Source organism: Diabrotica virgifera, chromosome 9 (genome assembly GCF_917563875.1).
Source record: "Diabrotica virgifera virgifera chromosome 9, PGI_DIABVI_V3a".
NCBI lineage: Eukaryota > Metazoa > Arthropoda > Insecta > Coleoptera > Chrysomelidae > Diabrotica > Diabrotica virgifera.
This window is the reverse complement of record NC_065451.1, coordinates 187,880,819-187,952,907: the sequence shown is the minus strand read 5'-3', so window position 1 is coordinate 187,952,907 and position 72,089 is coordinate 187,880,819. Positions and strand designations below refer to the sequence as shown.

At 33.4% G+C, this 72,089-nt stretch overlaps 1 protein-coding gene across 1 annotated transcript; it reads right to left on the bottom strand.

Moving 5' to 3' along the window:
• Positions 1 to 29,966: 29,966 nt before the first annotated feature.
• LOC126892597 (perlucin-like) lies at positions 29,967 to 55,126 on the bottom strand. The gene is made up of 4 exons (XM_050662164.1): positions 54,977 to 55,126; positions 44,023 to 44,111; positions 36,881 to 36,989; positions 29,967 to 30,403 (listed from the first exon to the last, which is right to left on the bottom strand). The coding sequence occupies exons 1-4, from the start codon at positions 55,068 to 55,070 to the stop codon at positions 30,060 to 30,062; spliced, it is 636 nt and encodes a 211-aa protein (XP_050518121.1). The 5' UTR covers positions 55,071 to 55,126; the 3' UTR covers positions 29,967 to 30,059.
• Between the last annotated feature and the right edge of the window lie 16,963 nt (positions 55,127 to 72,089).

The following is a 72,089-nucleotide window of genomic DNA, read 5'->3' as shown; positions in this document are numbered from 1 at the left end:
TTGGACTTTAAATCTGAATTTTTTTTTTCAAAAACTAAGCTACACTATTTGTCTTGGCGCCGAATAGAGGTGACAGTGGCCTTTTCAATTTTGATGGGAAAACTCAGGGGTCTATTATGGATTTTTGGCTGCTGTTTACTAATTTCGAAGGTGGATTTCGATCAGAGTGTCAAAAAATTGTTATAAAATAATTTAATTGTTTATAAAATATTTATAAAGCTCTAGCTCATAAACTAAAGAAAATAACAAAAAATTCAAATAAAATGTTTTCCTTTATAAAAAACAAGAAAATGGCGTTTACTAAACTTAAATCAACAATTAATTATAACCCAGGATATTTTAAAATTATTGCACAATGCAAATTCCAAATTGCAAAATAAGTATTTTTCGAAGCTTTTTCGACCGTAACTGAGCTTCAACGCATGTAAATGAGCTTTACAAAGTCTCAATTTAAAGTTTAATTCATAGACTTCCAAACAAAGTCAAAATACATGGTTATATCTATATAAATCTACAATTATTGAAATATTTAGGATTTACCCTATCTAGCTACAGAAAACTCAAAACAGAACTTAAAGATTAAGTAAAGAAAACAAAAAATAGAGCCGAAGGATGGTTGAATGATACAATATGGAGAAATAAAAATATCGGAAATGAAATGAAAGGAGAATTTACAAAACACTCATCAAAGCAATAATGACATACATAGCAAAAACACGACCACACACAGACAGAACAAAAATAATGATATAAACAGCAGCGATGAAAATACTTGGACAAATCGATGGTAAGAAACTGTTCTTCAAAGGGGAGAACATGAAGGACATGATACAAAAGAGAAGAGTAGAATTTAACGATCAAATAAAGTCGAATGACAGCAATGAGAGTAGTAAAGACGGTTCCCCAATAGGAAGAGGGTCACTGGGAATACCTCGAAAACGATGGAATGACACTTACTGGAGGCAAATTGAAAAAGAGATAGGGCCATTTCTAGACACAAAACACGAAGCAATAGATGACTTGCTCTTTTTTGAAAGAGAATATACAGGGTGTAACAAAAATACAGGTCATAAATTAAATCACATATTCTGGGAACAAAAATAGTTCGATTGAACCTAACTTACCTTAGTACAAATGTACCCATAAAAAAGTTACAGCCCTTTGAAGTTACAAAATGAAAATCTATGTTTTCCAATATATCAAAAACTATTAAATATTTTTTACTGATAATGGAAATGTGAAATTCTCATGGCAGAAACATCTTAAAAAAAATTATAGTGAAATTTGTGCTCCCCATAAAAATTTTATGGGGGTTTTGTTCCATTAAACCCCCCAAAACTTTGTGCACGTTCCAATTGAATTAATTCTGTGGTACCATTAGGTAAACACAATGTTTCTAAAACTTTTTTGCCTCTTACTACTTTTTCTAAAAGCCAGTTTTTATCGAGATATTTTGAATATTTGTCAAATCCACCATATATTTGTAGATAGTCCAAGTAATGAAGCTTAAAATAGGACAAAACCTCGCAATTTTTACAGAATGGATCGATTTCCTTGAAAATTTGAGAATAAGTAGTGGATAGTCCAAGGATCAAAATCTATATGATACCAACAGGCGCTTTTACCATGGGGGTGGTTGCCACCCCATCTGGAGGGTGAAAATTTTTGATTATGTTTTGACAACAAAAGTTGGTAAAAACATTCATTCTAAGGAAAAAACGATCTATATATTTTTGTGATCAAATTAATAGTTTTCGATTTATTCGCTATCGAAAGTGTTAGTTTTATATCGAAAAAATCAATGTTTTTAATAAGTTTTCTGCTAATAACTCCAAAAGTTTTCGTTTTATCAAAACAACTTTACTTAACAAAAATGTACCGTTTAAAAAAATAAACAAAACCGTTTTTTATAATTTTTTTTAGGACCAATAGTAATCGAGCTATACTTACTATATGTTACCTCTTCTTCGTCAAATGCTAAATATTGTAGTTTTAAAGTCAAAAGACGGAGAAACTATGCATTCTTCGAGGATAACTTGTTCAAAATAATTTAAAGTATTTAAAAATAGCTATCTCCAGAAATAGGAAAAAAGTCTATAGCTCAAAAATTAAGTGACTTATACTGAAAAGAATATCAGTCCCTATTTTTTTCAGCGAATAAGTGATCCTATCCAACCGCCCTAATCACCACCCTAATTAAAATTAGTCATTGATCTTATTTGGTCTTCTTTACTTATGTATTATTAATAGGTTCTAGAAGTTTGACTGGCCTAGAATGATGGGTTTTAAAAAAAATGGAGTTAAAAGCGAATACTTACTTACTTAATCAGTAGACCCATTAGTACCTTTCGGTGTAGGGCTAAAAGCGAATAACGAATTTTTATAGTTTGGAAAAAAAATGGGTTTTTCAAAGAATAGAAAGATTAGCATCAGAGATACGAAAAAATGTTTAATAATGATATTGTAGCTTATTTAATTCTGAAGAGCCTGATCTGCAAAAATTTTTTCTACGGCAAAAATTCAGTGAACTATTGACAAATAAAAACTTGTAATAACATGCAAAAACCATCTTTACCAACCCTTTCAAAGTCACCTCTTTTTGCGACTGAGGATTTTTAAAGATTTAATAATAATATGCTTATAGATCTTATAAAAACCTACAAAATTGTTTTTAACAAACGTTCTAAGATAAAAATGAAAAAAGTTACGGTTAAAAAATCAATATATTTTTTTGAAAAAAAAAAGGAGAAATCCATTTGGAAGCATAATAATGTAAGTTGGCGGTGTTTTTAGTCTATGGCCTTATTCATTCTTCTTCATTTATGTATTATTAATATATTTTAGAAGTTTGAGTGGCTTAAAATGATTAGTTTTTAAAAAAACTAGAGTTAAAAGCGAATAACGAATTTTTGTAGTTTGGTAAAAAAATGCCATTTTCTTCAGAATAGAAAGATTAGCAACAGAGATAAGAAAAATGTTCTAATATGAAATTGTAGGTTATTTTATTCCCAAGAACTTGGTTTGAAAAAATTTTTTGTATGGCAAAAATTGAGTAAATCTTAAATGAGTACAATTGGTAAAACATTGATTTTTTCGATATAAATCTAACACTTTCGATAGCGAATAAATCTAAAACTATTAATATTATCAAAAAAATGTATAGAACATTTTTTGCTTAGAATAAACGTTTTTATCAACGTTTGAGGCCAAAATATAATAAAAAATTTCCACCCCGGACATGGGGTGGCAACCACCCCCATGGTAAAAGCGCCTTTTGGCATCATATAGATTTTGATCCTTAAACTATCCACTACTTATTCTCAAATTTTCAAGCAAATCGATTCATTCTGTAAAAATTGCGAGGTGAAAAGCTTCGGTTCCTGGACTAACATGGTTAAGTATAATTAGAGAGACCTGGTAATAATATGAAAATTGATTTATAATTTACATTTTTAGGTATATTTTGAACCATATTAAACAGAACCCACATCTCGATAAAAGGTGCCTTATCAAAAAAATAGGAAGATACAAAAAATTTTAAAAACACTGTGTTTAACTAATGGTACCGCAATGATAGTTTAATTGGAACGTACATTTTTGGGGGTAAAAAGGAACAAAACCCCCATAAAATTTTGATGTAAACATATTAAAAAAGAAGCCGCAACTGGATAAAACCTGGCTTTTCGAAAAAATACTAAAAGGCAAAAAAGTTTTACAGATATTGTGTTTAACTAATGGAACCGCATTAATAATTTAATTGGAACATACATAAAAGTTTAGGGAGTTTAAGGGAACAAATCCCCATAAAATTTTTATGGGCGTACAAATTTCACTGTTCAAAAGATCTCAAATAGTTTTCGATATATTGGAAAAAATCAATATTAATTTTGTAAGTTCAAAGGGCTGTAACTTTTTTTATGTGCACATTTGTACTAAGGTAAGTTAGGTTCATTCGAACTATTTTTGGTCCCAGAATATGTGATTTAATTTATGACCTGCATTTTTGTTACACTCTGTATAATATGTATATTTATATTCTATTGAAACATTCTCCTTCTGCTTTGTCAGGTTTTATTTAATTTTTTTCATGAGTTTTTTAATATCTTTAATAATATACAGGATACTGTTACGAATTACGGCAAGTTTAGAAAAAAGTGGTACAGTAAGGCCGTACTGTAGACTAACACGAAGCATTATACTATTATTTGTTCTCTGTTTTTAAATTTTAAATAACAATTTCTAAATTAATAAAGTAGTTTTATTACTTGTTTATTATTTTAGTCTTTTATTTTTTGAAGTTATTCTTCTTTAGGCGCGATTGAGAGTAAAATTTTTCATAAATCTGCGCGCATGCGCACACAGACAGTATGTAGTTCGTTTCTAATCTTTCAAGATAGTATCTGTATCAGCGCAAATAAGTCATTAAAAGAATATATTAGTGTTTTTAGTAAGTGCATTATTTATCATAATTTTTGTGTCTTTGAATTTCTCTTCTTCTTTTGTAATAAGATAATAAAATATGTAGGTATAACATTTTTTATCACGATACCACTCAATCTATTTGTCACCGTATTGTGTAATTATATCCGAAACTTACGTGTCAATTACAGGAGACTCGCTGGTCTAGTTGTTGAGCGTTTGGTCAGAGCTCGAAAGGTCCCGGGTTCCAATCCTGGACGATTCATTTTTTTTTATTTTTGGTTGTTTTAATAAAAAATTTTTGAAAGTGGTAGATAAGAAAGGTAGTTTAATATTTAAATAGAATACAAATAACCTGTTAAGTATATTTACTTCGTTAAAATTATATAATAGAAGAATAACTTCTTACATGCGTACAAAGTACACACACTTTCTTTTTTTTTATTTAGAAAGTTTATTTCTTAATTTTAACAATTTTTTTGTAAATCCAAAAGTACATAAAACCGTCAATTGTTAATATCCTTATTGTAGGTTTTAACAAAATTTAAAAAGTTTACATGTTGCATAACGAACTCCCCTCAACGCGTAAATGGCCCCTTCCAACTATTTCATGTGGCTAGTTTTGTGACTATCGCCTCAGCATTTTGCAATAAAAAAGGAGTAATAAAATGCCAGTATATTTTTAATATTATTAAAGTTAATTTATAAAATATTTAGTGCGTTAGTCAATAAAGAATACAATGGGTGCATTATCACTCAAAAATAATATAATTATAAATTAATAAATATTTTTTTATTATCCTCATATATATTGCGTAGGTATATATAATTTTAGTTTTCCACATTAACAGAAAATTAAAAATGTAATTGTTATTTTTAATATTTTTTATACCAAAATTATTTACGGTAATAAACATTTCATTATCGCACATCAAAATATTACAATATTATGTATTAAATTATTTTTAAGTATTAATAGTAATTTACGTAATATCAAACAGCTGATTGTAATGCCAATTAAATTTTTACCTAAAAAGATCTGACCTTTCGATTTCCACTACGGAAATCGTTTTCAAAAAGATTAGTAAGGAATTGTGTGGAAAAGAGTAAATAATCACCAAGGTGTTTTAACCACCAATGAGCAAGATAGAAACGATTTTTCTTTGTCAAAATATTCTGACTTGTACTTGAAGGTTTATAACCTATAATGCTTTTTGTAGAAGTATAATTTGTTTAGCAGTTTTTTACAAAAAAATCCAAAAAATCAAGGATTAAAAAAATTGCAAATAACTCGAATCGGAAATGATTTTCGAAAGATTATAAAGAGAGAAAAAATATTTATTTCGATAACATAAGCGTAATAGTCCTGTCGCCAGGGGGGGTACAACGGCCTCGTTAATTCAGATGGACTTACCCAAGTTTTTTTTATGTATTTTGACCCGTAGAAAACGAATTTTTTGGGTAACAGTTGATCCGGATGTCGATAAGATTGTTATAGACCAAGAACTTGAGGAATCAAATAACAGCGATTTTTGGCAAAACAAAACAATATTTTGTATTTTTTGGGTCATTTTAAGCAAAAAATATTTCTACAAGTTTTTTAGTAGGATGCAGAGTTTTCGAGATAAACGCGGTTGAACTTTCAAAAAATCGAAAAACTGCAATTTTTAAACCCGAATAACTTTTGATTAAAAAATAAAATAGCAATTCTGCTAAGCGCCTTTGAAAGTTCAAGTCAAATTATGTCGGTTTTGATTATTTGCATTGCTAAAAATTTATTGTGTTATTGTTAAACAAAGCTACAAACAACTAGTGCGTGAGTGATGTTTCTATGATTTCTCATTTAAAATCGAACGAGTAGGTAGAATAGGTACTAGTGCAATCAAGACTATTTCTACGTTACATGCGTTAAAACGCATGTAAAAGCACGGGAAACCCTACGTGTTTATAGCTTTGTTAAACAATAAAAAAATAAATTTTTACCAATGCAAATAATCAAAACCGATATAATTTGACTTAAACTTTCAAATGCGGTAAGCAGACTTGCTATTTTATTTTTTAATCAAAAGTTATTCGGGTTCAAAAATTGCAGTTTTTCGATTTTTTTAAAGTTCAACCGCGTTTATCTCGAAAACTGTGCATCCTACGAAAAAACTTGTAGAAATATTTTTTACTTAAAATGGCCCAAAAAATACAAAATATTGTTTTGTTTTGCCAAAAATCGCTGTTATTAGATTCCTCAAGTTCTTGGTCTATAACAATCTTATCGACATCCGGATCAACTGTTACCCAAAAAATTCGTGTTCTACGGGTCAAAATACATAAGAAAACCTTGAGTAAGTCCATCTGAATTAACGAGGCCGTTGTACCCCCCCTGGCGACAGGACTATAAAATATTTTCATTCTAATATATTCAGGTAGTTGCTATTTTTTGTTATATATTATTTGTTTATAACAATTTTCGTCCCTCTTGGAAAAATTAAATAAAAATACATTTTTAACTTTCAAAAACAAACAAAACAAAACTAAAGCATCGTTGGCATTTAGTAATGAGTTATACTTAAATAGGCCTGGAGCCGGCATATCAAAAAAAGTTGATTAATGGCAAGTTGAAAATTTGTTAATAGCTTAAGGGTGTCTAGTCGGACAAACTTTTTATGTATGAGAACACTGGAACAGGGGAAGTTTTAATTTTGGAACAGGTTAAAAATTTGGAACGTCAGACTACGAACACGTTCCATGTATTTTGTCGGAGAGAACTTCCAATTGATTTGTTACCCTTTCATTAAACTCTCATGCAAAAATTAGACTGGTATTTATTAACAATTGGGCATTTTAATAAGTCCGACACGAATAATATGTCAAATGACAGGAATTGTGACAGATGATAAATAGCAGTCTGATTTTTGGATGAGAGTTTATTGAAATGGTAACAAATCAATTGGAAGTTTTGTCCGACAAAATACATGGAACGTTATCGTAGTCTGACGTTTCAAATTTTTAACCTGTTCCACAATTAAAAGTTTCCCTGTTCCAGTGTTCCCGTCAATCAAGGTTTGTCCGACTAGACACCCTTAAGCTATTAACAAAATTTCAGCTTGCTATTAATCAACTTTTTTTGGTACACGGGATCTAGGAAAAAATAGGTGGTTTTACTCGAGTTACTTCTTATTAAAAAAATGGAGTGTTGCCTATTGTCGTATTAACAAGCTGATTAAATGTTCTCGGACGCAGTGGCGGTTTAACCTAATTTCGGGCCCTGGGCGCCGAAGGTTTAGGGGCCCCATTCATTGCTATTCGTTGTCAGCTTTTTAACAAGAAAACACATGCATTAACTATAAAGGTTTATTGGAAAATCCATAAAATATTTTTTTTAACAAGCAAAAAGAATAGCAAACGTAAAAAATAATCCCGGGCTGGCGTAGCTCAGGCGGTAGTATGCTTGACTCGCGTGCTAGTAGGCCTGGGTTCAAATCCCAGCGTCGCCGTCGGCAAGAACAGCTAGACATTTTTGAAATGTCTATAGGACCCAAGTCGACTCAGCCTGAATAAAATGAGTACCTTGGGTAAAAACAGGGGTAATAATAGACGGTTGAAGCGTAGCACTGGCCCTGTTACCCTCGTTGTATACCGTAGGCCCTAGATATAGCAGACTACCCTGCTATACTCCTAAAGCCGCGTCAGCGGTATAAAACGGGAGACTACTATATCAACGCTAATATTATAAAAAATAGTCCAAAAAATACATTTAAAAACATAAATCAAAAACAGAAAGTTTCACAAAACAACACATGACAAACAAAAAACATATTCTAAAAAATACATAAAGCCAAAAATTAGATCACTTTTTTTCTTCACTTGGCATTCGCAAATTATCACAATTCAGTTTCTCCAGTTCTTCATTCTCTATATATGTTACAGTTCAAGTTGATTCTCAGTTAGAGTTGACTTTTCCTAGTTCGAGTCAACTCCAACTGAAACGAGCAGTAAAAGTTGATTTGAAAAATTTAAATCAACTTTTACTAGTTGAAGTTGACTCTTCCTAAATCTTGTTAGTAAAAGTAGATTCTACAATTTATACGAGTATAATCTCACGTGAATTTTTATGAGTGTGCGTCTCTTTGTTTTGACCGTTTCAACTACTTATTAGTCCAGACTGTAACGTCGCCCCCGTTAAGTAAATTATTCTGATTCGATTTTTTTGCACAAACTTACTCAAACTAATACATCCTTATAACAAATAAACAGTGTCAGGCGCCCAGGCGGTACCGCGGTCGAAAAATTGTTTAACCAATTTTTGTTAACCAAATTCACAAAAATATTTCTTATCTACTCTACCTCATATTATGTATAAGTTTTTATTATGTGAAAGTTGTAAATATAGATAGCAGTACATGAAGGGTTTAAAGTGTGCCTGAAGTAATAATCTATTTTAAATGGGATTTACTTTTTCGCACTGTTTATAGCACACTTTCATATAATCAAATATCCTTAACTTTCGCCTTGTCATGGTGATGACATGTGAGCAATAAATTACAAAAAAAGTTTTGACAGTTTTGTGGTTTGACAGAAGTTTGAATTTTTAAATGTCAAAGTTCTAAAAAATTGTAAAATAGGAATGTATTCCAGTGACGAAGAGTTGCAGTTTTTTTATTTGTTTTTTGGTAGATAAAATATTGTATGAAACTTTTATTGTATGAAACTAAACATCGCGTGCGTGCGCAAAAAGCTTACTTCACGAACTGTTTTATAAATAACTAAGTATTTCACTCTGGATAAATTTTTTTAGATTATTTTGGTCATTCGGAACAAAAAAGGTCTCTTGTGATTTTTCTCTAAAATTAATAGTTTTCGAGTTATACGCGATTTAAAATTTGAAAAATGCGAAATGACCATTTTTAAGGCTTAATAACTCGATTAAAAACTATTATTGAAAGTCAGAAAGTCACCTAATCAAAGTTTAAAGCCCCTCCTACAAGATCCTAAAGAAATTCTTGTCATTATTTTATTACTAAGCTGTTATTTTTAATTATCAACAATGAGCGCTAAAAGCGTATTGAGGCGGCCGTCAATGTCAGTGCGAGTAAGATCTTCCATTCCGACCGTCCAATGGTGCATTTCAGTCGCACTCACATTGACAGCCGCCTCAATACGCTCCTAGCGCTCATTGTTAATAATTAAAAATAACAGCTAAGTAATACAATAATGACAAATATTTCTTCAGTACCTTGTAGGGGGGTCGTTAAAATTTGATTTGGTGACTTTCTGACTTTCATAATAATAATTTTTAACTGAGTTATTAAGCCTTGAAAATGGTCATTTTCGCATTTTTCAAATTTTAAATCGCGTCCAACTCGAGAACAATAAATTTTACAGAAAAATCACAAAAGACCTCTTTTGCTCCGAATGACCCAAATTTATGATGTAAAAAAAATGTCCGAAGTGAATTTTTTTTGTGAATTTGTTAAAAAAAAATATTTAAACAATTTTTCGATTACGGTACCACCTGTCACCCTGTGCGTGGATTCGTTATAAGGACCTCTTTTTGAGTAAGTTTGTGCAAAAAAATCGAACTGGAGTAATTTGCCTAACGGGGGCGACGATACAGCCTCTGGACTATAAATATCACGATTTTAACATAATATACAGTAACATTAAATTTCTAGAATCGGTTGTTTGTGTGAATCAACTTTTACTAAATGGCATTGGGAAGAGTGTACTTTAACTAGTTGGAGTCTACTTTTAGGCCAATTTCTCATATCGTGTTCAACTCCAGTTCAACCTGAACTTCTAGTAAACGTCAGTTTAAAGTCAAAATCGTCTTTCTCGAATCACTTTCAACCGATGGCAGTTTAAACTTAAACGATGCTTGAACGGTGGAATTCGGCCGTTCAAAGATTTCAGAACTCAGTTCAGATGATTTCATGGACTACGCATGCGTTGTATTAACACGAAACGCTGTCATAATATAAATATATCCTATTTTATTATATTAAGCCTAACGATAAACGATAACATTATTTTTGTTTTTATAATATTTATTTATAATTGTTAAAATGACTATTTGACTATAAATACTTAACTTTATTCAAAAACAGCATAAAAAAGGTAGTTCAAAATGGCGACAGTTTTTTACCTTTTGCCATCTATTGGCATTTCTCGACATCTGTAGAACGAGCACTGACATGAACGTGCAATGAGAAATGCATTCCAAACAAAACCGAAGATCACTGGTGAACCTGGTTCAAATGAACCATAGATTACCGCAGGTATGAGAAATCGACCCTTACTAGTAAATGTTGAATAAAAATGTTCATTTTATATTTATAATCAACTTTTACTAAAACCAGCCGTTTGAGTCGACTCGAACTAGGAAAAGTCAACTCCCAACTGGATAATCAACTTGAACTGTAACATATACAATAGTAATAATGCGTCTAGGTTTTCTTGACCCAAATTTGAACTTAAATATGTTTTTATTCTTTTTAAAGCCGAAAAAGACCGCTCGCCTGATGCATTAGAAATTAGTATCGTCAAATAAATTTGCAGTTAAAATATTGGGAAAAGTTGCCTTTACATCCTGGATGATATCAAATTTTTCATAAAATGTGTGTTTATTCAAATTTTGGCATAACGTTACAAAATGGGTAATTTAATTATGCAAGTTCTCTTTGGTTTCATCAATATCTTTTTTATATTACTTGCATAAAGTATTAATTGACGTCTTGACTTCTTCTTTATCTAGCGTAAAAGAACATCTAAAAGCCGATGTTACATCCTTGTAAAAAGAGTACATCCAATTCACTTTAAAATATCTTGAGTAAAATTTTCGAATATAACATTAAATACTTCAATTCTGAATATCTGTTGCCCCTATAGAATGATTAAACTTTCACCTGCTTCTTCGAAAAATGGTTTTATTTTTTTTATTGAAGGTCAGTTGTATAGTAGATATTTGAGATATTCTCGCCTTCTCAATAGCAAGTTTTCGCTTCTTGTTCAATTTCGCTAAACTTATTTATTACGTCTCCAACAAAGCTCAAAAGAGATGCCATTAATTCTACCCCAATTGACACGTTCTACGTTTAAGTCCACAGTTTCTAACGTTTTGCTTGTTGCGTTCACTCGTTCCAAAATTCTTGCCCAAATCAGTGTCAATAAAGCTGTCTCAAAGGTATCCATTTTATTGTACGGTGCTTTGGCTTCACTTCTATCTGCTGATTTTTCATCTCTATTATTGCTTAACTGGAAAAAATATGTTTGCTGGATCCGTAATTTTTAAATAATGCATTTACAGCGTCAAATCGGGTGGACCATCTAGTTTCAATTAATCTTTTTACACAACATTTGACGCTTTCTTTCAGTAAATTCCACCTTTGAGGAGAAGCCGAAAAAAACGTGTAGATACTTCGAACAGTTCTGAAATAACTAGTTGCTTCCAAGCTGGATTCACATGCAAAATTCACTACATTTCGAGACATCTTTCTGACAACTTTCTCTAGTTTTTGGAAAAGGGCTCCGCCACAAACATTTACACGGGGCCGTTGTGGGGCTACGGCACTGTGTATAGGTGTGAAGAGATGTAACAATAGAACATAGGCGTTTGCAGGGTATTGGCATATCTGCCTATGAGATTATTTTCGGAAAATATGTAGATTCTTTGGCGACTTTACTTTTTTATAATTAAAAGGAACAGGCCCTTTTGGGGCCGGGCCCCTGGGCGCCCGTCCCATGCGCGCAGTGGATAAACCGGCACTGCTCGGACGGCAGATATACGAAACAATTCTTCGACTGTTCGACCTGTCCATTGTCTAATGCTATTATGGTGGTAACTGGATATTTACTATACTGGAGTGGGGTTGACTATCAGGAATACACTATGTACTCATAACTACTTTATTGGATTGAAGTAATACCATATAAATGTGTTTAGTTGATAGGTGATTACATTTTTCTGCTCTAACGGCAGCAACCTCCCAAACCTAACTAACTAACTCTACTGACCCACTAATAACTCAAATCTGACCGTGTTCCCATATTTATCAAATACTTCGTTATGTAAATATGTTTGTATATATTCTCGTTATTGTGTCAAATGAATAGTCACAATCTTGTTGAGTAAGCAGAACGTGCAATTCAGCTAAGGTGTTCTACTTTGCAATTATTATAACAAATATGCGTGATGTTTACTGTTTCATAAATAAATATCTAACGAATACTTTAGTTAATTTAAGGACCTTTAAAAGATCCTAATAATGAGATAAATCCCATTATACTATGCAGCCAGGACAGTTTGTTGTTTTTTTCCAACACAGCGTTTTCTCTCGATTGTACCCTGAATGATCAACCGGAGTAAGCGATATTTAGGTCCTTTCATTGAGTATATAACCGAAGTATTGAACCTCTCTCATTTTTATGATCTATTCTCGATGATCATTGCTCTATTCTCGATCATAGAACAAAAACGGACCAGATGCAGCATTTCAATACTCTTAAAGGTGTGGTCAATGACAGACTTCTACTGCACAAAACAGAACGCCAGCTAATAAAGCTTTTTCATGCAAGTTTCATTCTTGTCAAAATTTTCTCATCACTCATCACTAGGGAGCGGATTTTATGCATATGCATATTGCATGCATATTTCGCATATGTGAGAACTTTACTAAATTTTGCATATTTTAAAGAAACATGCATATTTTGTGCGTATTTAAAAACACTAAGTCCAAAAAAAATTTAATTTTTTAATTCGACACAAAATATTTCCCCGCACAGGCTGTTCTATTAATTAGAGAACTACCTGAAGAGAGACGGATCACTCACTGCCTTTTCATTTTTTCTTAGAAAATACCCGATCTTTACACAAAGTACTTATAGTGCTTATAGTACGCCGTTATAAAATGATTGTAGGATGTTAAAATGATGAAGGATGGTTTACCGGGAAATCCGAATTTTATTTACTTTTATTATATTTAGTAGGTACCTATAATTCTGGTGATTCTTTTAAATCCCCTATTGTTAAGCGAATTTACACCTTTAACCATAGATTTTCTAACGGAATTTATTAAAGGAGCATATTAGTAATTCCCTGATGTAAATGTACTAATAAGTAATAAGTAGTACGTAGCGTAAAAAAAGTATTCGTCAAAAGTCCTTTACGGGTCCAGTTGTACAGGAACAAATTACCTAATGTACCTTTACCTCCCAAACCAGTACTGACTAGGTGGGGACCTTGGTTGGAAGCTGCAATTTTTTATGCTGAACATTTTCTCGCAATTAAGGAATTGCTTTTAGAATTTAACGCCGAAAACAGTGCTGCTATTATAAAGGCACAGCATATTGTTAAAACAACTTCATTGGCAAATCAGCTAACTTTTATCAAGACGCATTATAGTTTTATAGTAAAAACCATAAAATTTAAAAAAACGGAAAATGTTTTTAACAGAGTCCGTCGAAATAGTTAGAAATTTTAAAGCAAATATTTCGAAAGTTCCCGGTGAAATCGGCAATTCAGTTAAAAAGAAATTAGAATTGGCTCTAGAAAAAAATAATGGCTCTAAAACTTTGGAGGACATATGCCAAATTTTTAATTTAAATTTTGAAATTGATTTTGGTGCAGAATTTTCGGCTTTAACAAGTTATTTTAAATACTCCCCAATTACTTCTGTTGATGATGAAAGGAGTTTTTCAAGTTATAAAAATATTTTATCTGATCAACGAAAATGTTTACTCGTAAAAAATTGGAAAAACACATTATATTGAATTATAATCGAAGATATATATAGTGATATTGTTGTTTTATTTTAAATAGGTAACTATTGGTATCAGTTTTTGTAAAAAATAAGAATAAATTACATATATAAAAAATAATGATTCTGCTTGAAAGATAATAAATAAGATTGCCGCCCCCCTATAAAAGAACCCCCTAGAATAGAAAAGAACAGAAAATTTGTGGCTTCTCGAAATGTGCGCATTTTTTAAATTGTTGTGCATATCTTGCGCATATTTCGTAATTTTTTACTGCATATATATGCGCATATTTCCTCAAAATTGATCGTATATAAATCTGCTCCCTACTCATCACTTTCATCCCTGCAGTCAATCCAGCTACTCAGATATCTAAAGTTTTGCTCCTTTCCAGGATTTTGTTATCTAATTTTACTACCGAGTCTTCGATAAGTATTCATTTTTCCGAACACCATCCATTTTGTTTTTTTTTGCGTTGATTGTTAAGCCCATTGCGGGACATTCGTTGTTTTCAGCATTCAACAGAATTTAAAGGTCTTCTAGACTCTCTGCCATTATGGCGGTGTTATCTGTGTATTTGGTGTTATTAATAATTTCACCACCAATTTTAACACTTTCGCGACTACTATTTAACGCTTTCTCAAAAATTGGCTCGGTGTCGGAATTGAACAATATCGGTGACATAACACATGCCTGTCTGACGTCACGCTTAATAGAAACTTTAGCTAAAACTTCTTGATCCAACCTAATACAAGCGGTCTGATTGTAGTAAAGATTTTTTATAAAATTTTCCATGGTAGTCTATTTGGTTATGGAATCATTTCAGGATTTACCTATTAGTACATGTGATGAGACCGCTCCCGTCTGGAAAAATTTATGATTCGGTTTGTTTGTGGATTCCTATTCAAAAATGTCCCCTTTAAACAAATCTGAAGGGTGCCGGGCGGAATTTTTGGGCAGAAATTGTTTAAACAATTTTTTTAAACAAATACAAAATATCACGTTTTTTTCCTTCCGGAACATATATTTTTAAGTTTTGCGGGTCAGTCTAAACAAGAAAGGTATCTTGTAAATTTTCTCAAGAATTGATAGTTTTCGAGTTATAAGCGATTTAAAATCTGAAAAATGCGAAAATACGCATATTTGAGGCCTCAAAACTCATATTTAAATTAGTATTTTTAAGTTTGCCAGATACTTAAATTGAAGATTAAATATTCAGCTTCAAGATTATGAAGAGCGATCGCGTCTAACCTTAATTTATACGGTCGTTTTTTAATTGTTAATTATGAGTGTTTATCCGATTTTTTTGCCCGTGCGGGGAGCTCTATTTCAAAAATCTCCTATTTTCTTCCGAAAAATTTTTTTCTAGATTCTTTTCGATCTTCTAAATAAAATAAGTTTCTTGACATTTTTCTCAGAAGTTAATAGTTTTAAAGTTATAAGCAATTTAAAATCGAAAAATGCGTTTTTTGGCATTTTTCGGATTTTAAATCGCTTATAACTTTAAAACTAGTACCTTTTTAGAAAAATGTCAAGAAACTTATTTTATTTAGAATATCCCAAAGAATCCAGAAAAAATAATTTTCGGAGGAAAATAGGAGATTTTTGAAATAGAGCTCGCCGCACCGGCAAAAAAATCGGATAAACACTCATATTTAACAATTAAAATGGACGGTATAAATTAAGGTTAGACGTGATCACTCTTCAGAATCTTGAAGCTGAATGTTTAATCTTTAATTTTAGTATGGCAACCTCAAAAATACTAATTTAAATATGAGTTTTTAAGCCCCGAAAATGCGTATTTTCGCATTTTTCAGATTTTAAATCGCCTATAACTCGAAAACTATCAATTTTTAAGAAAAATTACATAATACCTTTCTTGTTTAAAATAACCCAAAAAAAACCTATAAATATATGTTCCAGAGCAAAAAACGTGATCTTTTGTATTTGTTTAAAAAAATTGTTTAAACAATTTCTGCCCAAAAATTCCGTCCGGCCCCCTTCAGATTTGTTTAAAGGTGACATTTTTGAATATGAATCCACAAAGAAATCGAATCAGAAATTTTTTCAGACGGGAGCGGTCTCACCACATGGACTATATCAATAATCATGAGATGAGCCAATTGTACTTACATAAGCACCTATATAAAAAAAATCGAAAATTTTTTATTTTTGCGCCCATATTTTTGTCCATAATTCAGACTCCCATTTGGAGCTATAAAATGTCCATTATTGTCTGATTTTCAACAGGTGCCACCTGAACTGGATTACTTAAGTCCATCCTTTCAGGAATAAACCTGCTTAGTACCGCTCTGAAATTGACCACAAAAGTCATAACCACCAAAATCACCAACGAAATAGATTTAGCAGATGAACAATAAGGCTTTAGATCGGGACGATGCTGTAACGGTGCAGTTTTTGTCGTCGCGCAAGTAATGCAGAAATCAATAGAATACAACGTCGTGACTTACTACTGCTTCATAGATCTACAAAAGGCATTCGACCGTGTAGAGCTGAATGACCTAATTCACCTGTTTATATAAACGAAACATACCGTCAGATACTATCAAGACTATCAAGACTAACCGCCTATTATTACCCCTGGTTTTACCCAAGCTACTCATTTTATTCAGGCTGAGTCGACCTGGGGCCTATAAACATTTTAAAAAATGCCTAGTTGTTCTTGCCGTGTCGCTGGGATTTGAACTCCAGCCTACCAGCACTCGAGCCAAGCATACTACAGCCTGAGCTACGCCGGCAGGAATAACATACAGGCTAGAATTAATAACAAACTAACACAGCCGATACCAGTGGAAAGCGGCATACGTCAAGGAGACTCATTGAGCCCGCTGCTGTTTAATTCATCATGGATGAAATTATTTATAAAGTAAAAAACCTGAGTAAGTATAGGGTACAGAAAGGGTGAAGAAATTATCTCTATATTATGATATGCAGATCATGCCATACTCACTGTAGAGAGTGAAGATGACTTTCAGAGATTTTATATCACTTTAATATAACAGCAAGAAAGTTCAACATGATAATATCACCGAATAAAACAAAAAGTATAGTGTGTTGGGATACACAGCATCTCAGTAAATATCTTCTTAAGACAAACTCTTTAATAATTAAATGCCCGTGGTAAAAACAAATATGTTTGTTTTTAATAAATACGATTAACCTAGATTACCACATCGATACATGCTAGTATTTGATACAAGGTCAAATTGCAATAATAATCAATGTATGTTTGTTAGCAGTCAGCAGTTTTGAATCACTCTCACTTTTGCTTACGAAAACATAAAACAAAACAATCGACCTTTAATTATACTTTCACGGGGAACAGATAAATCAATTAGCAGTTGAGATTCCAGCGAGTAACATCACATTAAGCAAATAATATACCACCAGCTACTTACCGTTAAATACTCCACGTATAAATAAATGTATTAACTGTGAGAGTTATTTACTACATCAACCCTTATGGTCGGGGGTAACCAACCCCTAATTATCTAAGGTGGCTCAGAAGCCAGGAGCCACCATATGGCGATCCTAATTTGCGAAAAACTACACAGAACATTAAACGAGTACGTAAGAGCATTCATAGATGAAGACAGAGAAAATTGGGATGTGTGTTGCAGGATGTTCACATACTGCTACAATACAACCCCTAACGCGTATCATGGTTACACACAGTTTGAACTGTTATATGGCAGGAAGGTTAACCTACCAGAAGACCTTACACAGGAGATTCAACCATGTTACAATATAGATGCTTACTACAATGAGTTACGCTACAAACTACAAAGCGCACACGAGAGAGCTAGAACCTTCTTACTAAAACACAAAAAAGAGCGACAAGAAAATAACAAGCGCAAAGCAACACCACAACACTTTAAAATATGAGACCTAGTCCTGGTAAAAAGGGAAGAGAATGGTAAGTTTGATAGTCTTTATGTAGGCCCCTTCACAATAACAGAGGTAAATAATGTTAATTGTAAGATCAGATTGGAAAACAATAAAATCAGGGAAATACATAAGAATAGATTATATGCTTACAATCCGAGAACACAGTGAGTGACAAGTGAAACGGGAACAATGTTGATAACGAACATTTTCACTTTTATTTTTTGTATTTAATTATTATTTATAGGAAATAAAAAATGTATATATTGTATTTATTAAAACGCAGTAAGCAGGTGGTGGTACTAATAGAAAAATTTTCTTCCTTTTCCGTAGTCAGAAAATTTTCGGAAGGAAAGGAAGATGTGTTGGGATACACAGCATCTCAGTAAACATCTTCTTAAGACAAACTCATTAATAATTAAATGCCCGTGGTAAAAACAAATATGTTTGTTTTTAATAAATACGATTAACCTAGATTACCACATCGATACATGCTAGTATTTGATACAAGGTCAAGTTGCAATAATAATCAATGTATGTTTGTTAGCAGTCAGCAGTTTTGAATCACTCTCACTTTTGCTTACCAAAACATAAAACAAAACAATCGACCTTTAATTATACTTTCACGGGGAACAGATAAATCAATTAGCAGTTGAGATTCCAGCGAGTAACATCACATTAAGCAAATAATATACCACCAGCTACTTACCGTTAAATATTCCACGTATAAATAAATGTATTAACTGTGAGAGTTATTTACTACATCAACCCTTATGGTCGGGGGTAACCAACCCCTAATTATTTAAGGTGGCTCAGAAGCCAGGAGCCACCATAATGGTAATCTCTGAAGATCCAATAAGGTGCAAGCTGGAAGTGGACAGCACTTCCAGCAAAAGTGGATGGCAAAATAATCCAGCAAGAAAGAAATATCGGCTACCTGGGAGTGCTAATTCACAGTTATGGAGACACAGACGCGGAAGTTGCCCAACAAGTAAACAAAGCAAACAGAATAGCAGGGTATCTTAAACACACTATATGGCGCAACACACATCTATGGACAGAATCAAAGGCCAAGATATATAGGAAAGTAGTTAGGCCAATGATGACTTACACTGCGGAAACAAGACCTGACACTACAAGGACAAAAAGACTGATGGAAAGGTTTGAAATTAAAATAGTCCGAGATATCACAGAAAAATCTTTATGGGATAGACAACGTAGCACAGACCTCAGGCAAAGCTGTAATATACACTGTGGGCGGAAATAAAGGAGTACATTCTTTAGTTGAAAATAACTTTTTTGTTTTTTGGGCGATTTAATTTCATTTTGTATGGCTATTAGCCTAACATGCCCTCAACACGACTGCAAATTTTTAAGCAAAAATAACTTACAGGGTCGGACTTATAAAAAATTATGTAACGGCGCATTTGAGCTCGTTGCAAATGAAAACTGTCTTAGCTAAAATTGAACTGATATATTTTTTGCTAGGTTAACTATCCAGAACACTTCAGTAAAAAGGAAATTTTTCAAAATTATCGAATTCGCAAATTATCATTTTTTTATTAAATTAGGAAAATATAACATTTTAACAAATAACACATTTATGAAAACAGTTTAATAATTTTAAAACTTAGACTAAAATATTATGAATGTGTCCACCATTATTGTTTACCACTTCTTGAAGTCGTCTGCGCCATAAATTGATAGCTCCATTTATTACACTCTGTTCAAAATTGTTCCAAACATGCAAACTGCATTCTTTCTTTGAGCTGTTCGATGGTTTCAAATTGTTGTCCGTCATACAAATTTTGTTCGAAAATTCCCCAAATTGAATAGTCAACCGGGTTTAATTCTGGGCTATTAGACGGCTACATGTCTGGCTCAATATAGTCCGGGCAATTTTCATTCAACAATATCATTGTATTGTGGGAAGTGTGCGAAAGAGCACCATCCTGCTGGAAAGTGTCATCTCATCACATACTTCTTCAATTTCAGGTAATAGGTGCTGCAAGATTTGTTCTTGATATGTTTCTGAATTAAGTTTTATCCCGGCATCAACAAAAATCAGACGAGATTTTCTCAACATGGATACTGCAACAGAGACCATTACACCGTTTGAGAAATGACTTTTTTCAATTAAAAGATGCTCTAGTGGAATTTCTCTCTTAAATTGTACGTCAGAATATACCCTATTATATTGGGTATTTTTAGGAGGCCGTAAATAAAACATTTTTTTATCTGAAAACCATATTTTTCTAATGTCTTCACGAGAGTGGAATCTTCTTAGTAGCAAATTACATCTTTCCAGTCATTTTTCTCCTACATTGGCAGTAAGTCTTTGACAGTAAATTTTTTAAATACCTGCTTTAAGATGGCGATCTTCTTAAATGATTCTTCGAATTGATGTGCGGGAAATCCTAGTTTCCTTTGCGATTTTCCTTGTTCCAACAGATTGGCCAGGTTGCATAATTCCTAAAAGAACCCTTACTCTAGCAATATTTTCTTCATTTCTGGAGGTTCGCTTCCTTCCTTTTCCACTTTTGTGTTCAATAGACACATGGGTTTCCCTTAAATATCTTAAGAACTTTCCTATCGTTCCAATATGCCAATTTTGCTCAGGAAATTCATTTACAATTTTTCTCGCACCATAATTATATTTTTTACGGTAATATTTAATTAATATTCTGTCCTCTTTGCGTAAAAGTGGCATTATGAACTGGCCAATTTACTTATTTAACTATAAATGTCAAACAAATTCCATGGCAACGTAAGCTCATGGCATACTAAATAAAATTGACATATTTGAGCGTTTGAGAAATTCTTAAGACATTTAGCAAAAATTACTGCTAATATGAGATAAAAACGATGGAAAATATGTAATTTTAAGAAGGTTTCGATCTGGTGAACATATTAGAAAAGTACTCAAATAAGATTTCCTAATTTAAGTAAAAAATGATATTTTACAAATTCGGGATTTTTTAAAATTTTATGGAGCGTGTTCTGAACATTATTTAAATAAAAAAATGATATTTTGCGAATCCGGTAATTTTGACAAATTTCCTTTTTACTCAAGTGTTCTGAATAGTTAACCTACCAAAAGAGCATATCAGTTCAATTTTAGCTACGACAGTTTTTATTTGCAACGAACTCAAATGCACCGTTACATAATTTTTTTTATAAGTCCGACCCTGTATGTTATTTTTGTTTCCAAATTTTCAATTATATTGAGGACATGTTAGGCTATTAGTCCTGTAAAAAGAAATTAAATCGCCTGGAAAACAAAAAAGTTATTTTAAACTAAAAAATGTACTCTTTTATTTCGGCCCACAGTGTAGAGAATATAAATGACTGAACACTGAAAAGAAAAAAAAGAATGGTATAGACATATAAGCAGATTGGGAGAAGGAAGACTGGTAAAGAGAGCACGCGATAGATCACCAAAGGGCCGAAGAAGTATAGGAAGGCCAAGGAACAGATGGAGTGACAACCTGGATATCTGATGAGGAGGCATCCGAAAATGGAACAGACGCGAGCCTATTAAGGAAGCAGGAAGAAGAAGAAGAAGCTTTCAATAAGTGGACTATAAAAGAATGACCCAAAAGATGTATTAGTAAATAGATTTACTTTAAAATTTAGTTTATTACTTCTATTTGAAGTTTCATTACTTCTACTTTCTATAACAATTGATGAGACTGAAATATTTTTTTTCTATAACCGTGTTAAAAATGCAATTTTTAGCACTTTATAGGAGCATTAAAAAGGATACTTTAAGGCACTAGTGCTTTAAAATTTTTAAGGCACTGCAGTTAAAAGTGAATTGTCAAATTGTGAAACATCAAAATATTTATATTTCATTTATTAACATTAATATTAATAGTACAACTTGCGTAATTTGAAAAAGGTGGTTTAAAAGGTTTTTTAAAATTTAATTTAATCTGTATGTATTATTGCATTTTTAACACGTTTGTAGAAAAAAACTATTAAAATTTGTTCGAATATATTATGTTACGGTAAAAGTAGATAATTGGTAATTGTATACAATTACCGGTATTTGTGTACAATTGTCAAAGGCGACGGTACATGTAGGAAATTCTTTTCAATTATCTACTTTTACCGGTAATTGCCAGGGGGAAATTTCAAGTTTGATGTTTTTAAGCATTTTCTTCGTTTGCTTTTCAAGACCTTCCTTTGCACGTGTCCGTTTAATTACGACAGAATCTTGCCTCTCTGAAATTTGATTAAAAGATAGTTCTTCTAGAATCACATTACATTCATTGAGTGATGGTTGCTCAGGTTGTTCTTGTTCTTGTTCTACTAGAAGCTCATTTGGTTCATCCACTTCTGCTTCTTCAAGTTTTTCAGAATTAGGACCGGACTGGAATTCTTTAACTTGTTACAATCAAAGTAATATTTTCTGGAGCATCTTCTGGCAGTGATGAAGTTTTCAAACCAATTTTGACAGGAACTCCCAACCATAGCTTCATGTGGACTACAATTGATACCAAAATGATAAGATCGGTTCTTGGTGAATTATACAAATCGCACACCCTCTGACCACTTTTTTGTTTGGTTGATTTCCAACCAGGAACAACCAGGAACCAGTGTTTCCAACCGTATATTTTCGATGTCTTGATTCTCACGTTCAACAGATCCTTGTGACTGACTTTGTCTTGGCTTACTGTGTACTATCTTCAAATTTTTCCAAATGGAACATAGTCCTTATATAATTCTGTTAGAGAATTCTCGTCCATTGTCGATTTGAAGAATGCTAGGAGCTCCAGAGAGGTAGGACAACACTTCAAAGATAGGTGGGTAACATTATTGTTAAACAAGAATCTCATGCCAAATCAGGATAGAAACACTTTTGATGCCTCAATCAATACTGCAGACAGAAGACAGATTAGGTGAGAGGTAAACAAAGGCACTTACCTTGCGTGGCGATCGTTATAATTTAAATTTCTTACTTTTATCAGGAACCTCTGGGAAATGTATATAATTACCGGTAAAAGTAGGAAATAAACGGTTTTTAACGAATATTTCCTACATTTACCATCGACTCTGGTAATTATATACAATTACGGGTAATTGTGTTCAATTACCAAATTATCTAGTCTTACCGTAACATATACAACAATAAAAGTAAGATGTTATTCTATAGTTGTTATGATTTACGTATTGACAGTATAAGCAGTTTTGATGTAATGTCAAGAAAAATATAATAATGGAATGTCAGTCAAGTTCAAGTAAAAGTTTTTGTAGATATTGTCCTGTAATTGAGAATGAATAAATTATAATTGTTGATATAATATAAGACGTTTGTAGAAAAAATATTGTATGATATACGTGTTAAAAAGTACATTTTTAATGAACTCTAATGTGAATTGCAGAATTCGTTTCGCTCATTCTGCAAACTTTCACATGAGTGCCTTAAACGTGTACTTTTAACACTTATATCATAAATAACGTGATTAAAAAAAAATTAAAAAACGTGAAATAATTTTAAAATCAGAGCCACATTAATTAAGTTGGTTTCTTATTCGTTGTAGAGTATCAAAAACCTTCATTCATACACAACAGTTTGAGTGTAATTGTCAATTAAAAGTCGTATACTTACATGGTTATATTTTGGCGAAATTTCATGAACAAGGGTCACATAAAGAACATCTGTCGCGAAATGAACAGAAATAGTTATTTTCCTAACAAGTGCAGAAAGTCATTCTTTTCCGCATGCGACTGCAGTTTGCCGAACGACGCGAAGCGGGAGTTCGGCAAGCAGTCGAGTGCGGAAAAGAATGACTTTCTGCAAGAGTTAGGAACAATATTTTTTCTAAGAGTATTTAAAAAATTACCAAAATTAATTTAATTAATATGAAAATACATACACAAATTAATTCTTTGACAAGGTTGTCAAAACCAAACTTTCAATATAATTAGTTAGCATGACGACGATCTTGGTTTCCATGACGATGATTCAAAAGGACTGTTATTGTCTACCGATTTGACTTTCGAATATTATGTTAAAATAATTTTATTTCATCGAATTGTCGCGTTAATTTCATTAAAACAGGAACACAATAAGATATATTTGAAATAAATTAGTAAATAATATCTAAATATTAGTTTATTGCATGCATTATAATTACTTTAAGGCCATATTAACATATCTAAATTAACACGCGTGCGGAAAAGTAAAAACCGCGTGCGGAAAAGTAACACGCGTGCGGAAAAGTGAAACTTTCTAAACTAAAATGCGTGCGCGAAAGTAGACATTTTTGCACGCTCGTAGAAAAAGTATATTTTTTATAAAATACATCGTGTTCCCGATATTTTTAAGCTTGAATATGTACGTATAATCCGTTTGAAAATTATTGATTGTATAGTTTTTACGACGCAGGTCATTTGTACCTATTTACGGACAATAGATTTAAGTACATGCAGGAAAAAAATGGACCTTCAATTAATTATAACTTACTTTGAATTAATATTATTATTAAAATTTTATTAATAAATTACGCCACTCATAAATATTGGCGATATCATTTTAAAGTCTTCTACTTTAAAATGTATAATATACGTCTGAATTGCCAATATAAATGAGTCAGGTTAAATAAATTATTAGAAGAATTTTTTTACTTAGCAACAACATTTTTGTTTATTTTAGTAGTATTTTGTATTTTGACAACGAAACCCGATTTGGGCTTCGAAACGTTAATAAAATCATTTAGTTGGTAAAATTGTGGCTTATTTCCCATTGAAAATAGTTGATTAATAAAGGAATTTAATATATTTTTTATTAGCTTCAATTTTAGTAATAAGAACTTTAAAACCGATTTAAAACATGTATTTTTTTCACAAAAAATTAAAATCTGTGATATTTAATAACTCAAAAAGCATTGATTTATTTTGATGACTTGATATAACATATTTTTTGCTAAAAATTTATCCCTCTGTCCATTTATGAGATTATTTTTAATAAAATAATTTTCACCTCTGTTTATATGATCAGATCTGTACAGCCTGGGTTTCCTCGAAAGCTGCACCGACATACTGCGAACGTAACACTGCGATGAATTACGTCAGATTACGGTGAAAAATTCAAGGTTCTTCACTGCGGCAATGTAATGTGCAAACTCAGCAAGCGGTGGCTTCCAACGCATCCTTGGAAACCACCGCTATTATTTTGCGTGGTACAGTTTTTTATGCCGTCATTCATCGCAGTGTTACGCTCGCAGTTTGTCGGTGCCGCTTTCGAGGAAACCGAGGCTTAAGTTAAGTTGTGCTTATTTTTTAAACAAATTGGTTAAAGTTTAATTTTTAATTTTGAAAAAAATGCTTTTTTTCAAAATAACTTAAAAATTATTAGAGATACCAAAAATCTCAAACCATAAAAAAAGTAACTTTTTCTTAAGGGGCCTCATAGCTTTGGTTGCCTAGGGGCCTTAAGATTCTTAATCCGGCACTGCCACCGGTTTCCACATAAACTTTTTAAGTGTTGGCAAACGCGGTTTATCCAAAGTCATAACAGTACATAGTACATCATCTTTTAATACTTGCACTGAATATAACCTCTTAATTATATCGTAAAATGACCAAATCCTGTACACCAGCAACGGCATCATTCAACACTAGGTTCAGATTATGGGGTGCAAAATAAAAAAACTGTTTTTTCAAAGTTAGTTATGCTCCTTTATACGCCCGAATATACACCACCCATAACGCTTGCCTCATCACACCCCTCTCCTCTGTAGTTGTGTACGGAAAGGTGCTTTTATTGTATAAATTTTAAAATTTTATTTACAGGACCTTCTACACTTTGTTGAATACACTAATAGGCGAATAAATAAAAAAAACTTTTTCCACCTACCTCTACCGAAAGTATACTTTTCCGGACCTGATTGTAGGGAGCAAAGTTGTACTTTTCCTCCCTAGGGAGGAAAATATTTTTCCTCCCTAGGGAGGAAAAGTAAAAGTGACGTCATGGTATTTCGTTCATGAAATGTAACTTATTGACGCCCTGTACAATATCTATTTTCTATTACGTAAGTTTCTATACATTTTAACGTTTATTTATAAAACACTCTGTATTTTGCAGAATGGTAAAAAACAGTAAATTTTTATTTTGATTTAACAATGTTTACATTATTAATTTGACTTATATTTGACAGTTGACAGTTATATTGTACGTACTTGTTAGTTTTAGTTCTAATAAATTTTGTTGGTTAGTTACATAAATAAATTAAGTAAAAATGAAAAAATGACTTGTTAGTTGAGGAAGGTGGAAAAACCATATGTATAACATGGGAGTAAAGTGCCTTTTCCTCCCTTGAATGATTACTGCCCTCCGCTACGCGTCGGGCAGTAAACTTCATTCTCGGGAGGAAAAGTAGCACTTTCCTCCCTTGTTATACAAATAGCTATTAACAACTTCTGCTTTGGAAGGTATAGCTATTTATATAACAAGGGAGGAAAGTGCTACTTTACCTCCCGAGAATGAAGTTTATTGCCCGACGCGTAGCGGAGGGCAGTAATCATTCAAGGGAGGAAAAAACACTTTACTCCCATGTTATACATATGGTTTTTCCACCTTCCTCAAATAACAAGTCATTTTTTCATTTTTACTTTTATTTATGTAACTAACCAACAAAATTTATTAGAATTAAAACTAACAAGTAGGTACAATATAACTGTCAACTGTCAAATATAAGTCAAATTATTAATGTAAACAATGTTAAATCAAAATAACAATTTACTGTTTTTTACCATTCTGCACAATATAGGGTGTTTTATAAATAAACGTTAAAAGGTATAGATACTTACGTAATAGAAAATAGATATTGTACAGGGCGTCAATAAATTATATTTCATGAATGAAATACCATGACGTCACTTTTACTTTTCCTCCCTAGAGAGGAAAAATATTTTCCTCCCTAGGGAGGAAAAGTACAACTTTGCTCCCTGCAATCAGGTCCGGAAAAGTATACTTTCGGTGGAGGTAGGTGGAAATAGCTATTTGTATAACAAGGGAGGAAAGTACTACTTTTCCTCCCGAGAATGAAGTTTACTGCCCGACGCGTAGCGAAAGGCAGTAATCATTCGAGGGAGGAAAAGGCACTTTACTCACATGTTATACATATGGTTTTTCCACCTTCCTCAAATAATAAGTAATTTTTTCATTTTCACTTTATTTATGTAACTAACCAACAAAATTTATCAGAACTAAAACTAATAAGTAGGTACATTATAACTGTCAACTGTCAAATAAAAGTCAAATTATTAATGTAAACATTGTTAAATCAAAATAACAATTTATGGTTTTTTACCATTCTGCAAAATACAGGGTGTTTTATAAATAAACGTTAAAATGTATAAATACTTACGTAATAGAAAATAGATATTGTACAGGGCGTCAATAAGTTATATTTCATGAATGAAATAACATGACGTCACTTTTACTTTTCCTCCCTAGGGAGGAAAAGTACAACTTTGCTCCCTACAATCAGGTCCGGAAAAGTATACTTTCGGTGGAGGTAGGTGGAAAAATTATTTTCATCGCAAGTTATTTTTACATACCGGAAAATAAAACTCAGCTGATCGTGTGTCGAAATATCTTGAGTGATATCAAGAATTATTGAATAAAAACAACTTTTTTAATTAAATTAATCAATTTGTTTTCAGTTTCTTGAACCAGCAAATTTATAACTTCGTTTTGTATTCGGGGGCTCAATTAATTTGTTTCTCTTAAGTTATTGTTTTTATCGATTAATTTAGGTAAAACAGGATCATATTTAACTAGAAAAGAGGCACCGACAAAAATTACAAAATTACAAAAATTACAAAAATTACAAAAATTATCTAAACTACAAACATGTCCACGAAAAGCTAAATTGTACTTAGAAAGAGTAAAAGTTACGTCAATTACCCGCTTTATTACTTCCTTCCAAATTCCCTATTTTGATGCTTATTAGGAAAATATATTTTGGTCCCAATTTAAAGAAAAAGTAGAAGTATTAAGGTTGAACGCTTTAAGGGGCCCCTCCTAACGTCGCCCCCCCCCGCCTTGCGGGCCATGCGGGTCATGCGGGCCTGTCAGCGCGGGTCATGCGGGCCTGTCAGGTACGCCACTGGGTTTATGGTGGTTAGATTTTAACTATTTCCTGCGTAGAATCTGGCGGCCATTTAATTTAGTGTCAAAAAACAACCTTTTTTCCTTTTATTCAAATCATTGGAAAACAGTGAAACTTATGGTTTTTTTTAAGTACAACCATCTTCGAGAGCATGGAAAAATCTTTAAAATGGCGTATTAAAAAATTTGATATACTCATTTATTGTTAATAATTGCGAAAGTCGAATTTACAAAAAAATAATTTTGCCATAACTATTTTAAAAGTTAGTGTACAACTTTGAAATTTTTGCCAAATGAGGGTTCTTTGGTGCTTAATATGTGACAAAAATTTCCAAGCCATTTATTCAATTGTTTAAATTTTATTTAAATTGTTTATCCGGGACAGCTTTTTTTGCAACAACGTAAGTCAGAAAAATATATATTTATTACAATTTTTTATCAATTATTATATACATAACATTACTTGGTATTTGTGCACCTTAAACACGGTAAAAAATAGATTTTTTTGAAAAAAGTTATTCAAAAAGTTTATAAGGAAAAATTGACGATACTTTTGCATACCTAATTATTTATTACGAATAAATGCATGTTTTATTCACATTTTTTAAACCAGTTTGAAAGTTCAGCGTATGCTCTTTTATTTGACACCTGTAGAATGGTTCTAAAATAATTTTTTTCTGACTTATGTTATTGCAAAAAAAGCTCTCTGGGAAAAACAATTTACATAAAATTTAAACAATTGAATGAGTCGCTTTGAAATTTTTATCACATATTAAGCACTAAAGAATCCTTATTTTTGACAAAAATTTCAAACTTGTTCACTAATTTTTACAATAGTTACGGCGAAATTATCTTTTCCACCTACCTCTACCGAAAGTATACTTTTCCGGACCTGATTGTAGGGAGCAAAGTTGTACTTTTCCTCCCTAGGGAGGAAAAGTAAAAGTGACGTTAATGGCATTTCATTCATGAAATATAACTTATTGACGCCCTGTACAATATCTATTTTCTATTACGTACGTATTTATACATTTTAACGTTTATTTATAAAACACCCTGTACTTTGCAGAATGGTAAAAAACAGTAAATTGTTATTTTGATTTAACAATGTTTACATTAATAATTCGACTTATATTTGACAGTTGACAGTTATCTTGTACCTACTTGTTAGTTTTAGTTCTAATAAATTTTGTTGGTTAGTTACATAAATATATAAATTAAGTAAAAATGAAAAAATTACTTGTTATTTGAGGAAGGTGGAAAAACCATATGTATAACATGGGAGTAAAGTGCCTTTTTCTCCTTTGAATGATTACTGCCCTCCTACTGCCCAACTTCATTCTCGGGAGGAAAAGTAGCACTTTCCTCCCTTGTTATACAAATAGCTATTTTGCCATTTCGAATTTTTTCGCAATTATATTAGCAATTAATGAGTATATCAAACTCTGTAGTACACCATTTTAAAGCTTTTTCCATGCTCTCAAAGACGAAAAAAACCATAAGTTTCACTGTTTTCCTTTGATTTGAATAAAAAGGAAAAAATGTCGTTTTTGACACTAAATTGTTTATAAATAAAAATTGCCGCCACATCCTACGCAGGAAATAGTTACAATTTGTTTTTATGTCATTATTTTTTCATGTAGTGTGTCATTTTACCCCTTAAAATTTGTCATACTTATTTAATAACACCCTGTTTTTCTATGTATATACTAAAAAAGGAAAATGGAAAGGAAATGGTTAGGTTATGTATAGGATATAAACGAAATAATAAAACTTATATGCTACAACAGACTGTATTGATTAAGATTATCCACAGCAAACAGTTTCAATAATTTATCAAACAATTCACAAACATATTCCAAAGTATTTAAAAAAATGTAGTTTGTTTAAAGGTCATTGGTTCCAATTTTGATAAATCCAAAGGTACTGACTGATTGCAACTTTTTTCAAATTTCTCGACTTCCGCTAAGGTAGATCTAGCCTCGCAAAGTGGATGAAGACGGAATTCCTGATTGAGGTCGTTCCATAAAAGGTCTAACCCCTTTCTGTATTTAATCTGGAGAACATGTTCGTAGCCGTCAGCATTATCAGGTTGAGTGGGTTCCCAGTTAGTATAATTAACTGGTTCTCCCGTTGACAACCATGCCCATTTGTTGTTTGGATAAGTAGTTCCCGCTGTCCAAAACCAGAAGTTGCGTTTATCATGTCCTACTGTAAATTAAAAAAATAATAAAAATTTCAATAGGAAACTTGCATACAATTTTAAATTTGAAAACAATACTATAAATCAAAATACACTATACGGTTTCAAAACGTCTGTTCTGCTCGGTATAAATAGTGAACTATTTATACCGGAATGTGGTTAGAACGACCTGTAACGGGGAACGATGAAATGAGTGAAATGAATGTCGACAACGAATCAAGTAATCTGTTAACATCATCATCATCATTCTCTTTGCCTTATCCCTATGCGGGGTCAGCTTCCCTAATTTTATTTCTCCACACAATTCTATCTTGGGTCATATCAATGTTAATCCCCTTTACCAACATGTCCTGCCTTATCGTCTCCACCCAGGTCTTCTTTGGTCTTCCTCTCCTACTCCTTCCAGGAATCTGCACTTCAGCTATTCTTCGTATTGGGTGATTAACGACTCGACGTTGAACATGACCAAACCATCTTAACCTATGCCACACCTAGAGTTCCCCTAATATACTCATTTCTAATTTTATCCTTCTTTGTCACTCCACTCATCCATCTAAGCATTCTCATTTCCGCCACATGCATTCGTTGTTCCTCCTTCTTTTTCACTGCCCAACATTCAGTTCCGTACATCATAGCCGGTCTAACGGCTGTTTTATAGAATTTTCCCTTCAGCTTCATTGGAATTTTTCTGTCACACAACACACCACTCGCTTCTTTCCACCTCATCCATCCAGCCTTAATTCTACTGCATGCATCTCCATCTATTTGTCCATTACTCTGTAATACCGATCCCAGGTACTTAAAACTATGGCTTTTTACAATCAGTTCACCATCCAAAGATACCATTTTATTTGTAGTAAATACATCTTTAAATGAACATTCCAAATACTCTGTTTTTGTCCTACTAAGTTTTAAACCTTTTTCCTCCAGAGCTTGCCTCCACTGTTCCAGTTTTTGTTTTGAGTCTCTTTCACTATTTCCTACTAACACGACATCATCAGCATACATTAAGCACCATGGAATGTTACCCTGTATTTTCGCTGTTATCTGGTCCAAAATTAATGATAATAAATACGGACTAAGCACAGAGCCTTGGTGCAATCCTACTTTCACATGAAATTTATCAGTCTCGCCCACACCTGTCCTAACACTAGTCGTTACTCCCTCATACATATCCCTCACAATCTTTACATATTCACCAGGGACTCCTTTCTTATTGAGTCCCCACCACAGAATCTCTCGACGGACTCTATCATATTATGCTTTCTCAAGATCAATGAATACCATATGAGCGTTTGTTTCTTTAATTCTGTATTTTTCCATCAACTGCCTTATAATGAAAATTGCATCTGTTGTTGATCTGCCTTGCATAAAGCCAAATTGATTCTCGGATATTTCGGTCTCTTCACGTATCCGTCTATCAATTACTCTTTCCCATATTTTCATGGTGTGGCTAAGCAGTTTGATAGCCCTGTAGTTTGTACATTGTTGTATATCTCCCTTGTTTTTGTAAATATGTACTAGTATACTGCTTCTCCATTCGTCTGGCATTTGTCCAACTTCCACAATTCTATTAAATAGGCCTGCTAGCCACCTTGTTCCTGTCTCTCCCAATACTCTCCATACTTCCCCAGGAATATCATCTGGTCCTACCGCTTTTCCTTTCTTTATTTTTTGAAGCGCTTGAGCCACTTCCACGTTTGTTATTTTGGTGACCATTGCTGCTACTGTATCCGTTGACTCTACAGGCTGTCTGTCAAATTCTTCATTTAATAAGCTATCAAAGTACTTTCTGCATCTTTTTTTGACATCCCTTTCGTGAACTAGTATTTTATTATTTTCATCTCGGATACATCTAATCTGATTAAAATCTTTTGCTTTCTTTGCTCTCTATTTGACTATTTTATATATCTTCGTTTCGCCTTCCCTGGTATCAAGTTGATCGTATAGGTTTGAATACGCTTCTGCTTTTTTCTTTTGCTACTGCTACTTTCGCTTCCTTTTTCGCCACCATATAGTTTTGAAGATCTGTGTCGGATCTGGTTTCTTGCCACTTTTTATATCATTTTCTCTTCTCTTTTATTTTTCCTTGTACGTCGTTTGACCACCACCAAGTCTCTTTATCCTCAAACTTTTTTCCTGACGTTTTCCCAAGTATTTCAATAGCAGTATCTCTAATACTACTGGCCATTTTGCTCCAAATTGTATTAGGGCTTCTTTTCATGTTCCAACATATTTTTTCTACTATTCTTCTCCTGAATAGACCTTCTTTCTCATCTTATAGCATCCACCACTTGATTTTTTGTGGTCCTCTCCAATATTTTTGTTTAGTTTCGCTTTTTACTTCGATGTCCAGAACAAGCAGCTTATGTTGTTGGCTTACTGTATCACTAACTATTACCTTGCAGTCCTTGCATTCACGTATGTCTTCTTTCCTTATCATGTAGTAGTCTATTTGGGATTAATGTTGTCCACTTTTGTAGGTAATAAGTTGAGTTTCTCTCTTTTTAAAAATCAAGTATTCTGTTAACCCAGGTACTAAAATACCAACTGGCGACTCTAGGAATATATGCCAACAATGCATCTCAGATTACCCATCTAAAACGTTATCATTTTTGTACACTAATACAGATTATGGTATAAAACAAAATGAACAATATGAATGAATGCTATAAATCACAGGAGAACATAATGTAAAATATATATCAAAGAAAAAAGTTGTTTTGTCTTTCGTTTGGCCCATAAAGATGAATAAAATCGAGAGAAGATTCAAATTATAGTAGCCAGCCCAAAACGCTCCCTCATTGATCGTGACGTCATATCATTATGGCGTCATATCATTATGGCCGTTTGGCCTAGTCCAAACTAGTTTATCATGATGCGGTAGTGCTTCTCGTAACATTTAACATATTTTGGTTTCTTTATTTCTAGTGAATCTTTATTGTGATTTTAGTATAGAATTATTTTTACTTTAATTAATAAAGTAAACCAAGTTCCAATCACCTTTTATGTATTTATGGACTACAAAACCTGGGAATAGCTTACACCTTTATATAGCGGTCAGGCGCGGATACGGGGGGGTCAAAGGGTCTATAAACCCCCCTATTGTATTTAGTCTATAAGTATTTTTTATTATTTATTATTTTTTTCTGTCAACTCTAAACTTTAAGCCATCAGTAGAACACTAAATTAAACGACAACCGCTTCCAAAGAATTATTGAAAGAAGCAATAAAATCTAATAAAACCAGCCTTTTCTAAAAAATAAATTGAAGCCGCATTTGTTTGGGTACAGACAGATGGAGCCATAAACAACTGAAATATTTTTCTCAATTCAAAGAATAACAGAAATGATATCTTAAAATGCAAATACATTATGTACACTGGGTATAAACCTTACCTCATGAAAAGTCACGTTTCAAATTTCCGGTAGGTATAATAAAGATATAAAAATTTGAATTTTAATAAATAATCCAGGGGCGCGTACCTACCCATTGATGGCAGAAACGTTAATCTTAACACCTCGAGTTGGAAAAAAGTGACCAGTGAGATTAATATTCGTGAATTGTATTTGCTAGGGTTGACTAATAATTATTCATTAATTATTAATAGTGAATATGTCCAAACGAAAGATTCAAACCGACATAATGCAGTTCATAAACTGTATTGTATAAGTGTATATTTATATTTATTTTATTGCATTATATTTTATTAACTGCATTTTGTGCGAGACTGTTTTTATTAGATATCATTATTATTTACTATTATTCTGTCACTCAAAGTTAATTCATTGTTTTTGTACCATTCTAACGTACATAATATTCATTTATGCCATCATTTGACGAATTCCAAATTCGTCTCTATCTTCTGCTTTTCTTAAAAGCGTCTGTGTGTTAAACCCGATCCAGTCGCGAATGATTTTAGCCAGGGCATTTGTCGTCTGCCAGGACCGATTTTTCCTTCGATGTTACCCTTCATAATTAGCTATAACAAATCGTATTTATCATTTCTAAGTATTTGCCCAAAATATGCTGTTTTCCTCCTTTTTATGGTGGTCAAAGGTTCTCTGTCTCCTCCGATTTTTGCAACACCATCTCGTTCATAATATGATCAGTCCATGTTATTTTCAAAATTTTTCTAAGAAAACACATCTCAAATCTCAAAAGTCTCCAACTTTCTAATTATGTCAACATTAGCAGTCCAAGGTTCAGTAGCTTAAAAGAAGAATAGAGTAGAGTGGACCTTTTACCACTCGATATATTAGTTGCAAGTTGAGTCTTTGGTTACTCATACTTAGTAATTTACTTATCTTCAAAAAGGCTGCTTTTGATTGGTCTATTCTTGATTAAATTTCTGATTGCATATTTAGATTTTCCTTAATCCAGACTCCTAAGTATTTCATTTTGTCCATTTGTTCAGTATCTTCATTTTTTATCTGGATTCTTGTTAATATGACTTTACATTTCTTACTGATAACCGTAAGTTTTCTTAGATAAACTAGGATAACCTAGTTTTGTTTTCTTTATGTGTATTGTTAAACCAAACTGTTCCCAGTATCACAAATTGTGTTTAGTAGCGTATCTATTTGCTTTCCGTAAATCTGGTTTATAGTTACTTTATTCACAACTTGTAGAAACCATTATAATAATATATTTGTCTTTATTGTTATATTATTCCCGACCTTAGATAAAGATTTTTGTCACATTTGTCACTTCATATTTAAAATTGTGTATATTAATAATGATTTAATATTAAATGTATTTATGATAATTCCGTTTTATTTTACTTGCAACTACGGCTTGATAATACGGAAAGAGTCCCATCAGAGCTCAATATTTTTGATACTATAGGTATCTGGGATTATAAATATAGTGTATTTTATCGTTAGAGTAAGTGTGAGTCGTAGGTATGACTAAATCTGGAAAATATAATATTTGAGGTAAGTCTGACCCCCCTATTATGAATTTCTAGATCCGCGCCTGAGTCAATAGTTTTTAGTGGCCATTATTGACAGGTTTTACTGTAATATGAAATATGTACTATTGTGGATCAATCTATCAATCAAAGATAGAATAAAAATTTTATTTTTTTATATAACACGGGCACATAAATTTGATCCACCCTGTATATTGACTTGTAAATATTTATTAGAAGTTAGCTTGCACGTAAGTGTGTCTCTCCTTTAATGAGCCTTTCGATGAAGAATTAAAGACTTTTGTGAGTAATTAAAGTGAAAGGAAGATTTGTTTAGGATCATAATGTAAAAAGATTGTTTATTACGGGAAAAGTAGAATCAACAGGTTGAGGTAATTATTAGTTTCTAGAAAAATAGTTTAAAAGAAAGTTTGGAATTTTAATCTCTTTTTGTTTAACCCCGAGTAAATGTTGTAGAATCCCCCGAAAGTAATTATTATGATGGTAGGGATATTTTTGAAAGAATGACTGTTTGTTTTCGAATGAAAAGAGAGGAAGGTGGAGAGATAAATGTTTCTGATTGGCTAGGAAATTTGGAATGGGGAAAGAGAAGCTTGAAAGTTGAGACAGTTTGAGAAAGAAAAGATTATTATGTTATTGGCATCGCTGAAGAGCAGTAAACCTTTTCGTGGATAGTTAGATAGCAAGTACCAGTGGGTGTTTGATAGTGGAGAATAGAGCTGAAAAGTGGAACGAGAGACAGATCAAATTGAGACGAAATACCTCTTTGATTCTGTATTATTATGAGAAGGAGAGGAGAGAATTTTTGGAGTTTGTTTTTGTTGGAGAATTGGTGCTGGTGTGCTGCTAGATTGAAACTTGAGAACGGAGAGGGCTTTGATGGGTAGCCTAACATAGTCAACAAGGGAGAGCTGTTTTGGGTCAAGAGAAGACGTCAGAGTGAGTGAAGCAAAAGGTCAGTCAATTTATGTGAAAGATATTTTTATGTTCGGAAACTAAAATTTTGAGTAAAAGCATATGAATTAAGATTCCAATATTTCAAAACTTAAATAGGAAGTATAAGTAATTTTGCGATTACCTAAATTTGTTTGTTTAGCTTGTCTTATCAAAGTCATCGGGAACAAACCGATAAATTGTTATTTGAACTAGAATAAATTTGAGTGATAAAAATTTCATTCGGACAGCTGTGTCCACAGGTTTTAATTTGATCAATTTTTAGAGTATTGATTTTGATAATAAAAGACAATTCTGTATGCTTATTTTATATTTCTATTTAATTCCTTTTCCTAATATTTTTTCCCGATTAGAACCAACTAAGAGATACTGAAACCACGAGAGAAGATAAGTATAACATAAGATAATTTAGATATTTTTTTGTATTATAAAAAGGCACCCTGAGATGTTTTCTTAATATTTTTATATGATGTGTGACAATTGGATAATTGAGTAAATAATTAATTGTAGTAATCAAATAAAGATTAATTGATATAAAAGTAATAAAAAGTTGATCATAACAGTACATATATTTGGTATTTACAAAAAAATCACTTACGATCCCATTCCAGCCGAGATAGGATGTAATCGTTTTCTTCCTTCGATTTAATAGCAACTAAATCCATTTGATGAGCTTTACAATGTTGCATGGCTTTTAACCAAGATAACTGAAAATATCAAAAACAAGTTAATAAAGGTAAACAAGGTAATAAAAACATTATTATAACGAAAACTTTCTTTATAGATCTAGATCCCGCATACCAAAAAAAGTTGATTAAAAGCTGAAGATTTGTTAATAGCTTAACGCTGTCTAGTCGGATAAACTTTGATGTACGGGAACACTGGAACAGGAGAAGTTTAAATTGTGGAACGTTCCTGACAAGTTTATGATTGTGAAAATGAGCTGTTTGTTTTTAAGTTTATTCAATAGCAAACTTTATATAATATATGAAAAAATGTTGGTCCGAAAAATATCTTAAGGATTTTAATAAGTCCGACACGTAGAAAATGTCAAATGACAGGAATTATATGGTGTGGTAAATAGCAGTGTGATTTTGGCATAAGAGTTTAATGACAGGGTAACAAATCAATGGGAAGTTCCTGTTCCACAATTAAAACTTTCCGTTCCATTGTTTCAGAACACTGGAATAAAAACTATTCCAGTGTTCTCGTACATCAAAGTTTGTCCGACCTGACACCAGTTAAGCTATTACCAAATTTTCAGCTTGTTATTAATCAACTTTTTTTTAGTACACGGAATCGATTATTTACGTATTTAAATTCATAATATGGAAAATTGCCAAAAGAGCGCATAAGGAGCTTGAAACCAGTAAGGCTGTTTATGGCGCTCTCTGAACGAACTGAAATATGACGGGTATAGAATCAAAACTCGCTTTCTTCACCCATGGCCGAAATTGAGTTGTTTATATTTTCTGAATCTGTTTGTTGAAGCCTACAGGAATCCATACCTAGTTTGACTCAAAATTAGCTTTATCCAATATAAATTCAATGTTAAAAGTAGACTTTTGAATAAAACCCGTCTTTCTCCTATGACAGTTCAGCGTGAAACCCGTTTTTCTCCAACCGATCAATAGGAGGCGTGTACAGTTAGTGGAGGGGACCCACACAGATTGAATCACTCTATTTGCCTAATGCAACATCAGTGTTTGTTTACTTGTTTTATTAACTATTAATTTTTTAACTAACTATTTGAATAGTTTTTCCTTTTAAAATAAGTAGCATTACAGTAATATTTTTCTTATATTCGTAATAGATGTTCAAGTGACTCCTGCAGGACCTGGTAAAAAGGCAAGGAAAAGAACACCAATGCAAAATGAATGGGAAAATGGTAGAAAAAAAACCAGTAAGTTGGGAAAATTACGGATTTTAGGCATGATCTTCCAAGAACTATACCGTCATTGGAACTGATATACTACATTCGCTCTCGCGAGATTTTTTTTGAGACATTCGGAATAGGAAACCTACAACACAAAAATTCCTACCTCACACTGTTAACTGCTAAAATCAACTCAAATCAACTCAAATCAACTTAATCTTTCATTAAAAAAAGAAGAATTATTAGAAATAGTGGGAGTGTCTACTAATCTCATAAAATTTTGTGAAGTTTATTTCTACAAAATATTTTTATTTTGTACAATAAATAATTTTCTCATTTGCTACCAATACATTATAATGGTTTAAATAAATAAATATTGATTGGCGTAAGGTTTATGTTATTTTTATGTCTGTTTACTATTAATAATATATAATATGAGCAGGTGCGTTGGTTTTGTAGTAATTTCCAGTCACTTCTGACAACTGAATTTTTCAAAAAAGAAATTACTAACGTCAGTGTCAAAAAAAATCTCGCGAGAGCGAATGTAGTATAAGATCTGTTGTACCACTATCAAACTAATTGCTTTTGTTCTATTAAAATCGACAAAAAACAAAAGTTGTAAAATGCAATCTCCAATAAAGGGAATTGTTTCAAACTGGCTTTCTCCTAACGAGTTGGTTCCAAAACTTGCTTTCTGCAAAAGTTTGCTTCAAAACTCGCTTTCTCCTAACGAAAATGCCAATTTTTTAATTATTGACGAAAGGTGGATTTTACTCATTATGTAATATCAATTTCTACGGTTAAATTCTATAATATGAAACTTAAATCCGTGTGATAACTGTAATGGCTTGTTTTTAGCGATTTGTCACAAACGAAAATTTTGGAGAAAGCGTGTTTTGATTCTATACCCCTCATAAGACATCTTTCGGTTTCGTTTTACAGCAAAATTATTATTTTCTATTAGTCTTAATACTAACTGAGTATCGGGACCAAGTTTTCGTTGGAATTTTTGCCACGCTGTGCGCTGTGGCAAATAATGTGGCTGTGTCTATAATTTTTGTAAATTATAGACTTCCCCAAGCCTTCTTTGATTTCAGCATTCGGCTGGTTTGTAAATAACAGAAACCACGAAGGCGTTACAAGAAACTTGGTCTTAATAAAAGTTTAATTTTTATTAAAAATAAAACTTTGAATTGAATTATTAATGGTGGGGAGCCCAAGCGGGGATTTTTGTAATTACTCGAGCACGTCAGATTGTCACATGGTGAGAAATCTTGTACCCTGTAAATGTACCTCTACCATATATTGGCTCTTAATACGTTAATAGTTATATTGTGGGTAGATATGGAATAGGTGAACGTAATTCAAGGGAAGACCGCCTTATCCAGTTCTGCGTTGACAATGACTTGACAATAATGAACTCTATGTATAAGCACCACCCCAGAAGATTGGACACTTGGATCTCACCTAACGGACGACACCGAAATCAAATCGATTACATAATGATTAAACATCGCTGGAAAACATCTATTAGCCAATGTAAAATACGACCAGCGCTGACTGCGGCTCTGACCACCAACTTCTTTTTGCAACGCTAAAGCAAAAATTCAAGGCATGTGCTAGGATCCGAAATAAGAGGATATCAAAAATAAAAGATACATAACAATTTAAAAGCCAATGTAATGAAACATTCGAAAATATTTTACCAACTATCGCCACTCATGATTCCGAAAAGATTTGGTTATCTTTTAAAAATACCTTGATACAGACCTTGGCTGACTGCGAGGCACAGTCTAATGCCATCTTAACCGGACCAAAAAAAGTGTGGATGTCTGCAGATACTTTTGACCTCGTTGAAGAACGTAGAAAACTTAAAATTGCTGGAATCGAGAACCCTCTCAGGAATTCCCAGTACCGACAGCTATCTAGAGCTATTCAGGCTGCTTGTAGATGAGACAAAAACAAGCATATAGAGAAAATCTGCAGAGAAATTCAACTACATGCCGACACAAATAACACCAAAGAACTCTTTGATAAAGTCAGACTACTCACACGTAAATTCAAGCAGAAATCTTAGTCTATCAAAGATGATGAAGGTAATGTACAGACGGATTTGGACAAGGTTATTGATGTTTGGAGGGCGTATTGTCTTTATACGCCAATACGGACCAGATGCCAGCGGACACCCCGTTTGTACCTGACTGCCAGACCTCCACTTTCCATTCTCCTTCAACAGAGACACACCACACTAGTTTTGAATCTGAACCTGACATACTTTTTTCCGAGGTGGAATTCGCTTTAAAAAGACTAACAACTTAAACAAAGCAGCAGGATATGATCTCATTACTGCAGGCGTCTTGAAGCATCTTCCGGAATGTGGAGTGAAAATATTACATCGATTGTGTAATGAAATATGGCACACAGGCGTCTGGCCTGAGGATTGGAGAAAGACCATAATCATACCTCTTCATAAGAAAGGTTCAACAAATAATTCTAACAACTACAGGCTATTAGCTCTAATATCACACGCCAGTAAGGTGATCCTCTACATACTGCAACGGCGTCTAGAAAACTTCATAAGTTGGCAAATAGCACCTGAGCAGGCTGGATTTGTAAAGGGCAGAGGTACTAGAGAACAAATCCTTAATGTAAGAAACATCATAGAAAAAGCCAGAGAATACCAGATCTTGATATTTATATGTTTCGTCGATTATACAAAGGCCTTTGATAATGTTAGATGGGACAAACTATGGAACATATTGACGACAATGGGTGTGCCTAAACACTTGACTCACCTTATTAGCAAACTGTACCAAGATAACCTGGCATATATTTGAATGGACGGATACCTGTCTGACAAATGCACTTTGGAGAAGGGAGTACGCCAAGGATGCGTTTTATTTCCCTTATTATTTAACATCTATTCGTAGTTCATAATGCGCAGAGTCTTGGATGGTTGGGAGGGAGGAGTAAACCTAGGTGGTGTTAAGATATCTAACTTGCGTTTCGCAGACGACACTACACTTCTAGCTTCTACTCCAGAAGAAATTATTGAATTATTAAAAAAACTCGAGGTAGAAAGTGCTAAATTTGGACTCATGGTTAACTACAACAAAACCAAAATCATGGTTATTGATCGCCAACAACAGTTTCCTGAAACCCAAACTATTGCGGGATGCGAGGTAGTCTCATCTATGATATATCTTGGAGCTCTAGTTAACAACACAGGCAGTTGTGAACCCGAAATTAGAAGACGCATTCAACTAGCAAGAGCAGCAATGAGTGAACTAAACGGGGTCTGGCGTGATCGTCACATTACTATGACAAACAAAAAGAGACTCGTTTCAACTCTGGTCTTTTCCATATTTTACTATGCATGCGAGACATGGACAGTCAAAGAATCAGATAGACGACGTATTTGAAATGTGGACATGGAGACGCCTGCTTCGAATTTCATGGACGGCTCGTCGTACAAATAACTCGGTTCTGGATGAAATTAAACCGGATCAGCGTCTCTCCAGTACCGTTTACTCTAGAATTTTAATGTTCTTTGGTCATATCCATCGAAGTGATCACAAAATGGAGCGGTTGGTGGTTCAAGGAAGGCCTCAGACTCAACGCCAACGCGGAAGATCTCCACAGCGATGGGCGGACATTACTAAAAAGCTTCTCAACAAACAGTATACTGAGGCAATACATGTAACTGATGACCGCGACCAGTGGAGAAATATTATCAATCAAACTGTCCGAGCTGCCCAATTATGAACCACAACACATCTACTAAGATGTTAATGACTATGATGATGATGAATACGTTAAGAGGAGTTCGTTAAGGTGGGTTCGAAAAAAAATCTATCCTTAGAAAAATGAAAAATCGAAATCGTCAGATTAAGATAAGATAAGTTAAGTACATACAAAACAGTGTATATTTCAAAAATGTGTCAATTTGAGCGGGACGCAAGGAAATGGGTGAGTCATATACATGATGGTGTGGGGTCGTAGCAATTTCTGCTAAAAACAAGGGAAAGTTTTGTTTTAATAAAATATATGTAATTAAATAATATTAAAAACAAAATTTTATTGCCACTAGTTTTCTGGTAATACCTTCGTGATTTCTAAAATTTGAAAACCAACGAACTATTAGAGCAAAGAAGGCCGAGGGAGATCTAAGAGCATCTCACTTCTCGCCTGTCCAGTGCGGTAAAATTCCAACGAAAAATTGTTCCACATACTCAGAATAGGAGCAGCAGCAATATAAATAAATAATAATTTTGTTGTATTAAAACGAAACAAGAGCCCTCTTATATTTCAGTTTGGTTCCAATAAAGTTTATTGGTCCAAATAAAGTTTAATTTTTGATATTATTTATTTGTTTTTAAAGCAAAACTTTCGCTTGTTAGAAATTAAAGTGTTTTCATTGAAAATAAGCAAATATACTGGTAACTTTATACAGAGTGAGTTTTATGTATGGAAACACTCAATTATCTCGAAAACGGCTTGCACGATTTTTATAGATTTTGGCAGGTAGGGGTTTTCTAATGTGGCCGATATTATAGTGCTAATTACATTGTTGTCATATTTTCCGTTTTTCTGGAAATCTAATGAACTTTCTTATTTCAAATGGAATACCCTGTATATTTTTTGCGTTTTGAAGTTCTTAAGAAATACTGATTATTTTTCATGTTATACTCCCTATAACTAAATGCCATAATTTCGGAATTATTACCACATTTATTTAAAAAAAAATTAAACAAATTATAAAAATCAATTTTTTGACCCGGATAAATACAATTTTAGGTTGCTTGGACCATTGGGAACAAAAAAGATCTTTTGTAATTTTTCTCTAGAATTAATCGTTTCCGAGTTATGAACAATTTAAAACTGAAAAAAATCGAATAATGACGATTTTCAAGGTTCAAGAACACAAATTAACAATTTTATTTTTGAAACTGCGAAGTACCCAAATTCAAGTTCAAGCCTTATTTTATCAGCTACCGATAAGTAATTTGAGATTGTTTCATTTTAAAATATTGTTTTTTAGTTGTTAATGCAGCCCGATCGCCCCTCCTCTCATAAGCACTTCATTAAAAATTAAAAAGCAATGTTTTGGAATAAAACGAGCCAAAAAATCTTATAGCAAGCTATTAGAAGAAGAGTTGGGCTTGGATTTAGGTAGTTTGTAATTTCAAAAATTATATTTTTTACTTGTTTTTTGAACCTTGAAATTCGTCATTATTCGATTTTTTTCAGATTAAATTGTTTATTATTCGAAAACGATTAACTTTAGAGAAAAATTACAAAATACCGTTTTTGTTCCCAATGATCCAAAGAACCTAAAATAATGTCTATTCGGGCCGAAAAAATTGATTTTTATAATTTGTTTAAAATTTCTTTTTTAATAAATGTAGCAATACCTCCGAAATTATGGCATTTAGGTATAGAGAATATAACATGAAAAATAATCAGTATTTCTTAAGGACTTCAAAACGCAAAAAATATATAGGGTATTTCATTTGAAATAAGAAAGTTCATTAGATTTGCAGAAAAACGGAAGATCTGACAACAATATAATTAGCACTGTAATATCGGCCGCATTAGAAAACCCCTACCTACCAAAATCTATAAAAATCGTGCAAGGCGTTTTCAAAATAATTGAGTGTTTCCCTACATAAAACTCACTCTGTATGTGCTAATAACGGCGGAGTTGTGTTTACGAACGAACAGACAGACATAGATAATTCAGGGTTTTCACATTTTAATGTTGTAAAATGGGTAAAAACAACATTATATTGGTGATTGGTTAATATAAAATGGTAAACATCATTGGAAGCTTCTTCCCCCAAATAACTTGATAAAATGATTACCTGATGTTCATATCCAAAGTAATATACAACGTAATCTTTTCCTTGATCTGCAGATCGCTCATCTACTGAAGCTCGTGGTAGACGCCTAGCTAAAATATTAAATGGTCTATTATAATATTATAATACATTATACAGGATGTTGCGCTTAGTGCCGGTTTATGCACTGGGCGATTGGGGTGGAAGCCCAGGGGCCCGGGCCGCGGAGAGGACCGTAGGGACCCGTTCCTGTTATTATTAACACCTTGATGGACAGAGACGCTGTGCAGCGTCTTTTTTTAAAATTGTGTTGTGGCAGAACGCTGTGAAGCGTCCTTAACAAAATCTAATATCGTGGCAGAACGCTGTACCGCGTTATAATTATAATATAAATACATGGTAACACGTAAGCCACTGTCATAGAATACCTATCTATACCTTCCAATCTGTTACCCGTCTGGTAAATTCCACCTCTCTATTTCACCCCACCCATTTAAAGTATCTAACCGGCTAAGTCACACGCGAAGCTGTACAGCGTCGCCAGTTATATTGAAGTATGCGGTGTGTGTTGTACTGTGCCGCAGATAGTAAAACACGTGGTTAGGTTAGGTTGAATACGAGTTTTACTCGAAAAATGTAAGTAAAAAATAAATTTATTTAGTGTGATATTTTTGTGCCTAATATTTTATGTTATTATAGTAGGATGTATAATTTAAAATATATTATTTTGCTTTCAGATGGCGGACCGTGACCCGTATAAGAGAGAACAGCAGCGGTTGATTCAGCTGTATGACGATATTACGTCGGATGAAGAGAACTCAGATGCTGCTTATGAGGGAGAGTTCAGCTCAGATGAAAACTATGTACCCAGTGAGTCGTCTGCCTCGCAGTCAGATGAAAGTGAAGACTCTGATTTAAACGAACTCCCCGAGCTCTCCAATGTAGAGACGTCTAATAATACTCTTCACAATCCCCAGCAATATAATCTGCCAGAGGAAAGTGAAGTAGAAGAGCCCGACGCATTGGACCAGGATTCCCAGAAAATTATTCAGAAATCTCAAGACAGTATACCCCTACAAGCACTGCAGAATCAAAATTCTGATTCTTCAGATGACATAGATACAGAATGGGAGTTTACAACTGCAGATATACCAGATTTCAACTTTGATGAATCCACTAATCGTCTGAAAATTAATTTAAATGCAGAAGATAGTCCAAAAGATGTTTTTGAATACCTATTTACCGATGACATAATGAGCTATTTGGTGGAATGTACCAACAATTATGGAGAAGATTTAACAAGATCTAATAGACCCAAAACAAGGAATGCTCGAGATAATAGTTTTAGACCTGTGACTATCGACGAAATGAAGAAATTTTTGGCACTGTGTTTATTGCAGGGTCAAATTACAACTTCAAACATGCGCAGGTTGTTTTCATATGGAGATGTATTGTACTTTCATCCAATTTTTAGTTACATTATGTCAGGAAGAAGGTTTGAAAAAATATTGAGAACTTTAAATTGCTCTTCGAGAACCGCAAAACATAAAGAAAAGATTCAAGCATTCTTAGACATGCTTATAGCCAAATTCCACAATGCTTATGGACCGTCTAAAGAGTTGTCTTTAGATGAATCCCTCTTACATTTTCGTGGCAGGCTTGGATTTAGAGTTTACCTCAAAAATAAAAAGGCACGTTACGGCATTAAGTTTTATGAACTGACAACCTCCGATGGGTATCTTTTAAATACTGAAATGTATAGTGGGGATATTCAAAACGCTTCCGATGTGGGAACTACAAAAGTAGAAGCTATAGTTATGAGGTTGATGAAGCCTTACCTCATGAAAGGACACGAACTGTTTATGGACAACTTTTATAATAGTTCTATATTATCTGAAAAGTTATTAAGCTTAAAAACTCATACTAATGGAACTCTCCGGTCAAATCGCAGGAATAACCCCAAGGAACTTATAAAGAAAAAACTCAAGAAGGGTGAACATTTCTGGATGCGTAAAAAGAATGTCTACGTTTCCAAATGGCGTGATAAGCGCGATGTTCTTGTTATCACCACAAGAAATCACCCACGATTGATACAAGTGAAAAACAGATATGGCCATGAGAAAATAAAACCTGAAGAAGTTGATGTTTATAATCGTCATATGTCAGGCATCGACAGGTGTGATCAGATGACCTCAACTTATTCAACGCCAAGGAAAACGATACGTTGGTATAAGAAGGTAATTTTCCATTTATTAGATGTAACTGTATGGAACTCTTTCTACTTATACCGAAAATATTGTAAAAATAATTCCAAGACGTACAGATATTTAGAGTTCCGTGACAGTCTCATTAAATCCTATTTGAAGTTACCACCAGGTTTAGAAGCAAAGAATTTAGTTCGTCGAGAAAAACATGATAACAGGTTACCGGAAAATTCAAACTACGAGCCTGAATGTTTCACAAATGAAACAAACTTAGCAAATCATTGGCCTGAAAGAAATCCAGGCATTCCAAGTGCAAAATCGAATAAGAAAAAAGTGTTTTTGAAGTGTAGACTGTGTGCCAAAAAAGGTCAACGGAAAGAATCAGGATATAGATGTAAAGGATGTCCCCAGAAGCCTCCGTTATGTCCAGACTGTTTTGAAGAGTGGCACGAAATAACAAAAAATCAAGAATAATTTTTTAGATATCTTTGTATAAGTTAGCTTTATGCGTAAACTATGTTGATATAAATTAATATTTTTGACTTCTGAATACGTTTTAAGAATCATTATGTCTTTTTGGTTTCTTTAAATAAATATTGCTTTATTTAAATACGTTTTCTTAATGAAAAATATTTCGCTGATAGACGTCGAGTCACTGCATGTATTAGGTTGAAAACGACAATAGGCACAACGCTGTATGACGTCGAACGCATATCAGCGTTCCGCCAAGATAGACTTAATACTAGTCTTATATTGTGGCAGAACGCTGATAAGCGTTAAAACTTAAACAATATTTTCTGTAAAATTTTAATACTTGGAGTAAAATTTCAGGTCGCCCTAGTTATATTTCATCCTTTTGAATAATAATATCGACAAAAAGGGCACTGTACAAATTGACCATTTTTGAAAAACTTAGGTGTCCGTCAAGGTGTTAAAAAAGTAAAGTTCGCAAAATAATCTACATATTTTCCGAAATAGAGAAAAAGACGACGACATACTTGCGATTTCGAAATGGTCTGATTTTAAGACTGATAACTTTTTAAGAACTGTGATAACTTTTAAATCAAAATTAGTTATTCATTAGGAAATTGCAAAAAAATGTATCAAGATGGAGACAAAACTTATTATAGAGAATTAAATGAAAGCAACATTTATAGAGAAAAACCCCATGAAGGCAAAAAAATGAGAAATCGGCTAATATACGACGCAAGTGTTAAAGCTGTTTGTTGTTACCTGTGCAAATTATTTTCAATTGAAAAAAAAAAATTAAGTGATTTTGGATGTACCGACTGGAAACATTTGAATAGTTTGCTTCAATATCACGAAGACAGTAAATTTCATCTGAACTCTATGGTTATATTAATAACAAGATCATCATTCATTGGAGTTATAGACGCTGACTTAAAAAAGCATGAGGCACTCAGAGCAACTGTAACAGTTGCTTAACCCACAGCCCACAATTTTACCAAAACGCTTTTATTACATAGATATCCCTTATTTAAGTTTTTTCTTATACTTAAATAAGGACTAACTTTAATGTAATAAAAGCGTTTTGGTACAATTGTGGATTGTGGGTTAAGCCACTGTTGCCCTATGTGCCTCAAATTACTTGCTTCTCAAGGACTAGTTTTCCGTTGATCCAATGAGGATTTAACGAGTCGGCACAAAGAAAATTACTTACGTTGTCTTGTATACTAGGCTAAAGATAACTTCTTAGCCGAGCATTTACAACGGAATGCGAATAAATGAAAAGGTTCAGTTAGCTATCTGTCTCACCAAATTTGCAATGAATTTTTGGAAGTGATGAAAACAAAACTTGCAGAAACTTTTGAAGCTATAAATACTTTACTTAAAAATTAGGGATCCATCCAACCTATTTTTCCAATTAGCAATAATAGGGACGAAAAGTCAGCAGTTAAAACTGAAGCCAAACACTGCAGAATAAAACGGATATTTTTAAGACAGCTCTATTGACACTGATTTGGACAAAAACTTTGGAACGATATGTTAGCATTAATGCAACAAGCAAAACTTGAACGTGAAGAAACTGTGGACTTGTACGACTCAATTGGAGTAGAATTAATGACATCTATTTTGAGATTTGTTAGAGACGTAAGCAATATGTTAAGCAAAATTGAACTAGAAGCCAAAAATATTTTTTTGCGAAGACGAGGATATCTCAAACATATTCTATACAACTGACCTTAAAAGGACAAAGAAGAGAAAAACATTTTTCGATGAAGCAGGTGAAAGTGAAACAATTTTAAAGGGACAAGAAAGATTCAGAATTTATGTATTTAAAGTTATATGTGACAATACTACTCAAGATCTTTTAAAGAGAATTAAAAGTTACAAATATGTTAGATCAGCTAAGCAGATAAAAAAGCAGTCAAAACATCAATAATAATTATTAATACTTTATGCGTGAAATATAAAGAAGGTATTGATGAAACCAAAGAGAACTTGCATAATGAAATACCTCATTCTATAACTTTATGCCAAAAGTTGAATAAACATTTGAAACATTTGGTGTCATCTTATATGTAAAGGAAACATTTCCCAACATTTTAACCATCACGACAAGTTTATTTGACGAAACCAACTTCTAATGCGTCAGGCGAGCGGTCTTTTTCGCCTATAAAAAGAATAAAAATATATTTAACGCCAAATTTGGGTCAGGAAAATTTTATAGACGCATATCATTATTGCATTTTATAAAATGAAGACCTGGAGCAACTGAATTGTAATAGTATTATATGATAGATTGTTAATGCCAAATCAAGAAAAAAAGTGATCTAATTTTTGTCATATTTATTTTTTAGAATATATTTTTTTGTTTGTCATGTATTGTTTTGTGTAACTTTCTGTTTTTTTATTATGTTAAAAATGTATTTTTTGGAATATTTTTTAACATTTGCTATTCCTCTTGCATTTTGTTTAAATATATTGTATGGATTTAACAATAAACATTTATAGTTACTACATACGTTTTCTCGTTAAAACAAATTGTCAACGAATAACAATTAAGGGGACCCCTAAATATCCAGTGCCCAGGGCCCGAAGTTAGGTTAAACCGGCACTTGTTGCGCGACAACTTTTGACTAAAAGTAATGGCGGAACAGTAATTTTAAGAATCTGAAATTACAAAGTAGTTGTAGGTTTTTAATGACGATTTCCTGAATGTAGCACTTCCGGTTATACCGGAACTAGACTTAACTTTTTCACCTTAAAAAGAACCTAATATTTTTTATTTTATTTTCGAATTCTACATGAAATTTTAGATAAAACTTTTTCACAATGTTCTATACAGGGTGTTTTATCATAAATTAAACGAGGAATATAAAATATTTTTTAATTTGAAATTGCCCGTAGGCGCGCAAAAAATGAATACAAAATTCTTAATTGTATGTCAAAACATGCGAAATAACTACCTTATAAAACTCATCAAATTTTATTTTCATAATTTATTCGGTCTTAGAGCAATAAAAATTGATAGTTTGAAATAAAAATTTCAACAGCCCATATCTCGGAAATGAAGCACTTGCGGATATACGTTTATAGAGAAAACTGTCATTATTTTTTCGTGTAGTTAACCTTGGGTGAAAAATACATAATTGGCGCAGACTTTAATGCAAAAAATACCAGTTGGGGATCCAGACTCTCAACACCTAAAGGTAAAGAATTGCAGCATGATGTGACCGGACACAATTGTAGATGGCACTCTACTGGGAAACCCACTTACTGGCCAAGTGATGAAAATAGAATCCCGGACCTCCTACATTTCCAGAGGTGTAGCAACAAATTTTATAAAAGGAGAGGATGTAGAGGAGCTTATATCTGACCACTCTCCAATTCTACTAACAATTAGTGAGCAAATGATTACCACTGAAATGAAACCCGCGTTGACCAATAAGTTTACGGACTGGGTAAACTTCCAATCAGAAATGAATGAGAAAATTGAGTTCAGTGGATTTATTCAAACCATACAACAATTGGAACAATAAACCGAGCTATCTATGATAAACATCCAGCAGGCAGCGTAAACACACCTATAATCCAAAGAAAAAGAGTAGGAAACAATTACCCCAAAGAAGTTAGAGACTTGATACAGGAAAAAAGAATGGCTCGGAAGGTATGGCAAAGAACTCGAATTACAGAAAATAAAAATAAGCTAAATAGGCTTACACAACAGCTGCAAAGAGAAATCTCGAAAATTAAAAACGAATCAATAAATAAGTACCTGAGAGAACTAACGGATGATGAATGCACCGATCACTCCCTCTGAAAGGCAGCCAAAAAGATAAATTAGCCAGTTCAGCATATACCTCCTTTACGAAAAGAAAACAGAACATGGGCAAGAAATCCCAAAGAGAAAGTGGATGCATTCGCTGATTAATTAGAAAACATATTTCAACCAAACCCTGGTGAAACTCGTGTTGACGATGAACGAATAGCTACTGATTATGTTAACATACAACTGACTACTACGAAAGAAGTTCAAAAATTAATCAAGAACATCAATACAAAAAAAGCACCTGGGTTTGACCTGATCAATGGTGAGATACTAAAAAAATTACCTAGAAAAGCCATAGTAAAGCTTTCTATACTAATAAATGCATCCTTTAAGCTTAGATATGTTCCCATCCTTTGGAAAACTGCAGAGGTTATAATGATACCCAAAGTAGGACAAGATAGCCATGAATTAACATCATACAGGCCAATCTCCTTACTATCCATAATCTTAAAGGTGTTTGAAAAATTACTACTACGAAGAATGAACCATATAATTTAACAAAAAAAATATTATTCTAACACACCAATTTGGATTTCGTGATAAACAGTCCACAATTGACCAGATCCATCGAATAATAACTGAAATAGAGAAAGCATTTAAAGGGGACAAAATTTGTTCAGCAGTATTCCTGGATATCGCAAAAGCATTTGACAAAGTGTGGCACGTCGGTCTGTTAATGAAGCTAAAGAAAATATTTCCTATGCAACTCGTTGAAATATTGCAGTCATACCTACACCAGCGAACATTTGGAATTAAACTGGAAAAAGTAGTACTCTGAGTTAAAGCAAATAAATGCAGGGGTTCCGCAAGGTAGCGTTCTTGGACCAATACTATACCTATTGTACACATCTGACATTCCGGAGAGGGAAAACATCCAACTCGCCACATTTGCTGATGATACAGCAGTCCTGACAATAGGAGCAACTACAGAGGAATCTACGATTAACTTACAAAATGCAATTAATGGCATAGAAGGCTGGTTCAAAAAATGACGTATAAAGTTTAATGAACATAAGTCAGTTCATATTAACTTCACTAACAAGAAAATCAATAATCTTCCAATTATCCTAAACAACAACGTTGTTTTAAATCTCAACGTAAAACTAAAATGTAGGGAGCACGTTAAGAAGAAAACTGAACAGTTGAAGATAAAGTACAAAAATATGTATTGGCTAATAGGTAGGTACTCTCAACTTTCCATCCAGAACAAAGTACTAATTTACCAACAGATATTGAAACCGGTGTGGATATATGGCCTACAATTATGGGGCTGTACCAAAAAAAGCAATTACCGAAATTTAGAAACGCTCCAGAACCGAATATTAAGGAATATTGTATGTGCTCCTTGGTATGTACGGAATGACGATTTGCGTAGAGATCTTAAAATCGAATCTATTCCAAACGAAATTAAGAAAGTCGCCAGGAGACATGAAGAGAGGCTCCATAAGCATCCCAACCATGAAGCACTTCAGCTTCTTGTCAACGAACACCAGATGCGAAGGCTCAAGAGGACTAAACCGTTCGAGCTCGTGTAATGTGTGAAGTTGTGCCGGGCTTAGTTAGTGTTGTGCATTGTATTGTAGCCGCAACAAAGACGTGAGCAATTAGTGAAAAGCAGAGTCAGTGCTGTGCTGTGTAGACACAACAAAGAAGTGGGCATTTCATGTAAAAAAAGCTAGGATGGACCAGGTGACATCTAGTTTACAAACATTTTTAGGGAAATTAGGTTAAAGAAAAAATACTGATTAATCTTTTAGATTAGGTGTATTTACATTGTTTAAATAAAAAAAATAATAAATTTCGTGTAGAATTGCCCCTTGAAATTGAAATTTTTCATATTTATTTACTAACATTTGATCGCTGATATTTCCTACAGGGTTATTATTCAAGTTAAAACATAACAATTGAAATCTAAGGCTGCTACTTTCGATAAATATTAACATTGGTCAGTGTATTGTGATACAATACAAAAATAATGTAAAAAACGTTTTTAATTTCCATTGTATCTTTTGTGGCGTAAAATTGTTATAAATACATTATTAATTTAATAAAATTTTAAAGCCAATTTTTTAATACCAACTTTTTTCTGGTTTCAGGTATGTTTAAACTGAATCTAACAAGTAAGTTTAAATTTTTAATTATAAATCTATTTTTAATTATAAATATTCTGCCAAAACGTAATTATTTCCAGTGTAAAGACAAATACTTACAAAGTTAAGATAATAATATTAAGACACTGCATGTTAGTAGACCAAACCAAAGAAATTAAGACACGTATTGAAATAGCACGTGCATCATTCATTAAACTTAAAAAGTTTCTTTGTTGTCGGGATATAAGGTTAGAACTACGCCTAAGGATGCTTCGATGTTACGTGTTCTCTACTCTTCTTTATGGCTTGGAAGCGTGGACGTTGAAACAAGTCCATTTTAATAAGTTGGCCGCCTTTGAATTTTGGTGTTACAGAAGAATCCTACGAATATCATGGATTAAAAGAATGTCGAACGTGGAAGTAACTAGAAGGATAGGAAATCAACCGGAAATAATACTAACTATCAAAGGACGAAAACTTGAGTACTTGGGACATGTGATGAGAGGGCAAAAATACTCATTATTACAACTTATTATGCAAGGCAAAATCCGAGGAAAGCGAAATGTGGGAAGACGAAGAACATCCTGGCTTAAGAACTTACGGGAATGGTTCGAATGCAGTAGTGCAGAGATATTTAGAGCGGCAGTCAACAGGGTCCGCATTGCCATGATGATTTCCAACCTTCGATAGAAGATGGAACTTAAAGAAGAAGAAAGCATGTTAGTAAGGTATGCAAATATAACAGATATTAAAAAAATTATCAAAATCCATCAACTAGAAACGGAGATAAAGAAGAAAGTTAAAATATTTTGATGCTATTTTTCATTTTTTGAACGCTTGAATTTTTAGTTTCCCCCTCTACTACACGGTCCGACTAATCTGAATTTCAGCTTCATTTTTAATACAGACAAACATGTTCTTGTTCTTCTTCTTCGTGCTATTATGATTACTCCTGTCTGTCTGCCTCTTATTCTGTTTCTCTAATCTAATCTATCTGGTCCCATTCGGTTTACATGTTCGTTCCAGTTTTTCTCCTTGTTTTTATCCACCCGTTAGTTAATATTTTGAATTTTGCATTGTTCGTGTATGCTTCTCTTACTTTGTCTGTCTCTTAATGATATGCCCGCCATTGATTATAGTACTTTCATTTCGACATTGTTGATTTGTTGTTTAGTCTTTCTTGTATCGGTCCTTTTCTCTTCTGCATATGTTAGGATTGGTGTTATTGTTGTCTTGTATACTTTCATTTTGCTTTCCGTGTTCAGATAGTTTCCATATGTTTTTTCGGAGGCAACGACTTACTCTTGCTGCTTTTGCTGCTTGCCTTGTGGTCATTATTGTATTAAATAAGATTAAGTAATTTTATTTGCAGTTTATATACGACTAATAGTAGCTATATTAAATGAATTGGAAATTGGAAAAGACCGTAAAGACTGTTTTTTTAATTAATTTTTTTAATTAATTTTAATTATTATTTATGAATATAGAGGTCGCATAAGATTGTGGATCCTTCTTTATAATTTTAATAAATGACAGTCTTCCTCAGCTGTTCACGTGGGCTCAAAATGGTTTGACTCAGCCATGTTGTCTTTTTAATATATAAAAGAATTTAGATGTGAATTTATTCATTTTAAGGGGTTGTTATACCCGATATCTGTGACTTTTGCCCAGTTTAGCAATTGCTCTTCTATGAAGGTTTTATAAGAGGACGTAAGGTTTTCACTCATTTTTTTTATAAAAAAAATCTTATCTTAAATGTCCTTTTAGGAAGCTCTGATGATGGCACGTTATGTGTTGAAAGTACTTAGCTGATAATCAAAATTTTTTACACACTATCAAAAATTTTTTGAGAATGTACGCGTATTTGCCGTTTTGGCCTATATTAAATGTGGCATGCATTACTTGAATCTAACTTCAACCCGTGAGTAATGACCCTCTGAGTAATGAAGTATTTAATCACGAATAAAGTAATGGGTGTTATTATCTATTCAAAAATAGTGAATAATGAGCATGCTTTTAAACGGTCGTAGAAAAATGTAATTACCTACTTTAAAATTGTCAAAACAAATTGGTAAAGTAGACTTAATGGTAAATACAAGGAAATTGACTTTACTAAGTAACAAGACATTTACTCAAAACACACAAACACACACTACTCATTACATCTGATTGCTAAATCAACCTTACCATGCCAATGGCCTTAGTTGTCGAGGCATTTAAGCTACCTTAACAAAAAAATAAATAACGTCACTATGTCGACAAAAAAATACAAACCATGCAAAAAGATTAATAAAAAATGGTAGAAGTCCATACTTTCAAGTTAAAAAGTGGCTAATAATTATAATAAATCATTAAGTAATTTAAAATGTTTTATATTTTCTATTACATACCTGTATATATCTGGGCATTGTCCATGTTGACATTGAATAAAACAAATAATACAACTAGAATTTGTTTTTTCATGTTGGCTAGCTTTGATATCATACGAGAACCAACTACAAATTCTGTGTATGGGTATCGGTCATATATTTATAGTCCCCCTTAAATAACCATAACGTTTTTACTATACAAGGAGATCCGATGTTCATATAGTCGACAGAATTGTTGCTTGGGATAAAATCATGAAAGGAAATGAATATCTAGAATCTAGAAGCTCTAAAAACACCAACTGAATAGTGTTTTAAGTATAATAGATCAATCAGATTGATATTCTATGACTTCATGAAAGCTTTCGTTATCGTGAAATTGCCGGCAGTATCGAAAGCGTTAAAACAAATTCGAGTAGCCAAATAGATACGCTACGTTGATAAAACATACATTGTTACCATCAGTCAGCCAATAGAGTCCACTGCTAGACATAGGTTTTCCTCAGTTCTTTCCAGTGTTCCCTACACTGGGCCGCTTGTAGCCAGTTTCCGGCTACTTGTTTTATGTCGTCGGTTCATCTAGTCGGTGGTGTCCTCGGCTTCTTTTATAGTTTCTGGGCCACAATTTCACGACTCGTTTTGTCCACGATCCATCTTGTGTTACAGCAAAGTGCCCTTAGTTGAGGCATTGAAGCACAAAAAAGGCCTTACTGTCGATTTTTAGAGCAGTAAGACGGATTTTATGCAGTTTGGTGCGTTGGATTCGTTAGAAGGTCAGGAAATTTTGTGAACTAATGTAATGAATAAGAAATTTGAAACTGCATTTTTGCATGAGAAAAAAGCATTTCAAAAGTGCATTTTAAATAGGCAATTATTATAAATTTGCAACTCGGTAAATACCGGGAAAAATTGACTCAATTTTCTTACTCGGGGGTTTTTGGGGTCGCTGAAAACGAATATGAAGTCGGCGAGAGTGTGCAAACTACCTGGTGCCTGCAGCGGGTATAATAAACGTCTTCCTCTGGAGTATTGTGGTAATTTATCATATAATTGGCTTAAACTCACTACTCGGGGGTTTTTGGGGTCGCTGAAAATGAGTATGAGGTCGGCGAGAGTCTGAAAACCACCTGGTGCCTGAGCGGGTGTAATAAACGTCTTCCTCTGGAGTATTGTGGTAATTTATCATATAATTGGCTTAAACTCATTACTCGGGAGTTTTTGGGGTCGCTGAAAATGAACATGAGGTCGGCGAGAGCGTGCAAACTACCTGGTGCCTGCAGCAGGTGTAATAAACGTTTTTCTCTGGACTATTATGGTAATTTGTTAAATATTTGGCCCAAACTTGTTATTCGGTGGTCTTTGGGGTCACTGAAAATAAATATCGCAACGATTAAATTCAAATTTCATAGGATATTTTGATAAACATGATTATTTTGTTCAGGATTTCCATTTTTTTTTAATTTGGCGCTTAAAATTATGTTGGAAGTATTGATACATTCTTGACTAATTTCATGTAGGATTTATTGCCTTTCTGTCTCACACGTTTGTATACACTAATATAACGGTTACACTGTAAGTAAAACAGAACACGTTTTTTTTCTTATTTTGTTTTCCTGTTATTTAAATAATTTATTATAAAGAAGTGTAAGAAATATTTTTTTTTATTTAAATTAACGTGTCTCAGCAACGCACACCATTGACACGGTTACAAAAGTAAGAAGTTGTAGTGGGGTTCCATTTAAGGTTAAATTAATTAAGTTGGAATTATGTTTTTTACTAAAATTAACTATTTTAGATTTTTTTTATGAAAATTTAAATCCTGTTCCTTTTGACCAACTCTGGATATCATTTAAAGCAGTTTGAATTTAGGCGCAAGTGGATGATGTGGTTTTGCCTTGAGAGAAAATTACTAGATTGTCTGCGTATATTGTATATTGACTGGAGGTCGAATCAGTGTGCCAATACTATTTATACTCATCAAGAAGTTCATTTAGAGAGAGGATATTTTGTGGATTTTTGTTGTAGTATTCAGTTGTAGTATGTCCTTTCGATCACTATCGTTACATCGAAGAAAATAGATTCCCCCAAAAACCCCCGAGTAACGAGTTTAAACTAATTATATAATAAGTTACCATAATACTCCAGAGGAAGACGTTTATTACACTCGCTGCAGGCACCAGGTACTTTGCACACTTTCGCCGACCTCATATTCATTTTCAGCGACCCCAAAAACCCCCGAGTTACAAGTTTGGGCCAATTATTTAACAAATTACCATAATACTCCAGAGTAAGACGTTTATTACACCCGCTGCAGGCACCAGGTAGTTTGCACACTATCGCCGACCTCATATTTGTTTTCAGCGACCCCAAAAAGCCCGAGTAAGAAAATTGAGTCAATTTTTCCCACTATTTAGTACCGAGTTGCGAATTTATAATAATTGCCTATTTCAAAATGCACTTTTGAAATGCATTTTTCTTATGCACAAATGCCATTTGAGATTTCTTATTCATTACATTAGTTCACAAAATTTCCTGACATTCTCACGAATCCAACGCACCAATCCGCATTAAAATCCGTCTTACTGCAAAAAAATCGATACTTCAATCCTTCAATGCCTCGACTACCTGCTCAGTTCCACTTAAGTGGAATGAAGTTTTTTTAAAAACACTTTCGATGGAGTCTTGAACTCCTGGTCTTTACCTGATTTGTTGGTTTGTTATCTGGCCTCGAAGGTTCACGTCCAGCATTGCACGTTACATGGTTAGTTGTGTAACTCTTGAGTTTAATCGCGGATTTTTGCGTCAGGGTTAAAGTCTCTGCTCTATAAGTTTGTACAGGCAAAACACATTGGTTATAAACCCTTTCGCTTGAGACATATAGTAAGCCCCAAACAACAAGGGAAATATTCTATGATCAATTGCAACAAGTATTAGATCAAGTCAGAGGAAAATTGATAATACTGGGGGATTTTAACGCTCGAATAGGCAACCAAGTAATACCTGGAAATAAAAAAAAAACATAATGAGAATGTCAAAAACGAAAATGGAGAACTGATGATAAACTTCTGCACAAATAACGAACTTCGAATAAACAACACCTTTTTTGGCTACAAACACCAACACAAATATACATTCAATAATACCCGTGGACAAACATCTATGATAGACTATATTGTAACTAACAGAGATATATATCCATCAAAAATTAATGACCTAAGATGCCTCAACTCAGCATGTAGGTAGTGACCACAGCCTAGTATTATGTAAAATTAGAATCACCATGAAATGCTTCACACCTAAGAGAGTGGCACCAACACAAACAAAAATCAAAGTCGAAGGACTAAGTACGGAATCCACGGAGTACTTATATAGAAAAAGAATATCAGAGAAGATTGCTGATAATGAAATACTAGAAAACGATAACATCGAGGAAAGCTGAGAAAAACTCAAAAGTAACATAATTAACGCAGCAACAGAATCACTTGGAGAGAGGAAAATAACGAATACCAATATATCAAAAAAGAAAACCCCATGGTTTCGAGAGGAAGTGAAGATAAAATGTGAAGAAAAGAAGAAAGCCTTTTTACAATACAGTACAAAACAAACACAACAGGCATATAACCACTATAAAAGAATTATAAACGAAACAAACACTTTAGTCAGAGCAATAAAAAGAGAACACTGGGAGAGTTTCTCAAAACAGATGGAACACGACTTCTACGGAACATAAAAGGAAATATGGAGAATGATCAGAGGACAAAGAAAAGAGATGAACAAACTAATAAAAACGAAACACATTCAGAAGGAAACTTGGGAAGACTATTTTCGATCTCTGTTTGCTAAAGATAACGATAACGAACCACCAACACCTGAAGTGACAACAAACGAAGAAATAAATATTGAAGAAGCAGAGGTAACGGAAGCATTAAGGAAATTAAAAAATAGAAAATCACCAGGAGAGAACAGAATATCGAATGAATTCCTAAAGTATGGAGGACAAGACCTGACCAAGCAAATATTAAAACTAATCCAAAAAATAATAGAACAAAACAGAATACCACAAGAATGGAGATCAAGCATCCTAATACCTCTCTTCAAAAAGGGAGAAAAATCGGACCCGGAGAATTACAGAGGAAATAATTTATTAAACACAACACTAAAATTAACGACCAAAGTGATAACAAACAAACTGACTAAAATTATAACATTAGCTGAAAAACAACAAGGTTTTAGGTCGGGAAGATCATGCACCGACGCTATATTTATAATGAGACAGCTTCAAGAAAAATCGTTAGAATACAACAAACCGGCATACTTATGTTTCGTGGACCTTAAGATGGCATTTGACAGGGTCAAATTAAAGGACGTTATCCATTTATTGTACGGAAGAGAGGTACCTTTAGGAATAATTAAAACTATCGAAAATATCTACCAGAACAACACAATAAAAGTAAAAGTAGATGAAGAACTAACTGACCCAATTGAAGCTGACAATGGGATAAGACAGGGAGATTCTTTGAGTCCTCTGTTGTTCAACCTGATGATGGACGAAATAATAAAAGAACTAAGAAAAAAAAAGAATACCAAATGGGAGAAAAACAACTTAAAATAATCTGCTATGCAGACGACGCAATACTAATCTCTCAAAGTGAAGATGATTTACAACGTATGCTGCACGAATTTAATATAACCGCTAGAAAATTTAACATGTTAATTTCCCCAAAAAAGACTAAATGCATGGTTATAACAGCAGATCTAATAAGGTGTAAATTAGAGCTGGAGGGTAAAATTATAGAACAAGTCATGGAGTTCAAATATCTAGGCATCACACTATGCAGCTACGGAAAGCTCGAAACAGAAGTGGAAGATCAGGTGAATAAAGCAAACAGAGCCGCAGGTTGCCTCAATTAAACAATATGGAGAAATAAATACATCGGAAAAGAAGTGAAAGGCAGAATTTACAAAACAGTCATCAGACCAATAATGACATACGCGGCAGAAACACGACCTGATACAGAAAGGACAAAAAGAATACTAGAAACAGCAGAGATGAAAACATTGCGAAAAATCGATGGTAAGACGCTGTGGGATAGAGCTAGAAGTGCAGATATACGAATGAGATGCATGGTGGACAACATTAATAACTGGGTGAAAAGCAGAAGAGTAGAATGGAACGACCACATAGGCCGAATGACAACAAATAGAGTAGTAAGGACGGCGAGAGACGGTTCCCCAATAGGAAGACGATCAGTGGGAAGACCACGAAAATGATGGAACGACAACTTACTGGAGGCATATTGAAAAACAGACAGAGTAATGTCTATATAAAAAGAAGAAGAAGAAGAAGAGAAGCTTGAGACATATCGGAATTGAACTTTTTATAGTAATGGATTATTTTGCTGCCCATCAAATGCTGCCCATGTCAGGCCTACTCGCCTCTGTATTTCATGTGTTTGATTATTCTTCTTCATATGCCTTGTCCGTTGCGGACGTTGGCTATCATCATAGCAATTTTAATTTTGTTTGCGGCGTTTCTGAATAACTCGATCGATGTTAGTCCAAACCATTGGCGTAAGTTTTGAAGCCATGAGTGTCTTATTTTTCCGGGTCCGCGTTTGCTTTCTATTCTACTCTGTATTATCAGTTGGAGTATATTATGATATTTATCATGTCTCATAATATGAACAAGGTATTTTTTCCATTTATATATTTATAACAATATATTTCCGTTTCTTAATTGTGAAACAGATTTCTTTTTGTTTTCCAATTCGGCGCAGTACCTCTACGTGTGTATCTCTACGCAGTACCTCTATGTATTTGATTGTCGTTGCTTATTTTGATCTCGTGTCGCAGGTATTTGTAAGTGTCTGTTTGTTGTATGGTATTATTGTCAATAGCTATGTTTCCACTAATTTTTAAACCTGCTCTCTCAGACAGAGTTTTCAGCGAATGTATCATAGAAACTGTACCTTGTAAGTTATTTGTGATTAATACAATATCATCTGAAAATCTCAGATTATTTAATCTTTCTCCATCTATGCTGAAGCTCAGATTGAGTGTTCTTAAATGTTGACTCTAGGGCTGCCGTGAGCAATTTTGGTGAAATATTGTCTCCATGTCTTACTCCTCGCTGTAAGTTGAATTTTTCTGTGTCTTCGTGTAGTCGTATACTTGGTTTAGCGTTCTCATAGGGGTTTTTGATTAGTGACTTGTGCCTGTAATCTATTCGGCTCTGCTAAGCGCTTCCAGTACGGTTTCAAACTCTATAGAATCAAAAGCCTTCTCAAATCGGCAAATACAAGAACCAGTGGTATTTTATAATCTATGAACTTTTTAATAAATATCTTTATGCAGGTTAATAGGGAGAAGCGTACTTTTGAATTGTGTAAATTAAATAATTCCTAGCTGAGCGCTTTCGGCTTATAAAGCCATCTTCAGAGCTATGCTACAATAATAAGATCTCTAATGAATAATTGATTTTAGAATTCAAAAGTTTAACTTAAGTCAAAAGGTTCATAATACCACTATGAAGAGAGATGGATCCCATGTACGATATAAAAATACTTCCATTTATTATGCAGTTTTTTTAATTGATGAAAAAAAACCTTGTCTGACTGATGAAAAATGCTAAACTTTGCTGTTGTTTTTGAGGTCGGAAAAGTTAAAAACATCTATTACAAGCACAAAGGACTATTACTAGGACTATTACATGGAATGTAATTTTTCGTAATGTATTATAATGTACTGCGGCCAGTTTCAAAATTCTCCAAACCAATTACATATCTTTAGATTTCCTTATTTATGACCTGGTATTAACGGCCACCTTTTTAATACGGACGCCGTCAAATAATCTCATATTTTTTTAAAGCCTTCATAGAAATTTACCTGTAAAGCTTGTCACACGGAGAGCTAATTAATTATTAGTCATTTCTAATTAGTTAATTAAAATTTGTTAATAAGTTTTGTTTTTATTCTTTGGAGTTTTTGGGGTAACTGAACACGAATAGACGATAAAAACCGACCCCTGATGCACCTGGTGTCCAGGATTACTGCTATGCTACGTCATCTGATCTGGAGTTTCGAATGTTTTCGGCACCAACCTCATGCAAATAGGTTATTAGGAGGTCTTGGAATGGGTGAACATAAATACGTCATCAGAACCGACATACGTCATCAAAACTGACTCCCGGAGCACCTGGTACCCAGGGTCGCTGCTGGGACACGTCATCCTCTGAAGTTTCGTCACTAAATTGATACAAACAGATTACTTGGGGTGCTTTTGGGGTTGTTGAACACGATTGCGACATCAAAAATGACCCTTGGAACACTTACTGCCCAGGATGACTGATATTCACGTCATGTTATGGAATTTCGAAGGTTTTTTATTTTCGGAGGTGGGTTTTGATGGCGTATTCGTGTTAAACAACCCAAAAACTATTTGCATCAATTTAGTGTCCTAAAGCCTCGAAATCCCAGAAGATGCCATCAATATCAGTCACCCTGGGTACTAGGTGCACTGAAGGTTGGTTTTAATAATATATTCGTGTTCAGCAACCCAAAACCCCCGAGTAATCGGTATCAATTTAGTGCCGAACCTCGAAACTATAGAAGATGACTTGCCTCAGCAGTGATCCTGAGCATCAGATGCTTCGGGGGCTGGTTCTGATGACATATTCGTATTCGGCGATCCCAAGTCTCCGTCTCCTGTATTCTGTTCGCACCAAGTGAGTCCCCATATCATCGTAGCACTAGATGACGTGCCTTAGCAGTATTCCTGAGCATCAGGTGATTCGGGGGTCGATTCTTATTATGTTTTGGTATTCAGTGACCCCAAAAACCACCTGAATAACAAAATCTAGCCCCTAATATACTTATTTCGACATGTTTTGATTTTGACATGTTTATGTACTTTTGGATGCGCTTAAAGTGCAATTATGCATTTTTTTTACCATTTTTTGTATTGTAGACGTTTTTGCGACATCCTCCTGAACATAATGCAAAAAGTTGCAAGTCTCTAGGTGCTGTATTTAACCTTCCGATGATCATCTTTTTTCTGTTACACGGATGACCAACGGGGGTAAAAAATGACACCAAGTAAAAAATGACAATTGACAAAAAAATTAAGTTGTTTTAAGGAATAAAATAATGTACCTATTCGTAATTTTAATATTAGTATTGTATCAATACATGATAAGTAAAGATTAGTAAAACATATTTTAGTCACAACTGAACCGAAACAGGAATCATCATTCTGAATATAGAACTAAAGAAATTTTAAAATATACACTAATTTATGTCGCGACAGATTTAACAAACAACTTTTTTTTCAATATTGAAATGTTTCTTACAAACAATTCAACATAATAGACGGTATGTACTTAATATAAAATTGGAACATGGAAGACCAAGGGAATTCGTTTTTGACCCTAAATTCAGAAAAAAAAAATTTTTTCGTACAATATAGGGAATTTTTTTTATTACAAAATATGAGGGTATCTAGAATGATATATATTGTTATATTTCTATTTGATATGAAAATTAAAATTTGATAATTATAGACAAAATTCAATTTAATATAAAATATTTTCAATTTTCTCAACCACGGGCATATAAATTTAGAACAACCTGTATACAACAAATTGTTATATTTAATTTTAAGAAGTGATTAAATAAGACTCAAGTGAAATCGTTAATAGGTCATTATCGTTGTTCGCGGAAGGATCGATCATTAGCCGATGCTAAATAAGACTAAGTGGAAATAGAGAATAGGTCATTAAAAATTTGTATATAGTAGAAAGTAATTTTAGAATGGGAATTAACTATTTTCTTTGAAATCCATTAAGCATATTTAGAAAGTTTAAAAATTGGTTTTGAGGAATACTGCGAATGAGAGTTGGTGGTGGAAGTTTGATTTGTGAATCTGGAAGGGATATTTAGAAAGTAGGGGAATGAATGACAAATAGAGATCAGAATGTTTTGAGCTGTCGAGAAGTGAAGTCGAGTAGTAGACGGTAGTGTACGGAGAGTGAGAAAGCCGGTGTAGTTCCGTGAGTGTGGATTATCGATCGTAGAACGAGAGGTAGGCCAGGTTGAGAGTAAAAGAACCTCCTTGAGCCAAGAGTTCCCGGTAGCTGATTGCAGTTTCGAAAAAGGTAGAACACAGCATCACGACAGAAGCAGGAAACGAGAGCTATACGAGCTAGTTTCAGAGGAGAACATTACTGGAAGCCAGGACGAGGTTTTGATTGCAGCCAAGGATAGCAGGAAACGGGTCTTGTGTGAAGACATTCTCAGAGCACCAGAAAAAGGTCAGTCTCATTTGTTTGGACATGAATGTATGGGTTTTTCGTATTAAATACCACATTTAAAATTGAAGAAACATAATCAATAATATCAGAAAAGCTTCATCAAACTTAAATAGAATTGTTGCTAATAAATCATAATAGTTAAATGTTAATAAAAACTTTCAATTGGAAACAAAAAGGAAATAAGATTCCCATGTGTAAATGTTATGTTTAAGAATAATAAGATATAGCAAATATTAAGCAGTGATTGCCATTTAAATAAAATAAACAATATTTTGATTACAATTGTAACCCATATGTGTTATTATTTTACTCTTTTCTTTCCTATCCCGATTAGGAACCATTAAGAAATACTTAGAAGCCACGTATGTAAGTACTTAATTTTATAAAAAGCCCTGAGATTGAAAACACATTGATATGTGATCTGGTAAATTAATTAGATTAGTATTAAAGCATTGATTAAATTAAATGACATATAAAAATATTATCTCATATCAATAATCAAGATCACAACAACTGTCGTCCAACGTGGAGGGCATTGTAAAGTATTTCTAGTGGCAAATTTGAAGGATAGAAAGAGTAAAGCCGGTATTTGAAAATTTATATGCCTGTGGTAAAAAGTGAGATACTTACATTTGATAACATAAAATTTTAGATCTCTTTAGGTACAAATTTTACATAACTGATTTAATATTTTATTTTTACGATATTTACATTTGATATATTTATTGACAATTTATAATATTTGGGTGAGAAAAAGTCGTCTTGGTAACATACTAGTAAAATTTCATATTTGGCGGGGACAGTACTTCTTGAAAACAAATGTCAGTGACAAGAAGCCAAAGCAAGGACAACAAAAAACAAAAAGAACATTCAGACCAAGAAGATATTTTAGACACGACAATCATGGCATCAGAACAGCAAGAATTATCAGGAATAGATAAACTATTACAACTTATGCAACTCCAGTCACAAAAAATGGATGAAGCAAAACGAACAATGGATAAAAATCAGGAGGAAACAAAACTAGCAATGAAGGAAACACAGCAAAAAATGGATGAAACACAACAAAAATTGGATCAAAAAATGGATGAAACAAAAAGAATAATGCAAGAAAATCAGAAGGAAACAAAACAAGCCATAGAAGAGAACAACAAGAAAATGGAGGAACGCATAGAAAAGTATGAAATGAAAATTCAAGATAAAATAAAGGAGTTAACGAATGGCCAGAAAAAGGAACTAGAAAATTTGGAAAACAAGTTTGAAAACGCTATTCAAGCAATCAGAGAAGAAATGGAAAGAAAGATTGCGGAAATCAATATTCAACAAAATGTAGGAGAAAGAAGAGAAAATGTTATACATAGCACAGATGACGTGAAGATAAGGTTTGGCGGGGATGTAAGAAGATTACACCCAGTGCCGTTCATAAATAGCCTGAAAAAGAAAATACAGCACATCGGAAATTTCGAAACAGCAAAAGAAACTATCAGAAACCATCTAAAATATGAAGCAAGCCTATGGTTCGATTGCAAAGAAGAAGAATTTGACAGTTGGCAACAATTTGAACAAAAATTTTTGAATTATTTCTGGGGAAAAGTCCAACAATTGGAAATTAACAAGGAATTGCAAAATGGGAAATACAATGATAGGATGGGTATATCAGAAAGGACATATGCATTACAAATTTACTATAACGCAAAACATCTACAATATAATTACTCATCGGAACAATTAGTCGAACTGATTGCAAGACATTTCGAAGAAACGCTGGAAGACCATATCACATTGCAAAACTACAAAGACATAGATAGTTTATGCCAATTCCTACAAATAAGAGAATCACGTTTAAGAGAAAGAAAATCAAGAAGGTCGCGAGAAGATTACAGGCTCCGAGAAACACAGGATTACCGAGATAGAAATCAAAATAGGAGGGACTATACAAGACGAGAATTTAATCCCAGAAGGGAAAACGAAAATAGAGACAACGGAAGAGGAAATTATGAACAAAGAAATAGGCAATGGAATGAGGACAGAAATCGAGAATACCAGAATAGAAACACCACACTCGCAAATCAAGAAAACAGAAATAATGGTAGACAAAATGAACAGGGATATCGAGAAAACCGAAACAGATCCGACAGACCAAGAGAAAATAGAAGAGAAGTAAATAATACCCAGACAGATGAATATGACGGAGAGAGACATTATGACGAAAATATAAACTACGATGAGCAACCGGCGTTTTTTCACGACGGCGCTCACTAAAAACCAAAAATCAAACAGGAATCTTTTGTAACCCCAAGGAGTTTATTAAATTGGCAAGAAACAACGAAAAGAAAAATGGAGTTAATTTAAAATTTGTGGATGGATTTATCAACGAGAAACCAATTAAAATTATGATAGACACTGGATCTGAAATAACATTGGTCAACAGAAAACTAATAGAAGAAGTTAACTTAACAAATTTAATTTACAAAATACCTAGGGTAAATTTAGTGGGCGCAAACAAACGGACATTGGCAACTATAAATGAAGGCATACGAGTAATGGTACGACTGGGTAAGAAGATGTATGCACTACAATGTGTAATAATGCCAAACATGTCACATGACATGATAGTAGGAGTTGACGAATTGGCAGAAAAACATGGAGTGATAGATTTTAAAAATAATACGATGAATCTAACAGAAGAAAAAGAAGAAGAACAGAACAAGGAACAGGAGAAACAAAATACGGACGAATCAGGTAAAGAACAAACAGTGGAAATTAATTTGGCAACGAAGCAAGGACAAAGAAGAAAAGGGAGAAAAAGTCAGAAAAAGACAAAAGAAAATGAAACCTGTGGCTCCTCAAAAGAAGAGTTGAGCCCAGAAGAAGAAAAATTGAGAGTATCAAAAGCAAAAGAAAACTGGGATTCCTCAAAAGAAGAGATGAGCTCAGGAGAAGAAGAAATAAAGCTAACAAATGAAAGCGAAAAAGATATGATCGAAACAGTGGCATTTGAAGAGGAGGCATATGAAAACGAGGATGCAGAATGCACGGTAAAAGTATGTGAAAAATCTGAGGAAAAAGACAGAAGATTGATATGGGAAAAAGGGAAAGACAACATAATAGCCGACACTCTAACACAGGATGAGGACACTGAAAATAAGGAAACAATTACTCTACAGGTGGGACTAATTAGAGTAATACAAGAAGAAGGGGTATAAGACATAGATTAAAGTAAGGAAATATACAGGGAGTTGGTTTTGCCTCCAGAAAATTTATTTAAAAATGCAGATAAATTTTATCGAATACAAGGCGGGGATTTGTTATATTTCTATTTGATATGAAAATTAAAATTTGATAATTATAGACAAAATTCAATTTAATATAAAATATTTTCAATTTTCTCAACCACGGGCATATAAATTTAGAACAACCTGTATACAACAAATTGTTATATTTAATTTTAAGAAGTGATTAAATAAGACTCAAGTGAAATCGTTAATAGGTCATTATCGTTGTTCGCGGAAGGATCGATCATTAGCCGATGCTAAATAAGACTAAGTGGAAATAGAGAATAGGTCATTAAAAATTTGTATATAGTAGAAAGTAATTTTAGAATGGGAATTAACTATTTTCTTTGAAATCCATTAAGCATATTTAGAAAGTTTAAAAATTGGTTTTGAGGAATACTGCGAATGAGAGTTGGTGGTGGAAGTTTGATTTGTGAATCTGGAAGGGATATTTAGAAAGTAGGGGAATGAATGACAAATAGAGATCAGAATGTTTTGAGCTGTCGAGAAGTGAAGTCGAGTAGTAGACGGTAGTGTACGGAGAGTGAGAAAGCCGGTGTAGTTCCGTGAGTGTGGATTATCGATCGTAGAACGAGAGGTAGGCCAGGTTGAGAGTAAAAGAACCTCCTTGAGCCAAGAGTTCCCGGTAGCTGATTGCAGTTTCGAAAAAGGTAGAACACAGCATCACGACAGAAGCAGGAAACGAGAGCTATACGAGCTAGTTTCAGAGGAGAACATTACTGGAAGCCAGGACGAGGTTTTGATTGCAGCCAAGGATAGCAGGAAACGGGTCTTGTGTGAAGACATTCTCAGAGCACCAGAAAAAGGTCAGTCTCATTTGTTTGGACATGAATGTATGGGTTTTTCGTATTAAATACCACATTTAAAATTGAAGAAACATAATCAATAATATCAGAAAAGCTTCATCAAACTTAAATAGAATTGTTGCTAATAAATCATAATAGTTAAATGTTAATAAAAACTTTCAATTGGAAACAAAAAGGAAATAAGATTCCCATGTGTAAATGTTATGTTTAAGAATAATAAGATATAGCAAATATTAAGCAGTGATTGCCATTTAAATAAAATAAACAATATTTTGATTACAATTGTAACCCATATGTGTTATTATTTTACTCTTTTCTTTCCTATCCCGATTAGGAACCATTAAGAAATACTTAGAAGCCACGTATGTAAGTACTTAATTTTATAAAAAGCCCTGAGATTGAAAACACATTGATATGTGATCTGGTAAATTAATTAGATTAGTATTAAAGCATTGATTAAATTAAATGACATATAAGAATATTATCTCATATCAATAATCAAGATCACAACAATATATATAATCCTAAACCCATTTACCCTAAGGTGTCGGGTGTAATGTCTTGAGTTAGTTGCATGCACAATTTTTCTCCATTGCTTCTTATTCTTTGCTTGGTTTCTTGCTTGTTCTTTGCTGATTCCTCGTGTTTCTAGGATTGAGGTTACATTATCATCCCATGTCTTCATTGGCCTGCCCCTTGGTCTCTTGGTTTGTCTTCTGGCTTCCCATACTTTTTTAACTGGTCTTTCTTGGTTCATTCTAACCATGTGTCCATACCATCTCAATTGGGCCTCTTCAATTTTTTTAATATTTGGTTGGACCTTAAGATGTTCTCTGACTGCCTCATTTCTAATCCTGTCTAACCTGGTTATACCCATTATTCTTCTAAGAAATTTCATTTCTATGCTCTGTATTTTCGATTTTAACTTATCAGTAAGCGTCCAACTTTCACTACCAAAAGTTAAAATCGGCACAAACACCGTCTTATATATGGACACTTTGGCTTTTTGGGATACTTCTTTTTTTGACAGAAACGTACTTTTGATTGCGTGGTACATCCGATCAGCACTTTCTATTCTGGAACTTATTTCAGTTTCTTCAGTTCCTCTGCTTTGTACTCCCAAGTATTTGTAAGTATCGACTGTTCAAGTGTATTTCCGTTAATTGTTATCTTCGTTTGTTTTCTATTTTTTCCACATACCATTACTTTCGTCTTCTCATTATTGATTCTCAGATTTCGTTTAATTAATGCAGCGTTCCATACTTGTAAATTTCGATTGAGTGCTTCTTCATTTTTCCCAAATATCACTAGATCGTCTGCGTATGCACACTCTGAGATCCACACTGCTTCTAAATTTCTATGTCCGGCATATAACTTTAATGCTTCTGCTCTAGTTTCTTTAATTATGTCATCCAGGACAATGTTAAACAGTATGGGGCCTAGGACTCTTCCTTGACGTAGACCTTCATTTACTATGAACTCTTCGGATTCCATATTATCGGTTCTGATTCTGTTCCTTGTATGTCTAGAATGTATCTAGAATGATATTAAAGTTAAATAAAAAAAATAATAACTCCACCATTGCCTGGTCCCAAGCCCAGGATGAGAAAGGAGGAGGGTTTTGCGTGAGGTTAGCGACCTCACCACATAAAAAATAATATTGCTGAAGAAACCTCTACAAGCCTCGGAAATAGGACGGATAACGCGATGACGAAAATGGCCACGGAAATGGATTTGAGAAAAACAACGTACAGAGGATGTTGAAATGTCCGAACAATGTTTGAAACAAGTAAAACACATTAAGTGGCAAAAGAAATGGATAAAAATAACATTAGTATATTAGGATTATCTGAAATTAGATGGAAGGGATGTGGAAAAACAAGAATTGAACACGCCAAAACGGTTATATACTCGGGAAAATGTGGCGAAAAAGACCGACATGAGAGTGGTGTTGCATTCATGATTTCAAAAGAAGCAACAAATGCCCTAATAGAATGGGAAGCCATCTCGGATAGAATAATAATGGCTAGATTCAAATCGAGATATAAAAATCTAATAATTGTTAATGTATATGCACCAACAAATGAAAAAGAACAGGATATAAAAGATGAGTTTTACCAACAGCTACAGATGGCATACGATAAAATACAAAATAAATATAAAAGAGATATTTTGATGATAATCGGAGATATGAATGCCAAAATAGGAACGAATAATAGTGGAAGAGAAACTGTAATGGGGAAAGAAGGATTGGGACAAATTAATGAGAATGGTAACATGTTTATAGATTTCTGCACCCAAAATAGTTTAGTCATAGGTGGAAGTATATTTCAACACAAACGCATACATAAAGTAACATGGACATCCCCCGATGGACAAACACAATCAGATTGACCACATAACCATAGATAAGACATGGAGGCACTCACTCTTAGATGTTAGAGCAATGAGAGGGGCAGACATAGGGTCCGGCCACATGTTGATTAGAGCCAAAATCAAACTCAAACTAGCCAGAAGTAAGAAAACGCCAATGGAACAACGAGAAAGATATACCAACCAACTGGAAAAAGAAAACAAGGCAGACCAATGACATCCTGGAAAAGAAATATTACCAGAGAGCTAGAAGACAATGGGTTAACATGGAAAGAAGTGAAAGCCCTGGCCAGAAACAGAGATGAATGGAGGGTGACTGTAGAGGCCCTATGTTCCAAATGGAATCAAGAGTAGTAAAGTAAGAAAATAAAAAAATATTGAGTTTAAAATTGGAAATATTTCTGAGTTTATTAAATAAGAACATACGTTGAGGTCCAAATTTACCCCCTTGTTCATCCGAAGGGTAAAAATCGATTTAATTTGTACTAAATACCCTGGTCTAATACTCCAAAATAATGAAAAGATAATTTTTAAATTTACTATTCCGCTCCATAACTAATCTGGATATAATTTTTTTAATTTCACAGAATAAAAGAAACTAAAAACACAATTGTTATTTTTTATAACAAAATTATTCACGGTAATAAACATTATATTACATTTATCTTTCGTAATACGGCCCTGACAATATTACACAATAGACCAAACGAGGTTCAAGTGGACTACTACTACTACATGTCAGTTTATAACGTTCTCCGCCATTTTCCGATTTCCAATCGCCACTTCGTCTGGTTGTTCAGTAGGTTTACTTATATGTTGCTTCCTCTCAGCTCTTTGTCTATTCCTTCGCTCCAACTTTTTCTCGGCCTACCTCGATTTCTCTTTCCTTCTGGTTTTAATATTTCCTTTGGTAGGAGTTGTTGATTCATTAGTTGTATATGTCCAAACCAGTTATTTTGCTGATAAGTTATCCGTGATTGTTCAATTGATCCCCATTATTTTTCTAATGCGTTCGTTGGTAATCCCTTCTATTCTAACCCGTGTTGAACGGCCCCCACCCCCACTTGCAAAAACCAAAAAACAAATAGCCCTGATTTATGAGCTATTTATGGGCTCTCATATTCCGCAAACTAAAAATTTTGAGCTCGTTCCACTGAGCAGGAATTTGATACTTTAGTGGGGGGGGGGGCTGAGTCAGCCCCCCAACTACTTAAAAATAGGAATATTGAATCGGTTTTTGCGGCAGAATTACGAGCTGTTTATGAGCTCTTGAAATTATATAGTTTCGACTTTTGAGCTCATCCACTTCACCCCCAAACAACCCTTTAATTGAGTTAACTTAAGAGAAAAATGC

Bases quoted from the DNA above. Each gene is read 5' to 3' on its own strand.
- LOC126892597 (XM_050662164.1), bottom strand. From the start codon at position 55,070: ATGATATCAAAGCTAGCCAACATGAAAAAACAAATTCTAGTTGTATTA. The intron at 36,990-44,022 runs GTAATCATTTTA...TGATATTTTCAG, and splicing joins ACTTTGGATATGAACATCAG to TTATCTTGGTTAAAAGCCAT. The intron at 30,404-36,880 runs GTAAGTGATTTT...TTTAATTTACAG, and splicing joins ATCTCGGCTGGAATGGGATC to TAGGACATGATAAACGCAAC.